General features: G+C 40.4%; 1 long non-coding RNA gene across 1 annotated transcript; it reads right to left on the minus strand.

The window, feature by feature from the left end:
• Positions 1-12,563: 12,563 nt before the first annotated feature.
• On the minus strand, positions 12,564-30,034 carry LOC101687573. The gene is made up of 3 exons (XR_006609164.1): positions 29,938-30,034; positions 20,442-20,576; positions 12,564-12,682 (listed from the first exon to the last, which is right to left on the minus strand). It is a non-coding gene; the product is annotated as an uncharacterized LOC101687573 (long non-coding RNA).
• Positions 30,035-72,089: the final 42,055 nt, after the last annotated feature.

The raw sequence follows: 72,089 nt of genomic DNA on the forward strand, positions 1-72,089 counted from the left end.
GCCTGGTGAGAAAGTGAACTGTCTTAGGAAATAAGAACATGAATTTCACATGGCGGGAGGTGTCCAAGCAGTAGTAACTGGGTAACCACAGGGATGTGGCAGAGGATACCTAGTTAACTTGAAGACACACTGCTGGTTGAAGTTAAACTCATACTAATTGCTGCCTGAAGAACTCAAGCCCACCCACTTCTACATAATTCTGAGTTTTTGCTACTGCTATCTTTTAAAATTGGTACCTAACTGGGGGAAGGAAATAGACAAGTAGCTGCGAAAGCCACTGACACCAATGTTAATTTTTAATTTTATCTCCATTTATTTATCTCCCTTTGACATAAATCATTTACTTAAATGGGTATTTACAAACAGTGATCTTTGTATTGAGGGTCTGTCTAGATGGACAACTCCAGATATTGCTTGAATTTGATTTATTCTGATGTTAGCATCTTAAATGGTAATATGTTGCTCTTGGTTTCACCTCTACCCTCTGTTGCTTTTGAGATAACCAGAAACAGATTGATCCATAAAACATGTGTTTACCTGTGTACACTAGTGAAATCTTATGCTGGGAAAAGTCCCCATTTTAATAAGCTTTAAACAAAAAATTCTACCTTAGGTGCTAATTAGAATCTAAATTCAGGTGTTAAACTCTTTGACTGAAAGTGCATGTTGAGTAATTGCAGGAAAGGGGCCAATTTCAGGCACAGCAGTAATTACTGAATTAGTAGAAAAGTTCAAGTAGGGCTTCGGATTTCAGATCATTACTGAGCTTTCTGAGGAACAGCTAATCCTGGAGTGATTGGGCTTCTCACACCTGTGTGTGTGCTTGTTTGTGTGTGTGTGAGCATGAGTGAGTGTGAAGAGAGATCCACTTAAATTTCAAAGAAATAACCTTACAAATGACCACGGAATTGGATCCTAATATTTCCTATGATTTAATCATATCATTTTAAAGACCTCTGAATTAACCTTTAATGCTTTTACCTTTTACTTCAAAAGTAAGCAGAATCTGTCTTATCTGATGAAATGGTTTTATTCTTAAAATTAAGTCTGTTGCATTATTTACTTACTTAATGTCCTGGGTATTAGCCTTTAATGTGCCAGGGGGTATCCACATCTGACATATGCTCCATATTCGGGGCTTCATTGAATTTGGTTGTTGCCGAAGCTTGACAAATCTCTTACGCCGACCATAGTGATGCTCTCCGATGATGTAGAAGAGGAAAGCATGGGAGACTACAGTCGCCTTGTTATTGGTACACAGTATGCTGTTCGATCACAATGTTATCTTTCACCTTCAAACACTATCTAATGACCCTAAGGAGAAACAAGAGCCATGGGGACAAAATCAACCCAGATCTTCAGGGCACAAAGTTGTTTATGCTGCTCCTTCACAATGGTGACTGTTTCTTCACCTCTGAGTGTAATTTCAAGTATCAGTTCTGATTTATAAAGTGTCGAAATGGTCTATGGCCTTGTAAAGAGCTCCTCGCTTACCCGAGGAACAATGGTGAATTATTAGCATCTATTCACTGACCTCAAAAGTGAAAGTGTGGAAATCTGTAGTACCCAACTGGTTATGGGCATTTCTCAAGGAGTCTTTGCACACATTATTTTCGAGTACTTACAGTGTGTGATGCAGAGAAACATGCCAAAGTCTTCATATCCGGATGAAGAGTTCATAATCAAATCAGCTATAAATAGAGTTAGATCGTAATACCAAATAGATAGAATGAAACTGGAATAAGGCTAGCTACTCATCTAGGTGGAAATAGGTAAATAAATTATGGGACATCCATATAAGGAATGGGATACTGTACACACATGAAAAAGAATTAGGTAGCTCTGCATGTATTGGTATATAAAGAACCTCAAGATACATTTCTGGGATTAAATAAAAGCAGAATAATAGATCTAGAATTAGCTTACCTGTGCATTTTTTTTTTGAAAGAAAAAGATGTCTATAAATAGTGTGTATGCTTAGATAAGCATACTTTTTCTTAATGTTCTATAAGAAATATAATAGTTACTTTTTGGGTGATTGGGGATAATTATGGGAGGTTAGGACTGTGGAATAAGGAAAGAATTACTTTTATTTATACCTTTTGGCATGGTTTGATTTTTTTTTTTTTTTTACTATGTGTAGATATTGATTCTATTTTTAAAATACAAATCATTTCTAAGAGGCATCCAAAGTGAGACTATATTGAAAATAAAATAAGCTGACATATTATTCATTATCAAATGAGTCAGTGGGCATTACAAAGTTTTGAGAGAGACATCAGTAAATGAGCTTCTGAATAATTGTCTTAATTATTCCATTTATGGAACTGTGCTAATATCATATTTGATATGTTTCTATCCATTGCAGTTATTATCTTTATTGATGCTCAAATGATCTCTTCTTTAGCTGGTGAAGTTGAGTTGGCTCCCATATCCTTTTGATATAACCTCAATAATCTTTGATAGTTTCTTTGCTTTCTGGTGTGTAAGACGTTCTGGGATCATTATGGACATTTCCCACCTCACACCTGGAATTGGACGTCTCTTCAAAGAGCACTGGTCCATTTTTTTTTTTTTTTGGGGGAAATGGTGTTTAGAGAGTATGTCTGGGTACTCATGGTGCTTATTGCTACAGGGTTTTTCACTTTTCAGTGAACAGATTTAGGAAATATATGTGTGTGTGTATAAACATTTATTTACATGGTAAATTTTTTTACTGATATTTTCTATCAATAGTTACTTTTAACATGAATGGTCTAAATGCTCTAATCAAAAGACAAAGGTAGCAGAAAGGATAAAAAAACAAGACCTATTTATGTGTTGCCCAGAAGTGACTTACTTCAGACCTAAAGACACAGACAGAATGAAAGGGAAAAGATGGAAAAAGATATTCCATGAGAAGGGAAAAAAAGCATTGATATTTTCTTTCCTTTCCTTCTTTTTTAAAAAAAGATTTATTTATTCTGGTTGATGGACATTGGGGAGAGAATGTGCTATGGCGAGTGCTGTGAATTGTGTAAGACTGATGAATCACAGACCTGTACCCCTGAAACAAATAATACATTATATGTTAATAATAAAAATAATAATAATAAAGATGTCATACTTAAAAAAATTATTTATTTATTTGAGAGAGAGACAGAGAGAGAGAGAGAGCATGCACGCACATGAGCAGGCAGAGGGAGAGGGAAGGAGAGGATCTCTGGCCGATTCCCCACTGAGTGTGGAGCCTGAGGTGGGGCTCCATCCCAGGACCCTGAGGTCACGACCAGAGCGAAACCAACAGTTCACCTCTTAACCGACTGAGCCACCCAGGCGCCCCAAAAAGTGCTGATATTTTCAATTCATATTCAAAGGTTTTTCTGAACTTCATTGAGCTTACGATCTAACTGTATTTATAGAGGTAAGTACCTCTTTTTATTTGCACTGAAAATTTCATTTCTCAAGTATACCAACATAATTATATAACATTCTCAGAATAACAATACCAACACCACTACTACTAATATAATTACTGAAAACAGTTATGATGAGATAATACCGTTACTTTTAGTGTTTCCTACTAAGAACATATGGTCAAATGACTGTTGTAAAAGTCATTTGGAGCAGTTCTTCTCCGTCAGGTTATGCTATCAGTTGGCCACGCAGTGAAATTCGTTTGTTTTGCTTTACTTTTGATTTTTCAGGGATTGCATTTTAAAATTTTATTTTGTTTAGTAATTATGTAAAATATTAACTTGGTTTCAAAGTCAAATCTGTAAGACAAAATATATTAAAAAATGTAGCTATTAGGTCTCTGATTCTATAGGTAACCCTTACATTTTTTTTAATTTTATGATTTGTTTTTCACTTGTTTCATTTTTTGATTTTTAAATTCTTGCTACCCACCACCCACCTGCCCTTCCCCTTGTTTTATTTTTAATATAATCAAATGAGTATTTTAGGGAAGCAGAAGCATTGAACTTAACAACATATCACGGAGATTACACCATCATAGGAGGTAAAGATATCCCTTATTTCTTTTTATAGCATCTTTCATAGCTTTTTGTTTTCTTTGAAGCTTTTCGTTCTCATTATTCCACTTTTTTTTGGTTTGCTTACTTTTTCTAGGTATTTAACAGCAACTGATACTCATGCACTCCCCGTCTCAATTTGTTCTCAATGTATTTAAGCACACCCAGTATTCCATCAAGTCTAACTCTGAGTCTTTCTCCCAGAGTCTGCTGCGTGCTATAATCTGGCCTCCTGCACAGCTGTCATCCCTTCCCTTACCATCTCCTTTCACCGCCATCCTGGGAATTTTGTCCTTTTTCATGAGTAAAGTCACCAGCCTTTTTGTTCCTCCCCTTTCACTGTCCTTGTTTTCCTCCCTTGTTTTGATAAAGCATAGTTAACTCCTTTGGTGTGATACTGTGATGAGGTTCATAACTAGAGTCCTCTCTCCTTCATCTCTCATTACCCCCAAATGGGGATATCACTGGAGCATTGTCCCAGTGAGTTATCATTACCCTAAGTGTCCCATGATGCACTTTCATTTGGCACTTAAATCATAGGATGTATGACTGTTTCACAACCTGATTCCAATTCTCCCCTTACTCAAGAGGCCATGACTTAAGGCTGTATCCATGACAATTAACTAGGGAGTCATTTGCTCTAAGTCAGATAGCTCCTTAGCTTACTGCTGAGCAATTTCTGATATAATTGATGTGAAGCCTAGTAACAGACTGAAAAGACTTGGAAGCTGTTTTATGTACATGATAGAAGTATGTGACACAGCCTAAACAAAGTCCTGAGTTAAGTCCAAAGATCTCGGAGTGTGATTGTTTGCATTTGTGGGGATGGTGAGAGTCTATGACAGGTCTGATATCTTCATGCCCGTAGAGCATGATTCTCTCATAGAGGTACAATAAAATTCCCAGGTTGAGTTTAAAATAATGAGGGGTTTAAGCTACCTGTGTTTAAAGCAAGCAAGCAAGAAAGCAAGCAAGCAAGCAAACAGATGAACAGCACTGACACAATTATTTTAAAATGAGAGGTGCATGCGTGTATGGATGCAGCAGAAAAAAGAGGGAAAACATTCACCAGTTGGCTTTTGGTTATGTATTTCAATAATGTACAGGGTTTGTGGTTTATAACATCATCAGAGTTGTACAATAGCATTATATCCCTGAGAGTTGTGCAGTTATCTCTCCCTTTCTCTTTCTTTTCTTTGTGTATAATGGGGGATCTAAGCCTGGATCCATGCCCTACCCAGGACATTTCCTCTTTGTGGCATGTGAGCCGTTACCAACGCTAAGATTTACTGCTTTGGGGATTGGTTCAGAACAAATGTTCCAAACAGCCGTCTGCCTGGGGCAAGGTAATTTTGGACAAATTCAACAAGACTTCAAAGGAAGCCACCTACTACAATGCCTAAGGAGGATAAAGACCTGATTTAAATGAATGTATTGCAATTAGTGGGTATTTACTTTATATGTTGCCAAGTTCTGATAGCTTTCTCTAACCCTCAGGGAAATAATATATATGTCTACTTCTGGTGAGCTGAAGAAACGGGATATGTGCTTCCCAGAGAGACAGGTGTTGTGAACATACCCAGATCTAAAGGAGAGAAAAGACAAAAAGTCCATGAAAGCTAGAGACAAAGAATAAATGCAATGTTTGTTTTGAACCAAAGAGAAAAAAAAAGGTGAGTGTAAGTTCTGTGCTGCCAGCATCCCCCTCCCCACCCGAGAAAGGGGTAAGCCTTTCTGCAAAATTTTGTCTCCTTTGAAAACAGCTCATATTAACTAAAGAAAGTAAGGAGGAGGCCACATTTAATATCGATACATGTGGAAAAGCCACTTATCAATTAAAGGAGACTTGGACCACCAAGCGGACTTAGGTACATCCCCAAGTGCTGGAGTTTAATCCAATCATTCAGCATGAAGCATTCCAGCAGTAGAGGAAATTAAGGATTAAACTGCGGTGGAAGAATGAGAAAGTAAGACGGCGCATATATAGTCTGAGTGGACTTTAATCAAATCAAGCCAGAAACAGACTGCGATGGAAATCCAATAGCCCAGTGTTCTCAGATTCACGTTCCCAGTTTCATTCCAGATCTTACACTTAAAAGGGAGGTTTAGTGTAGGAATTGTTACAGGAAAAGGCCAGCATGTTCTCTTAGCATTTGTCACAGAAAGAATGTTGAGAGAGTTGGCCCCAGATTTCGTCAAGAGGGGCCATACAGAGATTTCTGTTTGGGGGTGAGGGAGAGCCGAGGCCGACCAGTCCCCCAATCTGACTTCTCTTTGCCCTGAAAAGATCCCAAGAGAGGAAAAGCAAAATCCACTCCCTCTCCTCTGTGCTCTGGTTTATTTTGGACAGTGCACAATTGAGCAAATTATCTCTCACTGAGAAATCTAATCCAAGACACAGATTTAAAAGGAGGTCTAGCTTTAGAAGTCTGTAATCAGTAAGACTGCCTTACTCAGATTTTCAAACCTGATTTATCTAGGTAATTGCCAACCTTCTCTTGCACTGGAGACACAAACGTATATCTCCATCGTGTATATCACTAACCTCTTCCTGAATTTTGGACTCAAACTCCTATTTTGATGTTTAGAACCCATCTGACAGACGAAAATGCTCCGTAAAACTAACCTCAACAAAAAACCTCTCAAATGTCCTTTTGATAGTCTTACTGTCTCCTGCTCTCTGGAACACATCTCCTGATCTTTATCATTCGCTATTCTGTGAACCAGCTGGATGTTTTTTGGTTGGCGCCATATTTCCTCCTGGATGTCCTGCACCATTCCTCGTCTGGGAACTTTGCTGTGGCCCCTGAATTTCTGAGGTCTCTGAGACTGTTGGTATCTGATTACTGGTGTTTTTGCGGGAGCGGAAAACGAGAGAAACCCGTTTAAGAACGGAAAGAGGGACTTCTGATGGCCCAGGACTATTTATTTCGGTCCATCTTCAACCATCTGACCTGGGCTAATGGTCGAAATGTAGATGTCTTTTAGGTGTGTGGCCTGGCGTGGCTCTCCCCTCCTGTTTACCCTAGGAGCTTGTCTGTCTGAAAGTTAAGATACCACAAAGCCTCTTTAGGGTCTCAGAGCATGATGCGGCATGCTGACTTGGAGAAACAGACCCCCCCCACCCCCTGGGGCTAGCTCCCTAAGCCTGCTACAGGTAAACTGCTGAGGTGTTGGGCATGTGAGTGTTCAAGGGAACAATGAGGAGGGGGGCAGGTGAACGCAGCCTGGCTTCACCTGGGTGTCCTGAGACAATTAGGCAACTTCTGTCCTCAAAGGCTCTCCTTTAGAAAGATAAAGGAAAATCTGTTAAGTGACTACTGTCAGGTTCTGAAATGCCACGCGATGTTAATTTTTCACTTCCTGGCCCACCATTCCACCCAAATCAGATTTTGCTCAGCACATTTGTTAACAAAGTCAATCTCGTTGATTGGTGCCTTTTAAGTAAGAAAACTTTCTAATTTTTAAAAACACATTAGCAAATGAATTTATTCTCAGATAAGGCAGAGTGAAGTGGCGGTATAAACATAATGACGTGAAGGAAAGCAATCTTAAACCACACACACACACTCTCTCTCTCTCTCTCTCTCTCACACACACACACACACACACACACACACACAGCAGGTGGGGGGAGAGGAGAATAAGAGATCTGAAATAATTAGTTTTTTTAATCTGGTGGGCAGACTTTGGCAAATATCTTTTTGATTGCATAATTTGTAGAATAATCATTGCTAACAAAATTTAAATTGTTTATCTCCCCTCTGACAGTCTGTTTTTTGTCTTAATGATATAAGTAATATACAAATACAGTCTTACTGTCAAAGATGCAAGATATACTTGTATCCTAACCCTTCCAGCCCTCCCCTCCCAGACACAGTCATGCCCTGTCCTTCCCCCTCCCTTAGAGGTAAGTGACAGAAGTCTGTTCTGTATCTTTTGAATTTCCTCTCACTACTTTTACATACAAATATACATACCTAAATACATACAAATATAACTTCTTTGTAGGTGTGAAAAATAAACATAAAAAGAAATATGTCCACTTTTTTTTTGAAATTTGCTTTTTTCCGATTTTAAATTTGTCTTGGCGAGTTTTCCAAGTCAGTATTCATTTGAGTCTTTGCATTTTTTGATGGCTGCATTGGTGTATAGTTACCATAACTCGATTACTCATTCCTTTGTTGATGTACGTTGAGTCTGTCTTTTTTTCTTTTCTATTATAGTGAAACTTTCAATTCCTCCCACCCTCCCCATAAGTGTGTTAATGTATTCTTAGCTGAAATTTCTACAAGTAGAATTAGTAGGTGAAAGTGTCAACTTTGCTATCCTTTTCCCAAAAACTCATCTTTTAATTGATAAATCAATTACTAGCATACATTGTATATCTACTATGTGCACGGAACTTTAGGCAAGACATAGACATATATGTCTTAACAGGGGATATGAATGACTCCCTTATGAGACCAAGGCTTTTTCAGACAAAACATTTTTAAATAATTTTGCTCTCTTTGGTCAACAAGACTGTCCTCTAATGTAATTAAAGCCTATAGGCCTTTGTTGTACTGCAGATTGAGACTATTTTATCATGCCCTAACGGTTTTCAATTTAGGACCTTGCAGTGTGAATTTGTGATTGACTTTTGACTGCAAGATTTCCAAGGCCTTGTGGCTGTTTCTGCTTGGGGATTGGAAGCCTCTGAATATCTAACTCTTCCTAAAATATCTGGGCAGTGCAATCCCTAAAAATACCTTGTGACCCACAGTAGGGCTCGGGTATTAGACTAGGACAGCCCAACCACAATGTCCAGCAGAAGTGGGCGGGGGCAAGAGCTCTGAGTCTGTTGGAATGACGGGCTGGGTTGGGACACCAAGTCTGGGTGAAGTAGTTTGCCTGCAGCTAGTGAATAGTAGAGCAGAGACTTAAATTAGGGTATTTTGGGGCACCTGAGTGGCTCAGTGGGTTGGGCTGCTGCCTTTGGCTCAGATCATGATCTCAGGGTCCTGGGATCGAGTCCCGCATCCGGCTCTCTGCTCAGCGGGGAGCCTGCTTCTCTCTCTCTCTCTCTCTCTGCCTGTCTCTCTGTCTACTTGTGATCTCTCTTTGTCAAATAAATAAATAAATAAATAATCTTAAAAAAAAAAATTTAGGGTATTTTGACACCAGAGCCTGAACATTTCACTACTAGATTATTCTGCAATTATCAGTACAAAATAGAATTGCTATCAGTCCAAAAAGGGTTTGGAGAAGGCAAAGTTTGCAAGGGCTAGGACTGCCCCGAAGGACTTTCAGGAAGGATCTGGAATTTGAATGGCTTAGATTTAAGTTATGAGGAGGAAGAAGAAGAGGAATATAAAAGGCAATTCAGAAAGGAACAAGTACAAATAAAAATATGGGAGGAAAAAAATCACAAAGCAGAGGAACAATAACAACCATAATAATAGCAATAAATTAACATTAGAGATCCTTTTAATTTGGGACTTTACTAAGTGCTCACTGGCAAGCATTTTATTTAACTCTTAACAGATTCTGATGAGATAATATTATTTTCCTTTCACACGTATGGAAATGGAGTTTAATGATATTAAGCTGCCCAAAGCCATGGAGCCGACACAGACGCGTAGCCCAGTGAAGGGCAAGGCCCGCAGAGAGAGGCGGCATGGCAGGAGGAGTGGAGAGGAGGCCTGGCACAGGTCCTGCAGGGCCTTGAATGGCCATGTCAGGAGGCACTGGCAGAATGCTTGAAAAGTTTTTGAAACGGAAGTGACATGGCGGAAGTGTATACGTGACACGATCCTTTTCTTTTTGCTCATAAGCTCCCCTCTACTCTCCACTGAGAGGTGGAGATCTGCTCTCTCTAGGTCTGTAAATGAGTGCAGTGATGGCATGGAGGGATTGTAAAGATAAGCAGGGGGTAAGAGAACCTCAACAGTGTAGCTATAAGCTTTTCTGCCTACCTAGGAGGCTCCGTGCCTCCGTGACCACCTGAAGTGGTCTAGTGTACCTTGACATAGCTAGGGAGAGTCCTGCTCCAGCCAAAAAAAAGTCTGAATTTGAAACCAGAAAGAACTGGATTCACAGTCTGGCTCTGCCACTTTCTGGCTGTGAGTGAATTCCTGAATGACGAATCACTAGTCCCTGGGATCCGAGTGGGGAGAGGCTGAGACCTGGTCACACTTGAATGCCTGTCTAATGGGCTTTGTAAGAATTTTTTGATTAACAAGTGAATGGAGCTTTCTGAGCCTTTATCTCTTCATCTGTAAAATGAGGATCATCAAACTTATTTCATAAAGTCCTGCCTCCCAGAAGCCAAGGGATTGTGCATACTCTAGGCCCACACTGGAGACAGAGGCCTGTATTTCTGCTGCCACAGTCTCCTGCTTTTCACGAGTTTGGTGATTAGGGAGGAATGATAATTCCTGGCTGGTAGTTTTTTCAAGAAGTGATTTTTCTTTTTTTCTGTGATTATTAGAGCAATACACATTCATTTCATAGAGAACTCAGAGAAGTTAAAAATAGAAGATAGAAAATAAAAATATGTCATGATAAGATAATAGATACTGATGTTCTTGTTTTGACCAATTTTCTTCCAATCTTTTATTTTTTTTCCTCTCTGTATATATTTTGTATAATATTAATGAATGAATAAAAAATATAATGAATATAAAACTTTCTTACTATTTTTTTTCCCCCAATACCATTTCATTATGAGAATTCCCCCGGACCTTTAATAGTAATTGAAAATGGGTTTTTGAATATCTGTATAAAATGTTATTATATGAACTATCTTGACATCAGTAAAATTTTTTCTTATTATTGAACCATTACTTGGTTTTCAGGATTATAAAGAAATAGGAACAAACAGCCTCACTAGTGGCACTCTGAGGTTGATTCCAGGCTAACCACTAATCACCCGGGTAACTTTTATTTATTTATTTATTTGTTTATGGTTAGTTTTTAATAAAATTTAAATTTTGGAGTCATGTCAGATTTGCACAGAAGTTGCAAAGAGAGAGGGCTCTTAGATACTGTTCACCTAGTTTCCTCTAATATTAACATCTTACATCACCACTTACATTTGATATAATGAAGAGATCAGTGTTGTATATTCCTGGTAACGCAGCTCCAGACTGTTTTTTCCCCACTAATGTCCTTTTTCTTTCTCAGGTTTAAATCCAAGAGAGCACATTGCATTTTGTAGTTAGTTTTTTTTTTTCCTCTTAATATTTATTTATTTTAGTGAGAGAGGGAGAGAGAGAGAGAGAACGGGGTGGTGGGGGGAGGAGAGGGGCAAAGAGAGAAGCAGACTCCCCACTGAGCCAGGAGCCAGGAGCCTGTGCAGGGGACTCAATCCCAGGACTCTGGGATTATGACCTGAGCCAAAGGCAGACACTGAGCCACCCAAGTGTCCCATTAGTTAGTTGTTTTTAAAGAGTAAGAATTAACTCAGTGATATTTCTCTTGGTACAAGTCTTGCAAGAAGAGTTTAAACTTCTTAGGGTGGTCAACTGAACCTGTCTAAAAAGTTTAAACTCTGTATTTCTTTTATTACATTAGTGTGCAAATCAAACACACACACACAAACACACACACACATACACATTCCCTTACATATACCCCAAAAGCATATATTCTAACTACAGTTTTTTGTTCATAAAGCTTTAGGATAGAAATCATATGTTTATTGTATTTGTCCGTTGTAGCAACATGGTTGCTTCTCTATAAATTCTTCTTAGTACTGAAAATAAATCTGTTTGGAGCCAGTACAGTTGGGTCTGCTCACAACCCCCTTAGCTCAAGCCTGGGGAGAAAGTTTTTCATGTGTGTCTGTGCACCATGAAGCTAAGAGACAAAATCAGGTGATGCTATCTGGCAGTTTGTGCTTCCTAAGGATTTTTTTTACTTCTATTGTTTTTTAGATTATTTTTTTGAAGATTTATTTATTTGTTTTGGGGGGAACAGAGGGAGAGTGAGAATCCTGACGTAGACTCCCCACTGAGCATGGTGCCCCATGTGGGGCTGGATCCCAGGAAACCTGGGATTATGACCGGAGCAGAAATCACGAGTCTGACGCTTACCTGACTGAGCCACACAGGCACTCCTGGATTATTTTACTTAAAAAAAAAAAAAAATTAGTATATGTTCAGCAAGAGTTAACTGCTCCCATTTTGTGACCTGGGTAACTTTAAAGTTGGAGGTTTCTGCCTTCCACCCTGAGCCACCCGGATCCTGAGCCATAGGCTTACCTGTGGGGAAGAAGGTGACTTTTAAGGGGGTTAAAAAAAAAAGGTTGGTGTCTCTAGGTCCTCCTGTTGGAGGTAAGGGACCACCGATATGGAGCTGGAGCTTCTGCGGACTGGCCTCGTGCACTGTTGGTGCTCCATGCTCCATGCAGTATCTGGCACTCAGTGGGTGCTCACTAAATCATGTTGACCACATCTTTCAGCAGGTTTTTTTTTTTAAGATTTTTTTTTTTATTTGAAAGAGAGACAGAGAGAGTGTGAGAGGAGAGGTCAGAGGGAGAAGCAGACTCCCCACTGAGCAGGACTCAATCCCGGGACTCCAGGATCATGATCCGAGCCGAAGGCAGTTGCTCAACCAACTGAGCCACCCAGGGGCCCCTCTTTCAGCAGGTTTAATCTTGGTTACTATTTGCTTAGTCCAGAGACCTGAAAGAGAAATCAGTGAGTTAAAATTTTAATTAAAAGAAAATCTTTAGGGCACCTGGATGGCTCTAGTCAGTTAAGCGACTGCCTTTGGCTCAGGTCATGATTCCGGGGTCCTGGGATCGAGTCCCACATCGGGCTCCCCCTGCTCTGTGGGGAGCCTGCTTCCCCATCTTCTGCCTGCCACTCCCCATCTTGTGCTGTCTCTCTCTCTCTCTGTGCCAAATAAATAAATAAATAAATAAATAAGAAAATCTTTATAGTGCCTTCTTAAAAAATCAGCACATACTTTTCTTTTATATAATTTTTAAGAGCAATATAGATTCATCATAGAAAAATGATAAAAAGAAGATAAGTAAAAAGAAAAATAAACCTTTCCATAATTCTACTTCTTGGGATATATATATATTTTCCATCCAGTTCTTCTCCTCCTTATATGTGTGTGTAGAATATTACATGAAATATACATATTAGACACATATCTAAACATAGTGTTTTAAAGAATTATTATTATTATTTTTTAAGATTTTATTTATTTATTTGACAGAGAGAGAGATCACAAATAGGCAGAGAGACAGACAGAGAGAGAGATGAGGAGAAGCAGGCTCCCTGCTGAGCAGAGAGCCCTATGCGGGACTCGATCCCAGGCCCCTGGGATCATGACCTGAGCCGAAGGTAGAGGCTTAACCCACTGAGCCACCCAGGCGCCCCTAAAGAATTATTTTTACTTATTTGTCAGGGAGAGCGAGAGAGAGCACAAGCTGGGGTAGTAGTGGGCAGAGGAACAAGCAGGCTCCAGCTGAGCAGGAAGCCTGATGCTGGACTTGATCCCAGAGCCCTGGGATCATGACCTGAGCTGAAGGCAGACGCTAAACCAACTAAGCCACCCAGGCATCCCTAAACATGATGGTGTTTTATAATTTTTTTTTCCTTTTTTTGTGGGCACTATACTCAGTGTTTTAAAATCTTGGTTTGCAGTTTTTCTTTCTAGTTTGTTAATAATTAATTCCTAATCTGTTATATCTGCATTCAACAAGGATCTACTTTCATGGTTGAATTTAAATATTTCCCAAACAATTAGCAAACACATTTAAAAATAGCCAGCAAAATGTTTTATTTGGCATGATATAGACTGAAAGTTTTCATACTGTTCATATTTTTTGTACTTAACTGGTAAAATATCTTTTTGGGACCAGTATAGAATTGACATATGAGTAAAGGCATTTACATAACGTAACTACCATCTAACCCTTTCAGTAACTCAACTACCAAAAAAAAATCAAATACATTTACTTTTATGAAAATTAAGACACATTCTCTGACGAGTGTCACCCTAGAATTGCAAACTTGAGTGGTAAGAGGGCATGTAGCAATTGCAAAGGATGAGATAAGAATATGAAGGAAAAAGTTGAGGTTTGCTTCTTTTGCCCCAGATGGGTGAAAACATCATCATTAACCAGCTCTGTCCTCTCAGTAGCATCAGAGTAAACCCATGTCTTACTTTTCATCCATTTCATTTTTTGGTCACTAATTTTTGGGCTCCTAGAAGGGAAGACTAACAAATTCATCTTTTTAAACTCAGGGCTTAGGATCGTGCCAATAGAATAAATGGAACACTCATGAAAGAAATTGAAGAAGACACAAAAAGATGGAAGATCATTCCATGCTCATAGATTGGAAGAATAAACATTGTTAAAATGTCTATACTGCCCAGAGCAATCTATACTTCATGCCATCCTGATCAAAATTCCACCGGTTTTTTTAAAGAACTGGAACAAAAAATCCAAAAATTTGTATGGAACCAGGAGACCCTGAATTGCTAAGAAAATGTTGAAAAAGAAAAACAAAACTGGAGACATCATGTTGCCTGATTTCAAGTTTTATTACAAAGCTGTGATCACTAAGTCAGCATGGTACTGGCACAAAAACAGACACGTAGACCAATGGAACAGAGAAGAGATATGGACCCTCAACTTTATGGTCAATTAATCTTCAACAAAGCAGGAAAAAATATACTCTGGAAAAAAGACAGTCTCTTCAATAAATGGTTCTGAGAAAATTGGACAGCTATGTGTAGAAGAATGAAACTTGATCATTCTCTTACACCATACACAAAGATAAACTTGAAATGGATAAAAGACCTCAACGTAAGACAGGAATCCATCAGAATCCCACAGGAGAACATAGGCAGTAACCTCTTCAACATCAGCCACACCAACTTCTTTCAAGATTATGTCTCAAAGGCAAAGGAAACAAAAGCAAAAATGAACTTTTGGGACTTCATCAAGATAAAAAGCTTCTGCACAGCAGAGGGAACAGTCAACAAAACAATGAGGCAACCCACAGAATGGGAGAAGATATTTGCAAATGACACTACAGACAAAGTGCAAATATCCAAGATCTATAAAGAACTTCTCAAACTCAACACACACAAAACAGATAATCACGTCAAAAAATGGGCAGGAGACATGAACAGACACTTCTCCAAAGAAGACATACAAATGGCTAACAGACACATGAAAAAATGTTCATCATCATTAGCCATCAGGGAGATTCAAATCAAAACCACATTTAGATACCACCTTACACCAGTTAGAATGGCCAAAATGAACAAGACAGTAGACATGAAGTGTTGGAGAGGATGTAGAAAAAGGGGAACACTCTTATGTTGGTGGGAATGCAAGTTGGTGCAGCCACTTTGGAGAACAGTGTGGAGATTCCTTAAGAAATAAAAAATAGAGCTTCTCTATGACCCTGAAATTGCACTACTGGGTATTTACCCAAAGATACAGATGTAGTGAAAAGAAGGACCATCTGTACCCCAATGTTCATAGCAGCAATGGCCACTGTTGCCAAACTGCAGAAAGAACCAAGATGCCCTTCAATAGAAGAATGAATCAAGAAGATATGGTCCATATGTACAATGGAGAATTATGCCTCCATCAGAAAGGATGAATGCCCAACTTTTGTATCAACAGGGACGGGACTGGAGGAGATTATGCTGAGTGAAATAAGTCAAGCAGAGAGAGTCAATTATCATATAGTTTCACTTATTTGTGGAGCATAAGGAATAACATGGAGGATATTGGGAGATGGAGAGAAGTGAATTGGGGGAAATCAGAGGGGGAGGCAAACCATGGGACACTGGACTCTGAGAAACTGAGGGTTTTGGGGGGGGGAGGGATTGGATGAGCCTGGTGGTGGGTATTATGGAGGGCATGTATTGCATGGAGCCCTGGGTGTGGTGCATAAACAATGAATTTTGAAACACTGAAAAAAATAAAATTAAATTTAAAACAAAGAAAGAATAAATGAAACAGTGGCTGAGGATATCTGCTAAATTGTGGATTCCAATGAGAAAGCATCCCTTATTTCTGGAACTGCTTTCTTTTCACGTAATTACATTTCCAGAGTTGCTCTTTAAATTGGTGTTCATAGTTTGAGCAAAAGACTTAGGAAGAAAAGCTGGGAACAGGCAGTTTTGACACAGTACGAACTTGATTTTCAAGCTCTGACTGAACCAGGGAAAGGTTCAGCAATTAAACCATTAAAAAAAGAGACATCTTCGAGAAAGCACTGAATGCATTGCTGTTGCTCATGTTGGCTCATGCTTTGCCAATCTGGTCTCTGTCACTTACACACTTTAATACCTCATTGCTGTTTTGTTATGTTTCTTCCACCAAAGCGTCCGGCCTTTACCTGCCCAACTTCCTCCTCTTTGAAAGACCAACTCAAATGACCCTTCCTCTACTGAGTCTTTACCTCCCTCCCCTTCCGTGTCTCCAAACTGGCCAGAATGAGTCATTCTCATCCTTGTGCTCCCACAGTACTTTGTTCATATCTTTGTTTTAACACATCATAGTACATTTTTGGTTAAGTGGATATTTTAGTTCATTTAAGCTGCTATAACAAAATACCACAGACTGGGTGGTCTATAAACAGCAAACATTTATTTCTCACAGTCTTGGGAGCTGAAAGTTCAAGATCAGGTTGCCAGCATGGTCCAGCAAGGGTTGCAGACTTTTCATTGTATCCTCATAAGGTAGAAGGTGTTCTCTGCATCATCCTTTTTTCTTTTTTTCTTTCCTTTAAGTTTTTATTTTGATTCCTGCTAGTTAATATCTAGTGTTATATTAGTTTCAGGAGTACAATATAGTGATTCGACACTTCTGGGTATCACCCGGTACTCATCATGACAAGTGGACTCCTTAATTCTGGGGTCTCTTTTATAAGGGCACTAATCCCATTCATAAGGGTTCTGTCCTTATGACCTCACCACCTTCTAAATGCACTACCTTCTAATACCGTCACCATAGAGGTTAGGATTTAATATTTGATTTTTGGAAAACACATACATTTAATCTATAGCAGTGTAGGTGGGTCCATCTTTGCTGCAAGGTGGAATTCCCTGAGGGCTGAGAGGGTTATTATTTATCTTCATGTCCTTGCTCTCTGGTGCAATACAGGGTGTAGAGTAAGAACCCCTGAACTTTGACATTTTCAGGGCCCTTCTATTTAGCATCACCAGCTGTAAATACACTCGCTATTTTTTGTTCTCAGTGGCTGCTGAGCTGAATCTGTGATGATACATAGCAAACTCAGGATGTCCTTTGTGAATGGGCTCTGTTGGCTGGGTGGCTTCCCAGTCATCTTCAGCCCATTGTTATGCCCCATGAGAAGGCGCTGTGGGTGGGGTGGGCTGGGACTCTTAAAGCAGATGCAGTATTCAAAGTCTCTCTCTCCCCACACTGTTACCGATCAGAGACGCTTGCTTCTCACCCCACTGGTCTTCCAAACCCAAATGTGTTTAATCACCTACAAGTACCACTCATTAACTGCCCCTAAAAACAATAATTAGGTACCACTTTTTAATGTGAAGTGATCCATGTTACTATTGTTTCCTCCACATACTGACTCTCCCACTGCTGGTATTGTGACAGCTAAATAAAAAGGCCAGTAATATGTGGGTTTCTGTTTTCTGTTTTTTTGTTTTTTGTTTTTTTACCTTGAGGAAACAAAGACTACCCTGATGTAATGAGATACTAGGAATCTCAAAAGAGCCAACAGAACAATACAGATTCTTTTAAAAATGTTACTATAAAGCCACCAAGAAGGAATTATTCAGCAATAATATATGGGAGACTGGTTATTGTTAGAACTTACAGTCCATGGGGAGAGGCGGGGTCTTGGGGAGAGGCACCAAGCTGTTCAAGACAACCTGCGAGGCGCGCGTGACCACACAGGCACATATGTTGTTAGAGTTGACACTGTCTCCCAAGGACAGACATTAAAAAGCAGCTAAAATGCTCATAAGAATTGGTCAATGCACGTTTTCAGCAAAGCTTTCTAGGACTAAACCGAAATTTTTAAAAGAAACAAACCTCTTATTAAAAAAAGTGTTCTGCCAAGTGCTGCTCTGTACAACATGAGTTTTGGAGTCCTCACTGAAAAGCCACTTACCCTAATTTCTCAGGAATTTCTTGGTCGGAAGGTTTGGAATATGTCAGCACCAAGATTCTAACTCCTTGGCCTGAGGAGTACGCCCCTCCTTGCCCAAGGTTCCTCCTTGGCTCTGGATGGAAACCTTCCTAACTGCCATAGAATGCTCAGGTGACAAAACTGACATTTCACCACCTGATTGGCTGGGTGCCCAGGAGCACCCTGGGAAAGAATTTGAACATTCTTGGCAGTTGAGATCTAGACCTTGACGGTTGTAACTGATGGGTTGGGTTGGGCACTCCTGATGAACCCTACATTCCTGAGAGAAAAATCATCCAAAGTAAGGCATTTTACATGATAGACTAGACTCAGCAGTGGGGTTTTTCACTGGAAAGATGTGGTATTTCCAAGGACAAAGTATTTATTTTTTTTTTAAAGATTTTATTTATTTATTTGAAATAGAGAGAGATCACAAGTAGGCAGAGAGGCAGGCAGAGAGAGGGAGAAGCGGACTCCCTGCTGAGCAGAGAGCCCGATGCGGGCCTCGATCCCAGGACCCTGAGATCATGACCTGAGCCGAAGGCAGAGGCCCAACCCACTGAGCCACCCAGGTGCCCCAAGGACAAAGTATTTAAACCCACCTGGACACCATACCTGAGCCTTGTGAATGAGAGGATTATGAAATAAAACCGGAAAACAAAACAAATCAATATCATTTGTGGTTCCAGGCACTTGAGAGAGTTGAGCATTAGATAGGATGATGTTTCTGTGTGGGATGGAGAGAGGTGTTAGGACTGGAGATTAGAAGGTGGGAATAAGGAAATACAGGCAAGGGTAAGGATAGATAAGCAGGGTCATTGGAGGTTAAGAATGGATCAGTACTCTCAGACCAAGTACCAAGCCTCACATGATCAGCCACTGCTCTGAGGGCCTGTGGGGATTTTTTTTTTTGGAATTGAGAGAAATTTCTTAATTTTAAAGGTAGAATGATCTATGTAGGGGCTCCTGGGTAGCTCAGTGGGTTAAGCCGCTGCCTTCGGCTCAGGTCATGATCCCAGGGTCCTGGGATCGAGCCCCCGCATCGGGGTCTCTGCTCAGCCGGGAGCCTGCTTCCTTCTCTCTCTCTCTGCCTGCCTCTCTGCCTGCTTGTGATCTCTCTCTCTGTCAAATAAATAAATAAAATCTTAAAAAAAAAAAAAGAATGATCTATGTAAAATGATGGGACACTAATGACCAATACTACAGGGCAGTGACATTTTAAAATAGTACGAACAGAGCACTAGTGATCCAAAGGAAGAAGGGGTTTCTGGGAAGGTCATTAGAGAGGGGTTAGAGAAGCCTCAATAGAAAACCAGAGACAGCATTGAGGTAGTTGGAGGGAGAAACATTGGAAGGTGAGATATACCTTGATTTGGTTAGAGCTTTTTGGCACCTTCAATATCCTGCCCATTATAACCATTGTGCTTATTTTGGGTTCTTTAGTGTCTTCTCCATCTTTTCAGGTGTCATTATGAGGGGCCCTGACTTACTGAGGAGACTCATAGAGAAACCCCCGTCCCCATCACAACTACCTCATTACTGTGATCTTCCAAGGTGATCACTCCTGAGGATTATCAGAGAGGAAAGAAAACCAAACGCCCATCAACAACAAATTGAAAATTGAAGTTGAAAGGCAAGTCTAAAGATTTGGAGTAAGAGCTGTATCTAGGATGAAGTTTTATCCTTAAAGGGAATGAACTATATCGGTGGAAGTAAGACATGTATTAATTAATGAATTTTTTTTCAATGTGGCTATTTGAATAATTTATGTGAGTGCACATTTTACTACCTGAGATGAATACCTGTATGCTAGTTTACTTTTGGCTCTATCTTAGTATACAAGGCTGCTATAAAATGGTAGATGCAAAATAATAACAAGTTTAAGAGACTTTTCCAGTAGGTGCTTATCCCTGCACTGGCCCTTTCGGAAAATGAGGATCAACATAACATGCATTAGAGAATTAACATAGGAGGAAGTCTAATTCTAAATTTTCTAAACCCTGGAGAAAAGAGAATAAAAGGGAAATAATCATCATTTTCTCGTAATGCCATCATTTGCACTTTGGCCAAGTATAACAAGTACCAAGTGAAGGGGTGAGAAGTAAGGGGTCTGGTATACAGCTTGACAGGGTGTTCCCAACCAGCCTGCAGAGGTGGCCACACTGTCCTGCACTGGAAGTTTTTCTCCCTGAATTATCCAGGCCCGCTCTCAGTGCAATACGAACTCACTGATTCTTTGCCAAACTTTCAGTTCCCTTGAAGTGGCAGGTGCATAAAAGCCTACCTCTTGTTGCAAACCTCTGAATTCCAACAGCATCCTCCTCTTGGCTATGCTTCTCCATCTGGAGTTTTAACCAAATATTAGTGGCTGGCAGGTGGGTAGTTCTGAGTTTTGACTTCATGTTTGGACCAAGATGTCCTATTTGAAAGGAAAGGTAATTCTTTGGTATTATTTTTTAAAAAATGACAATAGTGCTACCACCATTCTAACTCTATCATTCCTGACTAAAGCTTAGCCCCAAACGGTTTCTGGGATTTCCACCCACAAGTTTATCAAAGATACTGACAATATCAAACTTTAAATTACATTAATTTATTTCATATTCTCCTTTAAAAGAGTTTAATCCTTCCTCCCTCCCTCATCATCTCCTTCTCTTCTTTCCCTTCTCTCTCTCTCTCTCTCTTTTTTATAATCCACAGAAACCTCCTGACTACGACCTCCTGTGATCACCCAGCTTGAGGGGTCCTCCTGAGGTCAAAGCTTTCAGGGGTACATATGGCCTGTCACCTGGACCACTAGGTGAGTGTTGTTAAATAGGGCCCTGACTCATTTCAGGTGGCCACTGCATGGACAGAAGGTACTGGGAGGAGGATCTTTGTTTTTCTTTTTTTTTTAATATTTTATTTATTTGACAGACAGAGATCACAAGTAGGCAGAGAGGCAGGTAGAGAGAGAGGAAGGGAAGCAGGCTCCATGCCAAGCAGAGAGCCCAGTGTGGGGCTCGATCCCAGGACCCTGGGATCATGATCCGAGCTGAAGGCAGAGGCTTTAACCCACTGAGCCACTCAGGTGCCCTGATCTTTGTTTTTCTGTTCCAGCTGCTCCATGGGCATAACTTCCCATCCCCACTTTACACCCATTCAGTCTTTTATGTCCATTGCCTGAAGTTCTGATGCAGAAACCCAGGGGTGAGAGAGGAATTAAGCCCCTTTTCCCTTTTATGCCTCCCTCCTTCCCCGAGGGTGTTCCTTAAGGGCCAAAGGAGAACTGTGTCTTGGGAATAACCTTGGGCTCTGAAAATCATGGGGTTCAAGTAGTTTATGAGAGGTGACTGCTGATTTCTCTGGAATTCTTTTCCCTCAAAGCTTTCAGGAGACTGGCGGAGTAAAATGTGTATCTGCCGGTATGTGGAGCCACAAGCTTCAAGCTTGGGCACCGGCCAGGGGGATCGATTGTTGTTAAAATGTTAAGTAAAGCAGGCAGTTTGACATGCAATGATGAGTTCACTTACCTAAAGAGGAATATGTATAGATAAAAGATCTGAAGTAAATGGAGGTATTTACAGCTGCATGTGAGGTTATAATTGATAGCTTCCTCCTTTGGTTTTTTGCACTTTCCAACCCACAAAGAACATGTGTTATTTTTATCAATGGAGGGTTAAAAAAAAATGTTTTTAAGAAGAAATAATGTAGGAGGTAGGAATCGTACTTCTTTCATTTCATTGTTGTGGTTAATGACTTCTGCAGGGGACACCTGGCCTAACACCTGGGTGGTGGTTTACTAAGGAGGCAATCTGGGATCTGTTCTCATTCTCTGTGGGCAGCAGAAACAGTGGTGTCCTGGAGACCTGGAAATGTCCCAGGATAAGTCCCCGAAATGAATTCCTTACCTATGGAGTCCTGTGGGCTTGTCATGATAACGAAGTTATGCTGCCAGCTTGCTAATTTCAATAATAGAATCACCAAGTGTTAGACCTTGAGGGATCTTAAAGAATAATCTACTATGTTTTCTCATCTTTGTGGCAGAACCAGGATGAGAGTCTGATAGTAATATTACCTTTTAGTAAGCAGCCACTATGTGACAGGAATGGTACTAGGGACTTTATGTAGGTCAATCTTTAATCATACTATTAACATAGGTATGCATCATTCTTATCTTAATGTTATAGAGGCAATTGGATGATTAAGTGCTCTCTGCACCTCTACTTTCTCATCTATAAAGTAGCTTCTAACTGGAGTCAAAAGTGGGCTCCCTGTTTGGTTCCAAAATGGGCTCCTCATACACAATTCTGCCTCTTTATTTTTTAGCATAGACTACATGATTCCCAGTCTTAGAGATTTATCTTTTGTTGCCACATTTAAAACCTAGGTCTGTTTTAACCTGTGTTAGCTGTGTGGATCCACCCTCAAATTACAGTCCTCTTGTTGGATTAGTCAGGCGTTGCCATGAAGAAGCCCACTTCCAAGTTCGAAGGCTCACGTTTGCTCCTCAAAGCAGTATGGCTACAGGCCTTCAATTACTTACCCACTTCCTTTTTGTTGTGAATGTTCCTATTTCTAGGCTGCGGGAATATCTGGCTAGAGTGAAGGTATGGTGGCCAGGAGATTGGCATCAGAGCCCCGGCTGTAGGATGGGAGCCGGGAGGGGAGCTTCAAGGCCGGAGCACCCTGAGCCTCTGCCGGTGGTGGCTCAGCGTGCCGCCTTCTGAGCCTTCTGCCCTCCCACTGTGGGAAGTTGGGGCTGACCTGGTCTTTGGGGGAAGAGAGAACTGAAGGCCTTCTGAGCTAAAGGTGGAAGATAGTTAGGGCAGAGAGGTATCTTCTCTTAGAGAGGAAAGTTAAAACTTCTATCATGAAGGGAATCAACTTGGAGTACGTTCTCCATGTTTCAGTCTTGGCCAGAGGCATTCTGGTTAATCAACTATTCTGAACAAGGGTGATGGTGTGTGTTATATGTGGCTGAATACTTTTCCAGGGATTATAACACAATAAAGTATGGGTAAAACCCAAACTACAGTAAATATAATTAAATCTTTCTTTGATGATTCATAAGTCCTTTAGGATCCTGTAGTGCCTCAGGGTCACCATTATGTAGATCATCATCCTTGATGAGGCAGGCAGCTAAATAAAAATACCAGATTGTAAGTTATAGACCTCACTTCTACTTTGCCTGCCTGGGTGGTCTTGGGCGGGTGTCTTGACCTCTTGAGCATCCAAAGTAGGGGTGGCCACATTACATCACAGGGCTGTCATTGAAGAAAACTATGTGCATCAAGACTGTTGTAATTATTACTATTAAGCTAACAGTATATCAAAGTGCTGGTTGTTAGACAATTCTAGTACGTGTTTTTTTTTCTAACATGATTCAAAGTAATTCACTCTAGTCTCCTTTTAAGGAAAACATGGCTTCCCCAGGAGCAGGTATTGCTGAGAGGTGATATTAGTCACGGGCCAGCAAAAGCGTTTAAAGTTTTTAAACAACTAAGGTGATATATGGATTTTGTGAAAAAAATAGAATGTTACAGGAGAGCATATGAAAAAAGAAAATCCTCTTCTGCCCTCGTCGTCTCAGTCTCCCCAGAGGGAAGCTTTATGTAGTTCAGTGTCTATGCGTACCTATGTGCGTAACAGATACATGTTACGCTGTTTATTAATGTCCTATGACTTTGCTTCCCCCCACTCCCCTTAATAACATATCTTAAGGATATTTTCATTCTTTTTTTACAGCTGCATCTTCCTGGTCTTTTATAATGTGGATGAGTTTTTTCTTGTTTGACCATTGTTCTGTTGATAAACATTAGGTTATTTCTAGCTTTTCTAGAGCAAACAGTGCTGCAGTGAGCACAGAAAGTACCAACTGTAGCCACTCGGTCACTTATTACCACCTCGGGTCATTTCAACCCCTAGGTCATAAAACACATTCTTGGTGTATCTGCCTTCTGAAAGAGAGAGCATCAAATAGGAACAAAGATTGGGACTTTAATGGTGCGGGGCTTTCTGAGACACGGATCCACTGGTACCATTATCACTGCATCCCAGTTGTAGGGAGTTTCCAGTAACTTCCAAAATCCCCTTTTGTACCCCTTTGACTTTTGACCACACCTACCTCATCTCGAGGCAACTATTGATAATGATTTTTGTCTCAACTTTTGCCTTAAATTTCATAAAATGAAACAACAATATGTAGTCTTTGGTGTCTGCTTATCCTTACCAACATGTTTTTTGAGGTTCAGCCATGTTGTTGGAGGCATCAGTTACTGCTGAGTAGTATTCAGTACCTAGATAAACATTTTACTTATTCTCTGGGGTTGTTTCCAGTGTGGGGCTATTTTCAGTTTTTGCCTATGACACAGAAGGATACTATGAACGTTTGTGTACAAATTTCTGTGTGGACATATACTTTTATTTCTCATGGGTAAATATGTAGGAGTAGAAATCCTGGGTCTTATGATTAAGTGTGCGTTTAAACTTTTTCCTAAAAAAAAGCCAAATTATTTTCTAAAGCGGTCATTTTATATTCCTACCAGCAATGTGTAAAGTTCCCAGTTTCTTCACTTCATCAATAACACTTTGTATTGTCAGTCATCTTGATTGTAGTTCTTCTACTGGTCTGGTAGGGCTATCTCATTGTCATCTTGATGTGTATTTTCCCATTAATAACGATATTGGGCACATATTCATGTGTTTATTAGCCATTCACGTATATTCTATGGTAAAGTGCTTCATCAAATCTTGTGTTTATTTTGTACCAGGCTGTTTGCCTTTTATTATTGGAAGAGTTCTTTATATATTCTGAATACAAAACACTCATATATATTTATGCATATGATTCATATATAGATAAATGATTTGTGAGTGTTTTTTCTTAATCTATGGCTTGTCTTCATTTCCTCAGTGGTGATTTTTGGAGAAGTATTTAATTTTGATGAGTCTAAATTTGTTAATTTTTTCTATTATGGATGACGCTTTGGGTGTCATAGCTGATAAATCTTTGTTCACCTCAAGGTTGCTAAGATTTTCTCTTAAGTTTTCTTTTGGAAGTTTTATACAAACAAGGTGATTTTATAAGTTTTAAAGACTGGATGAAACTAATGTTTTCTGTAGGCCCTTCATTGACTAAAATCAATGGATCTATGGAGTTAAATCTATAGAACAGTTCTTTTCTACTTTTTCACAGTGGTTTTTACAGTTTGACTAGATTGTGTACCTACAGAATCACTACAGTGGTCTTTGTTACTGACCCCTTAAAATTTTTTCCCAAGATAGAATGTAAGATCATATCTATTTAGAAGAATCAGGAAAAATTTTCTTTGAAGAAATCATACTTATTTCCTACACCATAAATAGATTATTCTCTGTGTTATATCATTTAGCAAATGTACGGCACTCTCTCTCAATACCAATGCAGTAAAGTAATTTCCTATTACCAGCTGTTTTGACATGGCGTATTTCTACTTCTCCTTATTCCTAGTGACTCATTTTATTTCTCTGGATAATGAGGCTATGATTTATCAGCTCTTAATAAGGTTCTCTGTGTGTGTGTGTTTTAAGAGCTATGTTGCTTTTAATTATTAGAGCTTCAATCTCATTTCTTTCAAAGCTTCATTGATCAGAGCATATATAGGTCCTTATTCCTTGTTTGAAACTCTTAGGGTCAGATACATTTTTACATGCATAGTTAAAAGAAAAGTTTTGCATTTTTTTTTTTTTTTAAAGAAAGGTAGTATACTGCATATTCTGAATGAATAAAATATCTCTCGGGAATCAGGATAACGACTACTTCATAATATGGATATGCTAATATTTTTCAATATATTCAATATTTACAGTATGTGAAATAAATATGAAGACTGTAAATAGCTTCTATCAGTTCGGAATTCAGGTCTGGTTCATTTTAGGGGCAAATGAATTAGAAAAAAATTTTCCGCTTTAGAGCTTTTCTAGATTTCAAAATGAGAGTAAAACTTAGTGGATTTATACTGTCCGTGAGCACACTACAGTAGTGGCTTCTGGTGCTGTGTTGGGTTCCTTAGTAGTTGACCACTGCTGGTTGTGCATTTGGAGCCATGGTAAGCAGGTGTCACATTCCAGGAGACCCAGACAGATGTTGGCAGGCCTTGGCCAGGCTTTTAGCCTGAGTTTTCTGAATGAACATTGTAAAGAGAGAGAATTTCCACTGTGTACAATGGTACGATTTAGATGATTTTTGAGGGGGAGGTATTGTCATTCAAAATCAATATATACTTGAAAAAAATGCTTTCTCATCTCCCACTAATTCCGGTGCATTAATTCCATCTGCCTCATGGCACAGCCTCTCAGAGGCAGATGCCCAATAAAGATCTGTTATCTAGGGGGCCTGGATTCCTGGCTTGGGGTGAAATTATATCCTATAAAATGGAATTGAGTCAAGCTGTGATATATTTGAATCCCATTGAGAGCTAGATTATATGGTCAATGGCAGCTCAGAAGCATGTTTTAATCACCAGGCCCTGTGATGCTGACCTGATGGCACTTGTAGAAATCGCTGGCCCCTGTCCCTAGGGAAAACGGAAGTATCCTTGGTACCCACAACGTCTTTCCCTGTATATGAGGTGTCTTAGAGACTCCTCTTATGGCACTTTATTGAATAATTACAGAAGCAGTAACTAGTTGTCATGAAAGATTTATACGAGTAAATGATATACAAAAGCTTACATAAATATATGGAGGTAAAGGGTAAAGGAAAAGCCCATGCCATTGTTCCACTCCATTCCTGCTACCCTCCTCCAGGAGGATGTGTGACACCACTGGTAGTAATTTGGTGTGTGTCATGCTAGGCATGTGCACATACAAACACACACAGTCGTACTTATAACCAAATGGGTCATCCTGTTCAGATTGTCCCGTCACTTGCTTTTCTTAACAATCTATCAGAGACATCTTTCTTGGTCACTGCTAGCCTTTTGATGTCTGCAGAGCATTGCTAAGAATGTATTTAATCACTCTCCTAGTGAAAAACCTGTAGGTGATTTTGGGGTATCACAAACTCAGCTTCAATGACCTTCCTTATTCATTTATTTTGGAGCATATGGGTATTTTTAGAGAATAGACAGCAAAATTGTCATAGTTTTTGGTTTATCTCTAAGGCCTTACTCCTAGCACCTGTTTTTAGGAAGTCTAAATGCCCACATTCTCCACCTTCTTCCTTCTGTTTATCTAGAAAGCCATCTGGGGCAATGGTTGCCTTTGCTGGACATGTGTGTCTCTTGCCATGAGGAAGGGGGACGTGAGGGGCAAAGAGGAGAGATGTTTGTGTTTATAACTTTGATGCTTTTGATTTTGTCTGCTAGCTACTAACTTAATATTGTGTTCTCTTATCTCCATGTATAGGACGGGTCAGATAAAATAAGAGCTTGCTTTCAGTAATGTAGATTGTTACAAACTTTTTGGAGACCTCCTCACAATAGCTCCTACAAATTAAAATATTCATACTGTTGTGATCCTGCAGTTTTGCTGCTACAAAGTACTACGGAAATCACGTTATTTTGAGACCTGAAAAATTTTGTTCAGGTATGAATTTCAGAAGCTTTTAGGAATCTTTTCTTTTAAATAGTTCCTGCAATGAAATGAATGTTTGTGTCCCCCCTAAATTCATATGTTGAAATCCTAACACCCAGTGGGATGGTACTAGAAGGTGGGGCCTTTGGGAGGTGATTAGATCACAAGGGACAAACACCCATGAATGGGATTAGTGCCCTTTTCAAAGCCACCCCAGAGAGCCGTGTCTCTCTTCTTCTGCCATGTGGGAAGACAATGAGAAGTCAGCTGTCTGCAACCTAGAAGAGGGTCCACACTGGAACTCACCATACTGGCACCTTGATCTTGGGCTTCTAGCCTCCCGAACTATGAGGGAAAAAAAAACTTGCTTATAAGTCACCCCATTTCTGTCACAGCAGCCTAAGCCAGATGCTGCAAGACGTTCATAGAAATCAGTTCTTTAACCTACAGAGTTATTCATTTTCAGAGCACTAGAGTCTAAAGCTGTGAGGACCTTTGGATACTGTAAGATAAGAAAATTGGTAAGATTATGGCAAATGTCTATAACTCTTACCCACCTGTGATCCTCTGGTCCAGGCAAAGGCTAGGTGATAAAAGCAGGATGGCAGCAATGGGTGTAGTACTAATGGGGGAACCATTACGTTTAGGACAGGACCCTTTATCACTTTCATTCCTATAGCAGACTTTCTCTCACTCTTCTCTTTACTACTCATTTGTCTTTGTGGGTGTCAGTATTCTCATTAGCTTCAAAAATCCTGTGTTGGGGACTTATTTTCATGATTTTTACTAATAAAAGTCAATTAGTAGATATGTAACCAAAGTAAGAAACAGGTTATCCTTTTGAATATGAAAAATGGCTGTTTGTTAACTTTTAGATGTAAATTGATAATATTTTCCCATGCAACTGATGCTCCTGGATATTATTTCAGACATTCAGCACTTGAACACAGGTGTTAGAGTGGGAACTGCAGATCTGGAGAGAAATAAGATGGAGTGCTTGCCCTCGAGAAGATTATATTTGAGTAGATCACACTTTGGCTATTTTTTAAAAAGTCTGGTAATTCTGGGAACAGAAATGGGGTCAAAGTGTGAAACTCTATGAAAGAAACTTTGAGCACAATTTTTATCTCACCCAAATGGACCCAAACTCTGTCTACCTTTGAGTATAAATGAAGAGTTATGAAGATTATGGATCAAATTGTGGTAACCTCTTATGTCCCCTTTGATGACCGCAGGACTCCAGCACTCCTCAACATCTCTTCCAGGTTGCAGAGTGGGAACAAGTTCATGCACGTTTTCCTAGTCGGGCAACCTGTCATGTCACTTGTCCCTGGCCCAACTACAGGTCCCTGTGACAACATAATTCATTGAGAAAAGGTTCCTCTAATGGAATTTTAGGGTTCCACAGAGGCGGAGAGTCTGGTCAATGTTTGGGGAAGAACCATGCTCTCCCAGCTCCCTGAGCACTTTATTCCCTGGGCCCCACAGGTGCACTGCTTATATCTTGAGTGTTCCAGTGAGTGACTCTCATGAGAAATGTTCTTCAAATTCTCACTCCAAAATTTCCCTCATTATGGTGGATCTAAACCAGGGCCCATGTATTGAGGGGATGGGGTAGGGTGGGGTAACGGACTAAAATCAAGTGACTTTTCCTGTCCTTGCCAGTCTTCCCCCATTTTTCCTCTCCAGTCCTTGGCAGTTACTAGTATTCTCTCTTTTAGAGAAAAAGACATTGTGTATACACATCTCCTTAAGCAAATAGGTACCCAGGGATGTAACCAGTCTACCAGTTCCCCCAAACAACCTGACTCGGACAGGGACCATGACTTGTTTGACATTGTATCTCTAGTGCCAACCCAGTGCTTGCCACAAAAGTGGCAATCCTTGTGGAATTAAATATTAAAGGGGAGGATTAAAATATAGTCTATGGATATCAAACAGAGGGCCCTCAACTTCATCATCATGCCCATGAGAGAGGCTAGTGCATGCTTGTTAACTAAGTGAACAATTGATATCTTTTATGTTCCAGATCTAATGATCTCATGATTTTTGCTGCCCTGTTTCTATATTCTTATACTGTTAACTTCATGACCAAAGAGGTCTATTTATAAGACATTTGACGAGGATTAAAGGTATATATTTTCTGGATCTATAAAATGATTTAAGAAGATTAATAAGCATGTATCAAGAAAAACATGTGCAATTCAAATGCAAAACAACTCTTCTAGGCACTAGGAACTTACCGTATTATGGAAAGCAGCAGACACATGGGTGAAAGGAATCAGGGAGCCTGGGGGACGGGGATAGGAAAAGAGGGAAGAAATAGAGAGGGTGGAAGGCAGAGCCAATGGTGACCAAGGACTCATATTGGAACTCCTGGTTATCTAGGTTCCAAGTTCTAACACTGCCATCAAGATGAGCATGTTTACTTTATTTTTTGTTTTTAAAATGATTTTTGTTGAGGAATAAGTAATAGATTCACATGGTTTGACAGAAGATCTCAAAGCTAAGAAAATCCACCCATTTCCTTTAGTCACCTGGCTCTTAGAGGGACATATTCTATTTCTCAATGCAAATTTACCTCAGATCGAAGTCAAAGAGAAGATACAGGGAAACTTAAAAAAATTTTTAGTCCCTTAGGCAAAGCCAGAGCTGACTGACTTGTTTAGGAAAAGTCTGTGATCTTGGTCTCATTAGTTTTATGTTCAAACATACTGAGCTTATTAGCTTGGACAGGAGCTCCTGATTGTTCACAAAGCAGTCAAACCTCAGAGGTCTTGCCCTCTGTTTTAAAATGTTTTAGCAACATTTGAATCTGGTGTTGGGTTGGGAGGGGGTTGGGACTGTGATCTGGACTTTCCCAGAGTGGTTCTTTCCTGCTGCAGAGCCAAAGGCCAGGAGGGAGAGGGGAGACTCAGACACTAGAAGACCAAGCATAAGTCATCTGTGCAGAGGGCCCCGGTCAGGAAAGTGGACAAATGTGCATGTCCAGAACCAGCTTAAAGAGTCAGAGGTCAATGAGGAAAATATATGTCCCACATCCAACTCAGCCAGGGAGAGAGCTAGGAGACCTTAAATCGCTGCTAAGCAACAGAGCACCTGGGTGTAGGTAGGAAGACTTCTGAGAGGGGTGGTGTCTGACCAGTACTTCGCCAGGTAAGGAAGAGTGTGTCAGTGTCCAAAGAATGGGAATATTAGGTCTTCCACTCCTTTGGCACTGGCTGGAGGAGCGAAGATCCGTGATGAATGGGGAGAGGCAGCGGGTGCCGTGGGCAGCACTGTGGCATGAAGGGACCTGTGTGTCAGAAGTGTGGAGTTGGAGCTCACAGAGGGATGGTTGGGAGCCCTGAAAGCACAGTGACCACAAGAAGGTCAGCCTGAGGAGAGGGGGAGACTACAGGGACATTGCTTAGAGACAGCCATATCTGACTCCCTTTCTAACTTCTAAGTCTCTCCCTGCCACCTCCTTGCCTCTCACCAGCCCTTCTCAGCTGTCCCCACAATCTCCTTTTTCCCCCCATTCACTCCTTCATCTGCTGCAGAGGGCTCACCGTCCTCCTGTTCCAAACCCTGCGGTTCCTCTCTCCTCACACCACTCCCCCCTCTGCTGTCCCCACAGTCACCAGTGTCCCCTTTATCCAGCTGTAGTCTTCAGTCTTTGTGGGACTTTTGACTACTATCGTCCCCTTGAAGTATCTTTTGAATTGGTAATTGATTTATGCTTCAAACCCAGAAATAAAAGGCAGTGTCTTTCCCATCCTTGTCTTTCATTTCTCCACAGGCAGCCGCTGCTCTTTATGTATCCTTCCAGACATTCTTTATGCCTATATTAGCAAACACAAATTTATATTTAGTGACAAATAAGGATATAGTTTCTTTTTTTCCCGCCTTTCCTAACACAAACAGTAGAATATTATGCATACTGTTCAGCTCTGTGTTTTCTTCATTTACCAAATGAAAAAAAAAAAAAAAAACTCGTGCATAGGTGCCGGGTTTCTCCCGGTAAGCTGGAGCTTACCACGCTCCAACTACTCATTACGTCCCACACTTGCTTCTCTCTTACATCCTTTGACCCTGTTGGTAGGGAGGGTTTGTGGCCATTCATCTAGTTACTGCAGCCAGAAACTTGAGAGTCAGCTCTGACCACTCCCCCAACATCACCCAGAATATCCGCAGGCTCATCATTTCCTTTTCTTCATTCCTACCACCACTGCCTGAATTGGAGAATTTGTTCTTTAGGAGTTCTTCACCCAAAGACTCCTTCTGATTCACCCAGTTGTTCTTCATTCCCATAGCATCCTATAGACGCCCATACCGCGGAACTTGCCATTATGACTGGTCTGTTCTCTCACTAGACTGTGGTCCCTTGAGGGCAGAGATGTATTAATCCATGCTTTACCCATAGGAACATAACAGATGTTAAAAGAACACAGGAGAGAACAAGAGGTGCGCAGAGAAGAGTTCATTTGGTGAACTGTTTAGTGACTGGTATGTATTGACAGTGAAAGAAACTGTAAAGGAGACTGTATCTTCAAGGATCCTGGATCTTTGGATTAGAGGCAATGAACAGAGACCCAGGTTCTAGGCAAAAGAGCAGGTTTTCATTTTTTAGATCTGGCAATTTGTGAGATACACATTCAATATTCTGTGTACGCTTTGGTGGGCCACATACTTGGATATAGATCAGTCAGAGCTCAGAATAGTATGGAGAAGTGAGTTCAGAGAGTTATAAACACACAGAGCGGCTGAAGTCAGGCTGTGAAGACATCACCAAAAGGTAATCTGTAAGTGAGAAGATGGGTAAAGAGAGAATGTTGGATGACACGACCATCATTTGGAGCGCAAGAGAGGGAAAAGGAGCAAGTGAAGGATAAAAGATCAAGAAGTAGTGGGTCTCCCAAGGAGAAAAAAGTTTCAAGCAGATGGGGCAGGAGCCGGCCATATTAATTGAGGCCAAAATGTTCAGTGAGATGAAGACAGAGAAGTAACGAGGGGATTGAACACCTTTGAGTTCTTTGGTGATGAGAGCAATACCAATGTTAGTACAGTGGCATGTCAAGAGGGGACTCTCGGGGGAGCAAAGCAAGGCCTGGAATTTGGAGGATGCTTGCTTGTAAGGAGAGGAGGCCCATAGCCACGGAGCAATGTGGAGTCAACGCAAGCATTTATTTTGGAAAATTTCAAATTATAGGCAGACTCCATATTCATTACTGAATAGTATGACAGTACACGAGGGTATGAAAAAGCCAGAAAGATCATGTGTAATCTTACCACTCTAAACACTGCTGCTATTTTTAACCATTCCCTTCCAGTCTTTTCCATGCATGTCAACCAAGTTAGAAAGAGACCATGTTAGAGATTTCACATCCTGCCTTTTGCACTTATAGAGGACTGGCTTTAGCATCTGTCCCTGCATTAATTACCGGGGTGGAGTTGTCAGAACTAATTGGCTAGGCTCTTTTCTTCCCTCACTGCTCCCTGGGTATTTCTCCATACGGAGTTATTTAATTAGACAGAAATAAAACCTCTCACTCATTCATTCAACAAATATTTGTTAGCTGTCCACCTCGTGTACTGCATTAGTTGCTGAGGGCTGGGGCAGTGAAGCAGACAGACACTTAGCTCATGATGCTCCAATAGGGTCACTTGCAGGGGGACCTCCACTTCATCCTCTGGTATACACCCATTGCACTCCCTGGCTCGATCCTACCGACAAGCTATCAATTTCATTTGTACAACTTTGCCACTTGATATTTCCCCCCAACATTAGAAACTCTTCAGAAATCTCTTACTGTTAAGTATTTAGTTTCTCTTTCCACATTTCTCCTTGTAATGACGCTGACAGAAATACCTTTGACATTAAACTTGGTCCATATTTTGTAGAACTGATTTCTAGAAGAGGACTTAATCTGGTCATAAGAACTGAACTTTTTAAGGCACTCAGATACCTATTGTCAGATTGCTTTCCAAAGAGGTTCTACTAATTTATACTCTTTAACAGTGGTGGATGAAGGTACCTTTTTCACCTAAGAGAGAGTTCAATTGTTTATGTATTAAGTTGACTCAACCAGTGTAAAGAGAAAGGTAGAAGGTAAAAAGATGGACCAAGGTCCCCGAGAAGTAGTACTGATGAGATCTGGAGTAGGTGCTAGGAGGTAGTTTTGTAAAAGAAAGCTCTCCTGCTGAGATAGGAGTTAAGGAAGGTGCTATTACAGACAGTGTTCATATCTGTGTTGAGAAATGGGGAGCTGAGGGAGTTTCTAGCTGATGGCCTCCATTTTCTACGTATGCTAGGAAGCGAGAGCATCTGTGCAGGAAGGAGTAGGATAAGTGAATTAGGTTGATAACTGGAGAGAATGAAGATGGTTTGGAAGGGCTGCATAGAAAATGGGACACTATCGAAAAGGTGCAGTTGCCCAGATAGTGGCACATTTTGTTTATAATTGTAAATGAAAACTTGATCATTATGCTAGGACTCTGTTTACAGGGTATAGTGAAACTGAGAATTGGTGATTATTTGATTAATTTGATGAATGTTCCAAATTAGGAATACCAGGTCAGGGTATGTTTCCGACCTAAATTATACAACGCAGTTGTCTGCAGTGATCAAATTAACCAGCTGATTGCCAAATCTCTATTTCTTTCTGTCCCCTGTGGACATAGACTAAAGGACTAATAAGTGAACTGGACTCTGCCCCAATCTATTTTGGGATAATTGATGTCTTTGTACTTGTATCCCAGCAGCTTGGTATTAAACACTGAAGCTTTGTGGAGAATATGTCAGTAGGCGATTTACTACCTCAAAAAGCAGTCTTTCTCTTAAAAAACTTATCAATCAGAACTTTGGAGGGAATTTTCCAAACTCCCTAAGGAAAATGATATTTATTGCTATGGAAAAATATTTGATTCCATGCATTTTGCTTCATAAAATAAATTTGTTTCAGATTCTGAATGCTTATTTATGATTTTTATTTCTGTTTTCATGAACCACTTCAAAGCAATTTCAGTTTTAAGTTTAAGTGGTTTTTATCCTTAAAAATATTTATATTCACTGAAAGTTAGATTTGTTTTTTTCCCTAAATGAAAAGTATTAATGATTTTAACCTCTTAAAGAATAAGGGGGGGAAAAAAAAAGAATAAGGAAAATCAATTATGGTGAAGAAACAGTTCATTCCTTAATGTTTAAATATTTCTTTCCTAAAGTGGTAGTTGATGTAACACAGGCTATGAAATGTATGCAGCCAGTTACTAAGGTAACTTGGCCTCTGAAACCCATTTTGTGAAATAGCAATGTAATTTGAATATTTTTGGAATTGACCTCAATATTTAGGTTTCCTTTGTATTTTTTTTTTTTTTTAAGATTTTATTTACTAGGGCGCCTGGGTGCTCAGTGGGTTAAAGCCTCTGCCTTCTGCTTGGGTCATGATCTCGGGGCCCTGGGATTGAGCCCCGTGTCGGGCTCTCTGCTCAGCAGTGAGCCTGCTTCCTCCTCACTCTGGCTGCCTCTCTGCCTACTTGTGATCTCTGTCTGTCAAATAAATAAATAAATAAAATCTTAAAAAAAAAAGTTAGTTGTTATTAAAAAAAAAAAAGATTTTATTTACTGATTTGAGAGAGAGAAGAGAGCAGGAGCAGAAGGAGAGGGACAGAGGGGAGAGGGACAAGCAGACTCACCACTGAGCTGGGGGGGTGGGGGAACTGACTCAGGGCCATCATGGGGCTTGAAACCGGGACCCTGAAATGACGACCTGAGACAAAGTCACTTAGCTAACTGAGTCACCCAGTATTCCCCACCCTTTGTATGTTCCTAAACAATGCTGTGACATGTCATTTATGTATGCATGAAAACCAAGGTAACAAGTAGTTACTCCAACTTAGATTCTTCCCTTCAGAGACTCAGCCCACCTCCCCTTCTCCCAGGTATTCGTCACCTTATAGGGCTGTGACAGCATGGGTGGATGATGACAGACAGCCTAGCGAAGATTTTTCTGCTCTCAAAGAACTTAACAACCTGTTGAGGTTTGCTAGCAGACCAAACTCTAACAAACAATAATTTTGCTTCAGTTTGAATATTGTGCTGATTAAAATATGGCCATTTATGCTGAGAATAGCTTTTGGCATTAGAGATTTGTCATGTGCTTTTACCAATTGTGAAATGGATAAATAAGCAAAAACTCAAAATGGCAGAATTATATCCTTTTGCGTCTGGATTGTACTCTGTTCCTTGTCCAGGTCTCAGGATTGACAAGAATGACAAGTTGGGCTTGGCCTATTTATGTCTACAGCAGCCTGAAAGGAATGTGTCCAATTGAGGATACCTGAGGACACCTAGTCTCCCTCAGCTTCGGACTCCCACCCAGAGGGGGGAGTCTCCAGGTCAGAGGAGCCCACAACCCAGGTTTTTGTTTGCTTGTTTTTGTTTTTTGAGAAACTCAAAATCTAGACTTTTTATAGGAAATCTGTGATTTCTAAATATTGGTGCCTCGTACATATGTGTTGGTCTGTGGCACTGGGCCCAGTTCAGCCTGAAGACATTGATCTGTGACCTTTGGCCAAATGGTTTCCAAGCTCTAATTTTCTACATAAAAAGTCAGACCTCACCGCTCTCTTTAGAGGTCAAACAATGCTTGTGTCACACAAGGTAGAACATGCTCCTTTTCATTATTACATCTGCTCAGCCTTCTTTTTCAGTTTTGAATAAATTAGAGGAGAACTGTTCTTGATTAACCAAAAAAAAAAAAAAAAAAAAAAAAAAAAAAGCATGACTAAAGTTCAATGAATTACACTGTTTTATTTCCATTTTTTTCTGGTAAGATTATTCTGTCAGAAAACATTTACTACATAGTCCATGGCATTTTTTTCTCAATGAACATATACTGTGGTTTTTTATTTGCCAATTTTCTTGTTGTTTTAGTTAAAAAGAAAGGAAATAACTTATTTTGGGTAGTATCTATCTAAGGAGTAGTTAACTAAATAACGGTGAAATTTTACAAAAGGAGATCTTCATTTATCCGGGGCCGTGTAACACTTGCTGTAGGAGGGAAAGTCTCTTTGATTAGGTGTTGAGTAAAATGATTTTAACAGTAGGATCGAATCATGGTGGAATGGACTCCAATCTCCTATATAAGTGTCCTCTCTGAACCAATTCAGTTCCTTAACTGATCTTGTCAAGGACATAGCAAGAGTTGTATTTGTTTCAGGTAGTAAATACCTTAGAATATTTGTTTCTCTCTTCATGCTTGTGAAGTAGTATAAAGCAGTAGTATAAAGCAGTTGTGGGACACGTAATAAACTTCCATTTATATTAGAATGATGTAAAATTAGGTGTGCTAGTGAATGAAATCTGCTTTACTGACTTTATTTAAAAATAAACATTTACTGAAAATTTATTATTATATTGAGATGAAAAGATAAATCAACAAAATAACTAATAGTTGTGCAATTTATAGCACATGTGTGATAATTAAAATTATATTTTCTCTCCTCTTCCCTCTTGCTGATAGCAAAGTATTTCTTTCAGTTGGCATTATTTGGGAGTAAGAGAGATAGGAAAAGTACTTTGTGGGAAGCTCTTCTTTCCTTTCTAAGCCTCCTGAAGTCTGTAGTCTTCCATTGACAGTTGGAGACTCATTTATAGGCTTATAAGGGTATCCTGAGAAAGTCTTCATGAAAAGTTTGAGGACTGTTATTTCAGGTGTCAAATTATTTCATTCGGGGTACAGAAATTTATATTACATTAAAGCAGTGAAAAGAAAACCAGTGACTAAATTCTTATAATAAAATTTAAAAATCTTACTGCTCTGTTGATTGAATTTAGAATATTTGCCTAGACTATTGTGTGATTTTTAATTCTCCAGTCAGCATTTCAGTGGTGAATAAATAAGAAAAATTAGTGCAGATCAAGTAACATGGAGAGAAAAAAAAGAGACAGCACTAGATACCGAAGCAGACAACAGGAGGTAAAAGCTCAGACTTTGGCAAAAACTGCATTACCCAATGGTAAGTCTTGCCCATAATACTCTATAATAGTGAACTCTTTTATGGCACTTATTAGGTGCCAGGCTGTTCTAAAACTTTATATATATCATGGATGGATGCATAAAAAATAGATATACAGATAGACAAGAGAATTTAATAATGTCCACTTTAGCATTAAAATTTCCATTCAGATGTCATTGAAAAGAGAAATATCAGTTCTCAGGAACTAGTAGACATTTGGTTACCAAGCCAGTGCCTAGATGGAGTTAACCAGTAAGCATCCTCAGGCAAGAACTGCCAAATTTCACCTGGTTCAAATCCATTGGCCATTTAAACTGTTCAGAAATGATTAATTTTTGCTATAGCATAAAACATATGGTCTTGCAATGTCAAGGGTTGCCAATATGAATAATTATCATCACAGTGCTGCACCACACACAGTAGTCATTTAAATTTTTTAGACTTTTGATACTAGGAAAGTGGTTTTTCACCTTCCCTTATTGGTTATCTAAGATGTGTGTCCATGTATGAGTGTCTCTGTATATGTATGTGTACATGTTAACATGTATTCTCATGCATATGCCCATGTGTACATGTTTACATGTAATTGATGACTTTGTCCAAGAGATAAAGAGGAGAAAATTGCTGTATGGTCTTAAAAATCAATCAAAACTTTCTGTTGGCTTGTAGACAGAGTGCTGATAAGAAAGCTGGAATTTTTCATGGCTAACATACCCACAACAGGAGGAGGGAGGTAAGCCTACATATGGGGATCAAAAGGTTCTAGGTGTGGTGGAAGGAGAAATGCAGAGACCAAATGCCAGGAAAGGTGTGACATTTCAGGTGTAAGAGTGAATGACAGCGGTGAGTAGCAGAGGTGGGCAAAAGTTCTGAAAGGTGGAAGAGAAACAATAGGCAAAGAAGGAAATAGAAGCGATTGACTGGCAGGACCTTCCCATGCATCAGATTTGCGTTGTGTTCCTGGATCTTTCCTCATTCTATTCTTGATCCTGTCAGGGCTTGACTAGATAGATATTGGACCAAGTGATCCCGAGAACCCTCAGATGCAGATTTTGAAGCCAAACACTATGAGGTGGATAGCTTTATGAAGTAGACATTCACTATACATTGAATTGGATACTTGGACCATATTTTAATGTGTAGTCCTCCTTTCTCTGTTTTCCTCCTTGTGTTTACACAAAATTACAGAGAGGTAGGGATTGTATTTTTTTAATAAAATTTTTTATATAAATTTAAATAAATTCTTCCAGATTTTGAAGCCTAGGTGCTTCAAATAAAAACTACAAGTATACCAGGAGAATTTATACATTAAGTCACTAGTTCAATAAATATTTTCTTAGAGTTTGTGCTAAACACAAAGGACATGGCTATGGAGAGGTTAAGGGGCCTGTCCTCATATGGTTTACAATCTGGTGGAGAAGGGTTATCTTTCTATTTCTCTTCTTCCACAGGTCCATCATGCACACTATTTGAATAAAACTTGCATATTTCTGACTCACTCATCCAGTAGGAAAAATTCAGAAATTCATTTGGGAGTAGCAATATTAAAATATGAATTTGTCTCTGGATCCAGTCAATCATAAAATTCCCAAATGTAGTGTCTCTTTTGACAATGGGATAGGTTTTCAGGACGAGATGTCCATGTTGATAAGCCCATAGGCAGTGACTCAAGACAGTGTCCTTCATATTTATGGGGGAACATAAATGTTAACTTTATTTCCCCATCTTTAACACCCTCCACTTAATGAAGGGATACTTTGATAGCTAAAACATAAAATTATTTCCATATATACATCACCTGTCATAAAAAGTTTGAGTCATTTTTTGTCAAACAACTGTCTTTCTTACTCCTTCCTTCCTTTCTCCTTCCTTCCTTCCTTCCTTCCTCTTTCTTTCTTCCATTCTCTTTCTTTCTTTACCTTCCTTCCTCACTCCCTCCCTCCTCCTCCTTCCTCCCTCACTTCTTCCCTCCCTCCCCCCCTCATTCCCTCCCTCCCCCCCCTTTCTCTTTCTTTCTTTCTTTTATATTTATTTGAGAGAGTGCGTACAAGTGGCGGTGGGGGCGGCGGGGAGAGGCAAAGGGAGAGGATCCTCAAGCAGACTCCTTGCTGAGCATGGAACCAACTGACACAGGGCTTGATCCTAGGACCCAAGATCATGGCCTGATCTGAATTCAAGGGTCAGAGGCTTAACTGACTGAGCGACCCAGGTGCCCCTCAAAAAACTACATTTCTCAATAACAAAAGTAAATTATAGAAAATTATTTTTGAGTCAGGATAACAAAGAAATATAAGGCAGTTTTGAAATCAAAGGAGATTTTCTTGTTTCTGTCTCTTGACCATGGTGTTCAATCCAAGCCCTTACTTTAAAAAATTTGAGATAACACATGACCAGTTTTTTTAAAAATAATTTTTTTAATTTTTTATTAACATATAATGTATTATTAGCCCCAGGGGTACAGGTCTGTGAATCGCCAGGTTTACACACTTCACAACACTCACCACAGCACATACCTTCCCCAATGTCCACAACTCAACCACCTTCTCCCTACACCCCTCCCCACCAGCAACCCTCAGTTTGTCTTGTCAGATTAAGAGTCTCATATGGTTTGTCTCCCTCCCGATCCCATCTTGTCTTATTTATTCCTTCCCTACCCACCAAACCACCCACGTTGCCTCTCAACGTCCTCATATCAGGGAGATCATATGATAATTGACTTTCTCTGATTGACTTATTTTGCTAAGCATAATACCCTCTAGTTCCATCCCTGTCTTTGCAAATGGGAAGATTTCATTTCTTTTTGATGGCTGCATAGTATTCCATTGTGTATATATACCACATCTTCTTTATCCATTCATCTGTTGATGGACATCTAGGTTCTTTCCATAGTTTGGCTATTGTGGACATTGGTGCTATAAACATTCAGGTGCACGTGCCCCTTTGGATCACTACATTTGTATCTTTAGGGTAAAATCCCTGTAGTATAATTGCTGGGTCGTAGGGTAGCTCTATTTTCAACTTTTTGAGGAACTTCCATACTGTTTTCCAGAGTGGTTGCACCAGCTTGCATTCCCACCATCAGTGTAGGAGGGTTCCCCTTTCTCCCCATCCTCGCCAACGTCTGTCGTTTTCTGACTTGTTAATTTTAGCCATTCTGACTGGTGTGACATGGTACCTCATTGTGGTTTTCATTTGTATTGCCCTGATGCCAAGTGATGTGGAGCACTTTTTCATGTTTCTATTGGCCAACTGGATGTCTTCTTTGCAGAAATGTCTGTTCATGTCCTCTGCCCATTTCTTGATTGGATTATTTGTTCTTTGGGTGTTGAGTTTGATCAGTTCTTTATAGATTTTGGTTACTAGCCCTTTATCTGATATGTCATTTGCAAATATCTTCTGCCATTCATGACATGACCAGTTTTACATGAATTACTAAAAGACCATTTCCATGTCCACTCAGTTAAAAATCTACATATAATTATTAATAATGATTTATAATTCTAAGGTACATTTTTCTGGTAATACCCAAGGTGCTTTTAAGAGCCAAGTAACATTCTAAAATCTGAGCAGCCCCTTATTAGAAAGGATTATAGTTTAAGAGACCAACCTGCCTTACCCTAGCTGCTCTCTGTTTTCTCTTTATTAGCATGCCTGATTTTTAAGGCATGATATATCTTCAAGGCCTCTCTAAACATAGCATACATTATGATGATTCTTTCATCATCATTTGGTCCATATGACTCTTCTGAATTCATTGAACTAATAGTTAATTAATCTTTTCATTCAAGAATTTCATTTAAAGTGGCTCTGCAGATAGAAGGAGATTTTTGTCACATTTCCTCTATTTCTGTTAGAAGTGCTCTTTCAAGGAATGACACCAGAAGTGTGGGGAAATGTAAAATGATCACTGGTGGATGGAACGCTTCATGACAGGTTGACAGAGGCAGGCCCTAACTCTGTGTCCTGCTTCGGCCATAACCTGGTCAAGCAGACTTGGGCATACTTAGCACTATTTTTTCCTAGCAACTCTTTTGGTTTATCTTGTCACTGTAGGTTTCTGAACTGAGGACCAGCTATAGCTGTTAGTGTATTTCAAGAATTTATTTCTGGGGGATGGGTAAATCCCCCCCAATCTCCACAAATAACATGCATGATTTTGTTTAAGGACATAATCCCCCCCACCCCTGGTTCATAACTTTATTCAGAGACTCCAAAGGATCTGAGATCTTTAAAAGAACATTTTAAATGTTTTCAGTGGTAACATTCTATGGCCATTGACTGTCTGTCTATATGTGCATGAACATTTTCTTCTAGACCATAAAACTGTGTTTAGCATACTTGAAGGAAAGATTCTGATTAGCATATTCAAGAACATGGCTTAGAAATTCAGTTAAGAGACAAAAAGCTGGGGGTGCGTGGGTGGTTTAGTGGGTTAAGCCTCTGCCTTTGGCTCAGGTCATGATCTCAGGGTCCTGGGATCGAGCCCCACATCGGGCTCTCTGCTCAGCGGGGAGCCTATTTCCACCTCTCTCTCTCTCTGCTTGCCTCTCTGCCTATTTGTGATCTCTGTCTATCAAATAAATAAATAAAATCTTAAAAAAAAAAAGAAGGCAGAAAGCTCTAATGCTAAGGAATCTTGGCCGACATTCCATAATACATAGTACATACAGGTATACACACACCTATGTATGCATTTATGTATACATATGTAAAAGTACCACATATATTTCATTAAAGGCAGCTCTAATCAAGTTTTTAAAAGTGGTTGCTTAGAATGTCAATGTCTGACTTGGCAAAACTGTAGTAACTTCAGCCTCAACATTAAGCAAATGTGTATTTAAAAATCCTTCCCAGTATCCCAATTTGTCTTAGATGTGTCTCTTATAAGTAGCATATAGCTGGATTTTTCCCCCCAAATCAACGGTGTCTGTTTTAACTGATGAATTTCATTTAATTACACTAATTACACTTATTTAAATTTATTTTTATTACTTGTATATCCTATTTACTATGTCTTGTATGCTTTTTTCTATTTTCTCATTTCTTGCCTTTTTTAGGGTAAATTACATTTTAAAATTTTCCTCTTAACTGTGTTAAAAGTTTTAGAATCTCTTTCTAGAGTTTTAGTTGTTACTCTTAAAATCTTAACACCAATTTATACACTTAGAGTTTAGTTTTGGTATTCTACTTCTTCTGTCTGTACTTCTTTTTATTTTAGAAGTTCTTTCAGATTCTTTTAACATTTCTTTAAGTGATGATTTCTGCGTATTATGATCTCTCTTATCCTTACTTGTCTTTATTTTTGAATCGCAGTTTGGTTGGTTATAGGATTCTAGGTTGACAGTATTTTCTTTCAACACTTTGAAGATACTATTCAATGATTTTCTGGTCTCCCTTGCTACTGATGAGAAGTCCATATTGTCTTTAGTAGTCAAGATGTCTATTTTCCTTGATTGCTTTTGATATTTGATCTCTTTCTTTGATAATCTACAGCTTTACTCTGGACTATTCTGGGTGTGAATTTGATTATGTATTTATATTTTCAGTAAAGTGCTATGCTGTATTAACTGGTTTGACATCTCCCCCCATCAATAAATGTTGATACAGGATATCTTTCCTTATCCATAAATATTCATCTACTTTCTCAACTTAAATTTTTGCATTTCTGTATAGCTGAAGATTAAGGTATTTCATTTCATTTTTTATTTGAATAAAATCATATATACATACACCCAAGAAAAAGTGGCCAAAACCTGGGATATCACTGATGTCTTGAGTAGCTTACTGGTGCACTGAAGCCACTCATACCATGTCAGGGATTGTGGACTGTTTGCCTCTCTTCCCAACTCTACATTCAATGATGTCACTTTAGTCAGAATAGGAATGTTTATATTACGAAAATTGTCTGATGCTGTAAATCAGGGCTTTAAAATACTGTAAATCAGGGCTTTTATTTTTTCCTGGCAAGTTGATCCTTTTTTAAAAATTTAAGTTCAGTTAACATATGATGTATTATTGGTTTCTGAGGTAGAGGTCATTGATTCATCAGTCTTATATAATACTCAGTGCTCATTATATCACATGCCCTCCTTAATGTCCATCACCCAGTTACCCCATCTCTCCACCCTCCTCCCCTCCAGCAAACCTCAGATTGTTTTTTATGATTAATAATCTCTTACGGTTTGCTCCTTCTCTGATTTCATCTTGTTTTATTTTTTCTTCTCTTCCTCTATGATTCTCTGTTTTGTTTCTTAAATTCCACATGTAAGTGAGATCATATGATAGTTGTCTTTCTCTGATTGGCTTATTTTACTTACATAATACCCTCTAGTTCCATCCACGTTTTTGCAAATGGCAAGATTTCATTTTTTTAATGGCTGAGTAATACTCCATTGTATAAATATACCACATCTTCTCTATCCATTCATCTGTCAATGGACATTTGGGCTCTTTCTATAGTTTGGCTATTGTGAACACTGCTGATATAAACTTTGAGGTACAGGTGCCCCTTTGATGACTATATTTATATCTTTGGGATAAATACCCAGTAGTGCAACTGCTGGGTCATAGGGTAGCTATATATTTTCAACTTTTTGAGGTCCCTCTATAATGTTTTCCAGAGTGGCTGCATCAGTTTGCATTTCCACCAACAGTGTAAGAGAGTTCCCCTTCCTTGCCAACAACTGTTGTTTTGTGAGTTGTTCATTTTAGCCATTCTGACTGATGTGTGGTGGTATCTCACTGTGGTTTTTTATTTTTATTTCCCTGATGGCAAGTTAGTTCTTAAACGTTCACCAACACACCACTACTTATCTTCCTTCTAGTAGACCCTTTTCTCTTGCTAGCATCTATGATACCCACCTTCTGTAAGCTCAGCTTTGCCGAATGAAGAAACACTTCTGACTTTAGCAAGAAGTCTGTTCACAGTCTCAGGTCTATTAAGTAGTTAGCCATGGAATCAGTCATTATTTCATCTATTAGTACACTTATTTAGTAAATATTTTTGAAAGCTTATTATGGGCCAAGCAGCATGTTGGGCAGGGAAAATACACAGATGACCAAGAACAGAATATCTACCAAGCCAAAGGTCAGTTTTAATCCCCAGTGTACCTCCTTGCTACCACTTAGTGTGATCATTTGTTGGGCTGTATTCCTGACCACTGTAACTCCACTTAATCTTTCTGCATTATGACATCCATGTCAACTAAATGGAAAGAAGATGTGGCCAGAGGCATGACATGGATTGGTTGTTTTTGTTTATAGGCGTAAACTTATCTTAGCAAATAATGCTTTAGTCTCGCCGAGTAAAGAGCACAGAACCCATTGTTTATCCATAAGCTCTTATAACCTCATCAAATGTCTTCAAGTAAGCAATTTTAATTAAGTTTTCATCTATGGAATTACACATTTTGACATAAATTTTACATGTTTGAGAGTTGATTCCTACTTACTATAATTCCAAGAAGAGTACTTAAAAATTTAAATTCTGGAGTCATCAAGTAGTTCTTTCAATGTTACAATTTGATGAGTTCAGGATAAATTAATAGAAAGCAGATGAATGAAGTTATTCTAGAGCTCACATGGGTTTAAAAATTAAGCTAGATATATTGACAAAATATGCTTTGGCTTTGCCAAGTTTCCAGATTTTTTTAAGGATTTTGAAACATTTTGTTGAGCTGAAAATGTGACCAAAACTATGAATGTACTATTTAACTAGCATAGTGTCTATTAAAACAATATAAAATTTTTAACTGAATTGATTATTCTACCTTTATGTAAATATGATCAAGTTCGTATCTTAGTTTACTAATTTAAAAATAACTCTGGGGCACCTAGATGGCTCAATTTGTCAAGTGTCCAACTCTTGGTTTCAGCTCAGCTTGTGATCTCAGGGTCCTAGGATGGAGCCCCTTATGGTACTCTATAGTGAGTCTGCTTGAGGATTCACCCTCTGCCCCTTTCTCTGTGTTCTCTTTCTTTAAAATAAATAAATAAATCTTAAAAAAAAACCCACAAAGAATTATGTATTTCATAGATTAATTATAGGTGTCTCATAATTAAAAGAATGTGTTAAACATTCTTTTAACATGAAAACATTAAAACTAAGATCCAAGTTTAGTTCTTGGTGAGACCTTGTAAGCTCTTTAAAATATTAAGTTGTTATGTAAATTATTGCATAAATTAAGAAAACGTGTAAATCCCAAGATTTGTGTTACAATATTTCTTAACCATCCATAAACTTGTGAAACAAATATCTTTCTTTTTTTCCTTCTTTTTCCTTCTTTCTTTCTTTTTTTTTAAGATTTTATTTATTTATTTGACTGAGAGAGATCACAAGTAGGCAGAAAGGCAGGCAGAGAGAGAGGGAGAAGTAGGCTCCCTGCTTAGCAGAGACCGTGATGCGGGGCTAGATCCCAGGACCCCAGGATCATGACCTGAGCCGAAGGCAGAGGCTTAACCCACTGAGCCACCTAGGCCCGCAAATGTATCATTCATATTCAAAATTGTTTGATACAAAATCACAAAGAAGTCTTATTCAAAAAATCTTAAAGAACTCATTCAAAGTATTGAGGGAAGTATCAAAAGAGAGAAATGTGATTGCCCAGGGAGTTCTTCAATGAGCTCAGATTGTAAAATTGGAATTTTAAAAAAATCATAAAAAAATATGGAAGAATGGCCATGTAAGCTGGGATTAGTGCAAAAGTGGCACAATCTTGTTTAGAGGGTGTAAGAAGGGTTAATTTTAACATGCACGGGGGCACATGGGTGGCTCAGTTAATTGTCTGACTCTTGATTTCGGCTAGGTCACGTTCTCAAACTCATGAGCTCGGCCCTGTGTTGGGCTCTGCATTGCGCATGAAGCTTGCTTAGGATTCTCTCTTTCCCTCTCCCTCTACCTATCTCCACCCATTCACACACTCTCTCTCTCTCAAAATGAAATGAAATAAAATGAAATAAATAAAATAAAATAAAATAAAATAAAATAAAATAAAATAGCGGCTCCTGGGTGGCTCAGCGAGATAAGCCTCTGGCTTTGGCTCCAGTCATGATCCCAGGGTCCTGGGATTGAGTCCTGCATTGGGCTCCCCACTCAGCAGGAAGCCTGCTTCTCCCTTTTATTCTGTCACTCTCCCTGCTTCTGTTCTCCCTCTCTCTTGTGTTAAAAAAATAAAATCTTAAAAAAATTCTTTAAGCCTCATGAAACACCAAAGACCACAAAAAGGACATTCAGAGCAAGAAGAAAAATATGTACAACTTTGGAATGACAGAATATGGTTGACCTTTGAATAACATGGGTCTGAACTGTGCAGGTCCACTTATACACAGATTTTTGTATAGTACAGTACTAAATAAAAATATTTTATCTTCCTTACGGTTTTCTTCATAGCACTTTTTCTCTAGCTTAATTATTGTAAGAATACAGTATATAATACATATACAAAATATTTGTTAATGACTTTTTATGTTATTGGTGAGGTTTGTGGTCAACAGTAGCTTACTAGTAGTTAAGGGAGTCAAATATTATATGTGGACTTTTGACTATGTGGGAGTTGGTGGATGGTATTGGTACTCCTAACCCCCGTGTTTTTAAAAGTTCAACTGTAGTATTAATAGAAGGGGGGAAGAGGACAGATAAAATCAATGCCTCTCTTCCTTATTGAAGAACATAATGTTCAGACTCTAAAATCTAGGGTAAATATGCTAGACAGGACCCATTTGACTAGGACAGAATAAAAAGTTAAATAAGCTCATGCCTTTAAATAGATTCATACTTCAATTTTTGAGTGACATATGCAGGATGATTACTAAGTCTACAGATGTGACCACCAATCCACTGCTGACAAAACTTAAGGAGAGTTTGCCAACAATGTGAGTGGGGCCAGGAGACAGGAAATGAGCACATTCTATTGCTGTTAACGAAAGGAGAAACTGTCGGATGATGAAATTATAATGCTGATCCTGGGCAATAATTGAAAACAAATTACAAATCTAATGATTTCTAAGTACCTGAAAGAAAAGCAGAGTTATTAATTGTCAGAACCAAATGCAGAAGAACCAAATGCATTGACAAGCCGTTATCTTATTCTCAGCAAGATGATACAGTCTCTCATTAAAAACCTGGATGGCAGAAGAGTTGGTTGGATTAACAGCATGCCTCTGTGACTATGGAGAGAGATTCTTTAGAAGAGAAAAGGGTCTTAACCTTGATCTTGTTCTGTTCAGTGTCTATTAATGACTTAAATGAAGGCATATATAATATTCATCACATTTGCAGAGAAGTCCAGATTGTGAGGGAAAGTTCATAGACAGATGACAAGTGTAAAAAGATAACCAATTCCTGGAATAATGGGTTTAAACTAACATGATGAAAATTAACAGAGATTACTATAAAGTTCTGGATTTAGGTAAAAAAGAAAAAATCAAAGCCTATGGAAGGGGTTGGGAGTCCAGCATGCCAACAGTTTGTGTGCAAGTTTGATGGACCATCCCATCTCAGTTGCTGTTTCCTATCTCACGAGACGTAAAGTCATCCCACTTTACAATGGCCAGAAGGTACATTTTGATTAGACTGTTCACTTTTGGGAGGAAAGTAGTGAGGATGGTGGTGATTGTTGCAGTTAACTAAAATTGGTGCTTATTCAAATGGTTGGACCTACACCCAATAAGCCAGCTTACCTGTGAAGTGTGGAACAGGTGAGCAATTGAACAAGCAACGTTCAGGAGCAAATCCTGGCTACACTGTTGGGAGTCTGTGTGTTTTTGGAGAGGTCTCATAACTTCTTTTAGCCTCAGTTCCCTTGGCTTAAAAATGAAGATAAAAATACCTACTTTGCAGAGTTGCCATGAGGATTACAAACGTGTAAGAGACATCTCCCAGTGTCTGCCTGCTATGTGTCTGGTAAATGGTAACTATTAGTATAATAATTATCTTTTTACCAGCTCTTGGAAAGAAAAGCATGTATAGACTTCATAGATTAGGATTCCTTCATGGCTTACTGGTCCCCAGAAATAGGGTACTTCTTTCTAAACAGTATTTAGAAGAGTATTAGGAGACCGTCTTTATGAAGGCTGCACGCAGGATCAGATTTTAAAATTTTGATGAAGGTGGTCTATACTGGAAACAAGTATTATTTTCTACATACATTTCAAGGTAAGAAGACACCCAAGCTCTGGGGCTTAAGGTTGCAAATGTTGGAGCCTGATTTGAGGACAGGTGCTAATGGTAATAGAGATTTAACTGCTAAGGAATTTTTTAAAGAACTGTTAATGTTTTTATTAGTGCTCTCTTACAAAGCTCTACAGTTCCTGAGGGGTCTGCCTAACCTTATTTTCCCTGTAAAGTCTGTTATTTTTCATGTACAATTTTGCAGAAAGCAAGGTTTTGTTTGTTTGTTTTCAGGTACACATATATTATATTAGAGCAGAAATGCTGTATATGGAACATAGGAATGTGAATGAAACCTCACATTTACTTAATACCTTACTCTTAAAATAATTCCACAAACAACTCATAGCTAGTAATAAACACAGAAAGTACAGTGAAAAAGAGCCTTGGTTTAGACCTTCGAGTTGCTGGGCTCTAATCTGAGAGCTTCACTCATTGGCTGTTTGACATAGGCTGAACTGTATAGCCTGAAATCTCCAGTACCTCCAAATGTATCTGAATTTGGACACAGTGCCTTTAAAGAGATCTTTAAGGTTAAATTACATCATTAGGTTGAGCCCTCATCCAATATGACTGGTGTCTCTAGAAGAGATTAGCACACCCTGGGCACAGAGGGAGGACCCTGTGAAGACACAGGGAGAAGAAGACCATCTAGAAGCCAGGGAGAGAGGCCTCAGAAGAAACCAGTCCTGCAAATACCTTGATCTCAGACCTCTAGCCTCCAGAACTGTGGAAAAATAAATTTCTGTTGTTTAAGCAATGCAGCATTTGGTACTGCATTAGAATACTAACATACTTAGCCTTAGCATACTAATATACCGTGTAACCCTGGATATTTAATCTCTTGGAATTTTCATTTCCTTAACTTTAAAGGAAATATTTATATCTATTTAAAGGAAATCTTTATCTATAAGGAAATCTTTCATTTCCTTATCTTTAAAGTGGATATTATGCCATAAAAATAGGTGGTATTTTATTTTTTTGAGGATTTATTTGAGAGAGAGAGAGAGAGCATGTGTGTGAGCACATGGGGGAAAGGTAGAGGGAGAGAGAGAAGTAACTCCTTGTTGAGTGCAGAGCCTGATGTAAGGCTTGATTCCACGACCCTAAGATCCTGACCTGAGCTGAAAATAAGAGTTAGATGCTTAATACACTGAGCCACCCAAATGTCCCTTAGGTGTTATTTTAAAGTACACAAGTAAAATAACATTTCATTTTTGGGAAAAAGATGCCAAAAAAAAATTAAAAATCTCGAATCATGGTGGCTTTTAAATTTTATTTCTCTACAAGTCTGAGAAAGAAAGAAAATATATATCCTGCCTTGAAAAGACTGAAAATGCTATATTAAAACTAACTAAATAATTGAATGGTAATCATTTACAAGAAAAATTTCCAGTAACATTATGCCATCAATTAAAGAGTGCTCCAATGGAATTTCAATTATAATTTGATCCCCTCTCCCCAAAAATGTCAATTTGCATAAATCAACTCTTTAGAGACATACTTATTGCATAAATTAGGACACACCCGCACTTGTTCAATCCTTAAGGTTTGATTTAATCAAAGATTTCAGAATGCTGAGAGCAGCCTAGACCTGCCGTTATGGTAATGCATGCATAGGCTGCAGTTCATAATCAGAGCTGTGTTGGGCATTCCACTTTGCACCTCCTAGGGCACCAATTTTCAGAGACTGTTAGAACCCAATAGAAAAATCTCACCTAAGATTCATCTGTGAGCTAAATTACAGGGGAAGCCATTATCATTCATTTTACATGCACTATTGTTCTGGGTTGTCAGATGAGCACCTCTGGATCTGAGCGAAGAATTTTGCTAGCTTCAAGAATCTTGAGAAAGGAAATGGTCAATCGAGGTATTTCATTGTTCTTCTGATCAAAAAATGTTCTGACCTGAACCAAAAGGATATACGGAGTCCCCACTAGATGCTTAGCCCTGAATGCCTGAGTTCTGGAGCGGGGATGGGGAGTAGATATTTAAAATCTGGTTGGAAGAGACCAAACAAACACTAAACAACTAGAAATCAGTGAAATATTAAGTTGTATGGAATTAAGGGAAAAGAGATTTCAGAGAAGGGCAAGAATAGTGTAAATTTGAAGAAGAGGAAGGAAGGATTTAGATATGGAAATAGAAAGTAGAGGATACTGTGGAGGTTATTTTGGGTGGGTGCAATTTGAGGGGAAGGGTGTGTGTGTGTGTTGCGCATATGTGATCAGGCACCACTTTCCCGGGGTGGGGGGCGGGGGGAATGTTGAGAGAGAGCCAGAGGAAAGGCATGTAAGTGAAATAACTTAGATTCTGTGCATAACGAACAAAGAAAAATCTGGCTGTGAGAAAAAGATGTGCAGTTCCATCGCATTTACTGTCAGGATTAGGAATGTGTTATTTCTAAATCCTGAGAATAACCTGCAATATTAAGTATTACCAGCTTCATTTTGCAGATAAAGTCACTGAGTCTTAGAGAAGTTAAGTGACTCGCCTTTGGTCACATGTATTAAACACACAAGCCTCCAAAGTCTTCCGGAGGTTGCCTAGGCGTGGTGGAGCGTGCTTGGGTCCGCGTGGGAATCATAGATCAATGGATATGCTGCTGGCGCCCACAGTAGCAACCACTTTGCCAGCTGCATCCCTCAGCTGCATTCATTACCCCAGAGGATACGCCCCTCCAGACCTTGGCTAATGACCACTTTGCACGGGGTACAAAAGGCCAGCCCTCTTGCTCAAGCTGGAACGCACTTTGGGATGTACTTTGTGCTTCAGAGCTTCTCCGTGGGATCCGGCTGAAGCTCATCTGAAGCTGAGATCACATTCTTGCTTCGCTTCTCCTCTCTCGCCTCCATACACTCTAGCCTTCACCCTCTACCTCCTTTCTGCTGACAGCACTCCCTGGATAAATCACATCTGCCTAAGACACAATTATGCACCAGATATACCTCAAAAGTACGTTGAACATGTGCAGGCTATCACTGCTGTGAGTGCGGCCACACTATCACCTGTCAGGCGGCACGGCACTGAGCCAGCAGTGGGAGCGCTGGTGATGACCTCCACCCCTAGCCAGCAGAACTATGGGAGGCACCTGGCCTGTGTCTTCTCGCCTACAGTTCATGACTTGCTCTGGAGCTTAGGTTCTGTGATTATGCCTGTCTTCGTAGATGAGGAAAGCCTGGTCCGGAGGGGATACAGTATCTGCTCATGGTCACACAGTTTGTAAGCTGCATCCTCAGGGTTCCAACACACTTGTGTTTAACTTCAAAGTTATCCCCCAAAACCAATTTGCGCATACTGGAACATGTACCTTCCTACATGTGTAACTTACTGAAATGTTTAAGAACCATGGCTCAGCACCCTCAGGGAAGTAAACAGCTCTACTCAATGTTACAGGGAGACCAAATTATAATGGTACATCCAATCTGATCCCTTAAGTGGGTCACTATCAACACAAAATGATTGGAAAGCGAAAGGGCATAAAAGAAGATGGTAAGGTGGGCAGAGAAGTACGAAACAGGTTAAAAGATACAATGACTACATAATTAATTATTCAAATTGGAACACTATTGAGGGTGGTAGGAGATACCATTAGTAATTACATGAGGATAACAGGTGTAAATCAGGACACTCTAGCAATCAAGGAGGTATGATCACCACAGTAATAGGAGGAGCTCTAGTGGGTTCTTGAGCAAGGACATGAAATAATTCTTCTATCATTGGTATTCAATATGATTTAGAAGAAACCTTGGAAGCTGAGAAAACAGCAGATAGCAGATTGTTCTAGAGTTACAGCATGTGATCCAGCTTGATTTCTGTCCTGGCTTCTCATTTTTTCTCTAGCTCACTATGGTGGAAATGGTCACCCTTTCTGGACCTCAGCAAGCTTGTCAGAGGCTCTCAGTCAATCCTCTTGTCCCAGGGGGATCAGAACTCTGTCAGGTACTCGTGACCACTTGTTAGATCCTTTGTTTAATTCAGGTGGACTCTGTCTTAGAACCCAAACATCCTCATTCTGCCGGCTCTGTTCTCTGGAACTTCTACATTTCCTTGGGCTGTCCCTTGCCCTGCAGGACCCTGTGATTATCCCCGTGGACACTTTTGCCTAAACGAAAAGGTGGGAATGTGTATCTGCCATGAGACACTCAGGCTTTCTACCTAGATTGGTTTGTCCTAAAGGTCATTTCCTCTGGGCTAACGCAAGAAAGTACATGAAAAACATTTGTATGAAAGATGCAGGGTTTTGGCTTTATGTTCGGAGGTTGCAGTAACCCTGGGTTAAATGATGAGACTTCTTACCCTCATGGACGGCCTCACTATAGCTCCCCATTGCCTCCTATTACTCACTGTATCTTTTACCTGCTTCAAATTCCTCTGCCCACCTTAGCGTCTTCTTTTGTGCTCTGTTGCTTTCCAATCATTTTGTGTTGACAGGGACCCACTTAAGGGATCAGATTGGATGCACCATTATAACTTGGTCTCCCTGTAACACTTGAGTAGAGCTGTTTACTTCCCTGAGGGTGCTGAGCAAACTATTTTTTGGAGTCAACTCGTGTCTTGTCTCTTTGAATTTTACACACATTGCCTTATCTTTACAGAGTTAGGATTAGGGTCAATAGTCCTGATCAAATGGGTTTCAGAGGGACAGGGAAATAGAGGACCTATTATTATTGATGGAGAACTTCTTTGTAAGAAGGTAGACTATGGACTTGCAGCATTAAAGAAAGAGGGAGAGAATGGGGTCTCCAGCAATTCTCTAGGGTCTAAAGAGATCTGAGAAAAAAAAAAATTAAACATGTAGCCAGTGTCGTTTGGTACTGAAGTGCAGGTTCTTTCACGACGAAATATTCGGTGGGTCCTTGGAAAAATATCGTCTCTTGGTCTGCTGTGGGGGAGAGTAAAGAAGACAAGGAAACTGAGGAATAGGTGAGGCAAACGTAAGGAAGAGCCTTTCCAGTGTGAATGCGGGCGTTAGTTTCTGAGTGCAAGTCGATCATCCAGGCGTAGAGAACTTGAGCTTGTGAGATGGCCATACGGTGTATTTTTGTGATTTACAAACCTTGGAATCCTACAGACTAAGGCTCAAATCCTAAAGCTATAATTTAATGATCATGGAACTGTGGACAAGCTCCCTAACCTCCGAGATCCATCATCCGCAGCAACAAAATGTCTGGGGAAAGCAGTGCCTCATGAAGTCGTCATGCAGTGTCAATGAAGTACTGTTTGTCGAGTCTCAAGTGTGGAGCCTGCCGCTCAGTGAAGGGCAGCTCTTGCTCAAACGAGGCACTCGTGGGCTGATTTGTGCTGCCTCTGTGCTCCTGTAGTACTCTGCACAGCTCACCCTTGAGGCACGTGTGACACCACTGCACGCTCAGCTGTCTGCATCTCCCCATTGTATCACTTGCTTCGCCTTGTACTCCATAGCCTGGCATACAGGTGCTCAGAACATACATAGATCTAATATATATATATATAAAATATATATTATATATAATATATGTATATTAAAAATACATACACACACATATATATATGTATGTGTGTGTATATTTTTTTAAGATTTTATTTCTTTATTTGACAGACAGAGATCACAAGTAAGCAGAGAAGCAGGCAGAGAGAGTGGAGGAAGCAGTCTCCCTGCTGAGCAGAGAGCCCAATGTGGGGCTCAATCCCAGGACCCTGGGATCATGTCCCAAGCTGAAGGCAGAGGCTTTAACCCACTGAGCCACCCAGTCACCCCCATATATATATATATATATATATATATAGTATATATATATAATATAGCCATATATATGGGGAGCTATATATATATTATATATATATAATAATAGCTTCAAGACAATATTCTCTTTAAAATCTTGAATCAACAAAATTTTGTTCCTTTTTTTTTAAGAAGAGGCTATCTAAAACTATAATTACGTTTATAAGTTTTTTTTTTTAAGACATACACTTCCAGCTCCACTTCCTCATAAAACCAGGAGATACCCACAGAACTCCCTTTTCATGGGATCTCCTCTGAGGAGTAAATGACTCAGGCTGTGTGGAGGGCTTGGCACAGGCCTTGTCCTGAGCAGCTGTTTGGTCACCACTTGCGATGATTTATGTCTAACTTGCTGTGTGTTTGTTATGACAGACACATAGCATTTGAGGTCATTTGATTGTAATTTTTTTTTGAAGATATGTTTATGTTGAAAAACTTAAGTTACATGCTCACCACTGATTATTTAGAAAATTCTATAGAAAATACCCACTCCTTAGCTTAATGATTGGCTTCTTTTTGAGGTTTTTGTGGATGGATTTGATAAGTGACATTCCTCTTAGAAGACAGGAGAGTCTCGGAGCCCAGGACCGGGATCCCTAAAGAAACTTGAAGATGTAAAAATCCTCTGGCCCAGGGTCTTTTTCTGGGCTTGGAGCACCTTTTTTGCTGGGGTCCTGAGTAGCTTTGGAGAATGTTATCAGTGATGGTTCTGGCTACATGATAGCTTTCATTCCAGTCTGTGTTTCTGAAGTTTTCTTAATGGATCAAGAGTGTTGTTCTGGCATCGGCCTGATTGTTCTGCCATCGCTAGTGTCCACATCTGGACTCAGACTGCTTTGGCTGCAGTCCAGCCTCCTGCTGCCTGACCCCTGGTTTGGGTGGAGGTTTGTCAAATGTTGATTTATAAAAGCCTGTAGGGTCAATGAGGCTATGCCCACATTTGTGACCACACTGTTGTCTCATCAGCTGCTTTCAATACATTCTGTCATTTGAAAACTCTCAACCAAATGGAGACCCTGCCCTCCTTCCCACTCATCAAAGTGACCCCTTAGTAGTGGATCCAGTGACTGCATATGGAAATGGCCCATATTAGTTGTGTGGCTGCGACAAATGCTCACTGTCTTCCCATTCTTTCCACAAATGAGGAGCATCACCAAGGATACGCCAACAATTACATCTCGATTCAGCCTCAGAAAGAGCTTCCAGATTGTCTCTTCCCATCCATCCTCATTGTCTAGCCTTCTTGAAGTCCTAAAACTGTGTTCATGCCATCCTACAAAGTACTGTCAATCTTGTCCCAACTCACATTTCCAGTCTCACTTCCTGGAAGAAGATGTGGCCAATATCCAGCTGCTTCAGTCATGCTGCTGCCCAGGAGTTTATCCCAGTTGTCCGTAAAGTTCATGCCTTTCTCACGCTCTTCTCTTTGCAAAGAACACTCTTCCATTTTGGGAAAATCCTGCTCATCCTTTTTGCCTAATTTGAATGTCATAGCCATGACATTCTTTGTTGACTCTGGAAAAACAGACAGTTATCCCCTCCTTTTCATTGCTCGCAGAGCTCTCTGTTTTGTCTCCGTTATGGCCCTTATGGTGTGCTGTAATTATCTCTTTACACATGTGTCTCTTCTCACTGCGCAGTAGGATTGAGGATGGCAGAGAAAGCTCATATTCAGTGGCGCATCTCTAGAGCCCAACACGTAGTAGGTACAGTGTTGGAGGAATGACTAGTGACTGGATAAAGGTTTCTTCTGCCCATGTAAAATGGGGGTAGGCTGCTGTGCTTTTGTGATTGGATGTAAAATGATAAAGTTTAAAGGGGAAATAACTTCCCTGACCTGTTGCAACGTACAGCGAGAGATTTTATTGCTTATTTCTGCTCTCATCTGCCATATGGCTTTCCATTCACAAACTGCTCTAGTGAGAATTACTTTTGCAGGTAATTTTCTAATGATTGTCTTGGGATAAACAAATTTATCAGACTTGTTTGGCTAATGTATTCAAGGAGGTTCACAGGGGAAAAGATTAATCATCTAAGAAGCAAGCCGGTGTCTGTCATTAGGCGGAAGGGTCCAGAGATGATCAGAGCTGAGCAGGCGGTTGCTATGACTGCAGATACTTTTCTCTCCCTTTGTGAGGTCAACGGCAGCTCCCAAGCTGATTGGCTAAAATTAGATTATCCTGCTGACCAACCATGGGGAGTTAATTTCATCAGAAAGAGAAAAATGGTGGGAAATCCTGCCGTGATGCTACAAAGGAATTTTCTTTAGAAACCCACAGAGTCCAAGTTTGCTTCCATTATAATTAATATGTTCTTTCTAATAAAATAATTTAAGGAAAGCAGACAACAGTATTCATCTATTATTTTGTATGTCTATCGAAGCTTTAATCTGGTTTGTCCTCAAACCCAACTCTCAAAGTTAAAGAAACCTTTATTTTCCTATTTTAACTCCACAACCAAAGACTGTCATAGTGCGTGTGTACGTGTGTGTGTGTGTGTGTGTATGTGTGTGTTTATATGATTGGAGATAAGCTAATTGTGGAAAACAAAAAAGGAGCTGGCACAGTTTAAAGGTATTTGCTTGCAGGGCTCCTGCCCTAGGGAAATAATGGGCACAAAAGACTTTAAACAGAAATACTTACCTTTGGATGGGGAGCATCCTTCAAATTGTTGAAGGGAATTCTGCTTTCCAAGGGGTTCTTCCCAGGAAGTCATTGATGGCCTTTCCTCTGGCTTTCCAATGGGTACATCCTTTTTTCTAGGCATTAAATACCACTGGCCTCAATTATTATATTTGTGTTTGGGAAAGGTACAAATTTAATTAATCTCAGAGACAAGATAAACTTTAGGTTCTGCTGAGTTTTAAAACCAAGTGGATGTGAAAAACAAATCAAGGAAAACTGTCCTAGGATTTATTTGTTTTTTTAGCACCTATGTCACCCTGGAGAAATAAAATATGATTGAGGAAGAAATGGAGAAAGACCTGATGTTGAAATTGTGGGCAATCTGCACACTTCCATCTGTATGATCGCCAAATCAACATATTTTAAAAATCAAAATAACTTGTTGTGGCTTATTTGGACTTGTGCCAGAAGGTCCATGAGGAGGGCCCCAAAATGCCCTGTTCCTGAAAGTCATGTCTGGGGGAGTCAGAGATCATTATGTCCATATAAAATGTAATGATGAATTCCAGGCTACATAAAAATACTGCCAAGCAATAGTTTCAAGCAGGAAGCACCATAGGGATTTCTAGGAAGAAGAGGACAAAAGCACCATGGCTGTAGTAATCCAGATCCAGACGTTTCTCCCAGAGGAGAGAGGAGAAAGATAAAGAGATCACAGTCCTGATGTGTGTACTATTAGCACATCACTGAGGATTTAGGAAACAAAGACAGAGCAGCCCAGTTCCATCACCCTTATAGTCATCATTATAGTAAGCGTATCTGTTCACTGCTTATCCCGTCAGCCACAGCACTCCGAAGATAGCACTTACTTTGTTATTGTTATCTTTATCATTGCATTATAATTAATGTGAGGAAATTGGGCCACAGAGATTAACCCACCGAAACTTACACCATTTATAAATGGGGAAGCCAGAATTCAACTCCAGTTCCCCTTGTTAGCACTTTTCTGCATGTGTCTAAGAATATTTGACAGAGGTATTCACAGTGTGTGTGTGCTGTTACTTTTTACACCTGTTACTATATAAACCTAATAATCACTTTTTTAGAAAAATTTTATTTAAGAAAGAGAGAGAGAGCGAGAGAGAACATAAGGGAGGCAAGAAGGTCAGGGGGAGAAGCAGACTCCCCATGGAACTGGGAGCCCCATGTGGAACTCGATCGATCCCAGGACTCCAGGATCATGACCTGAGCTGAAGGCAGTTGCCCAACCAACCGTGCCACCCAGGCGCCCTTAATAATCACTTTTGATAAGTATATACTACTTCATTGAGTGGCTGTGCCACCATGGCCGCACATTTCATTATTGCTGGACTCCATGTATTTTATACTTTGGTAGCCATTGTCTACAGAAAACTGTTTTCTCTGTCCAATATTTAAATTAATTTCGTAAGGTAAATTAATCACTCAGAATGAAAAGTATGAAGACTTTTTGAAAAACTCTGTTGTCAAGTTCTCTCATCAAGAATATAAGGATGCTCCATTGACCACACTGCTGCTGGCACTGGGAAGAATCATGAACACACAAAAACAAAAAAAAAATGTAGGTGGATGGATAACAATAACTTCCTATTTTAATGTGCTTTTTTTGGCCTCTAATGAATTCCTTTATTTGTTAAAAACATATTTCTTGCCTATTGGTCTTGGGATATATCAATGGGCAAAATAGTTAAGGGATGATAAGTCTTTCTCTGGTCAGATATTTTTATTGGAAATAACACTATGGCAGCATGTGGAAGGCAGACCAATGAGAGCGGGAAAAGATTTGAGGAGGGGAGGACAGGTTCAGATACTATCTTAATAGAATGAACAAGATAAATATTCAGCAACCGAGTCATTTAAATAAGTGCACAATGAGGAGCACAGAATATATATTATCATAAGCTCCATGAGTTATTTAGATCTCTAGTTCTAGCGGAATTTATTAGGAGGAAGACATTATCAACGTTCCCAACCCAGGCAGTTACACTTGATAAGAACTTGGTAGGTAGAAGAGAGAGATTTTCAAAGTTCATCTTCACACTCTTTTCTCTCCCAGACTCTTAAGACGGCGGCCATTGGGTTGTCACGTTGTATTGCTGCATTTCAAGCTGGAGTGATGTGGTTCTGGCGAGAGATGTTGAAATTTGAGTTTGGGTACCACCAGAATAAAACCGAGACAGCTCTGTCTCATGGCTCTCCCGGGGTGGAAGGGGAGGGTCATCCATCCTTCCATTTCTGGCTACAGTGCAAATATCATACAGCCAGAAGGTTTGTTCTAGAGTGTGGCTCTCCCACAATTAAGGGCTACTTGAAAGCAGTCGTATGGTAACACAATCGATTATTGTCATCGTAGTAAGTAGATAGTGTGGAAACCAATCATAGTCTGTTTCCACAGGCCATTCATGTTTTGAGACAAAAATAGCTTGCTAAACAGAAGATGTTTTTATTCCAAGATCACAATTGCTGGATTAAATTTCTTTATTAAATTTCTTTATTTATTTAGCTCAATCCCTGACGTAAAGTAAATGCTCAATAAATATTCACTACTTTTGTGATACACATTATGACTGTTTTATTATTCAATTTGCTGAAGTAAGATTCCCCCTTCATAGTCTAAAGACACCTAGAAATGAAAGGAAATAAGGAAGAGCACCAAAGGTGAAAAAGCAGGCAGGATGAAGGGGGGGGCAGCTATTTTTAGGATGGGGCTGCGGCTGGAAAGCTCAGAGGAAGGAGCAAGAATAAAGAGGCTGATGAGGAGGGCAGAGGGGAGATCAACAGTTAACTGTGTAGAGTTTGGGGAGCAACGAAAGGTCCTGGACGGGAAGAGCAGTTCTGTGGAAAAAATGAAAGATATATTAGCAAGTCGGGGCTCTGAAATCCCTAAGGACTCCTGCCACCTCAGGCTAAGCTCCAGTCTGTTTCTGAAGCCAGGCTCACTGCTGCCTGCCTGGCTGCATGCAAATTTGCAAATGGCCACAGATCGCTCTATCCTATCCAGACATTAGAGGCTGGAGCTTGAGGATGATAGGTTGATAGGCTGTTATTTGGTTTCATTGAAGGCAGGATCAGTAACTTATTGTTGAGATTTCTGTTTGTTAACTGAACAGAGGATCCCATTCTGTTCCTTGCAAAAACCAACGTAGAAGTCCCATGGTTTGGGTGCTGGTCTCACGAAGTGGCCGGGACCAAGGGAGCTCAGGTACTGATGAGCAGGAGAGGATGACTCCTGTCTTCCTTGGATGGGTTTGCTCACTTGCCACTGCTGAGGAGAAGTGGAGGTGGCATCTAACTGGCTGGTGGGCACAGAGGTTACTCAATGTCTCCAAAGAGGACTGGCAGGTGGAATCTCCACAGACCAGATTGTGTCTTGGCCGGTCCCAAGCGCCCCCAAAGTCACTGGTTTTGAGGTAGTGTCGGCGTCTGTCTGCCAGACGGGACACCATGGAGGATTCACTCAGGACACTGCTAACCACCCACATGACTTGAAGCAAGCCCCTTCATCTTGCTGTACTTCCATTTCCACATCTGTAAAGTGAGGGGACTCGGGAAGGATCCCCCTGGGCATTCAGTCATGAAAAGTGCCTGCAGGACGTGGGCTGAGAATGGTCGAGAAATGCTCAACAGAAAAAGTGACTGAAATGGGAGGAATACGATCTTTTCCAGTTGTATTTTCTGTTGCTCAGGACCAGATATTTTTTCAAGTCCTCTCTTACCTTCGTGTTATAGCCTATTAGATACTTTAAATGAGCTCTTTTCTATTGTCCATGTGTTTACCGGTTTGGTCTGTGAGCTATTCAAGGACAGGGACAGTTGTTAATAGGTAATACATTTACATCATTCTAAAGGAACAAAAGAGAATATAGTGAAACCTGCTTTCCCCAGCCACCCCCTTCCCCTTCCCACTGGCAACCAAATGCCATTGTTTTCTCGTGTCTCCTTCCAGAGTTGTTTTATCCATGCACTACCAAATACAGGTCTTTTCTCTCCTCCTCCTCCCCTTATCTTTTATGGAAAAATGGTAGTGCAGTATATGCATTGTTCTGCGTTTTCCACTCAATACTATAATTCAAAGCTCTTTTTACATGGTATATAATGAGTTTCCTTTGTCTTTTTTATAGCTTCATGGTATTCCATTTTATATATATGCCATAATTTGTTTAAACAGTCCCAAATTAATAAATATTTAGGTTTTCAATCTTGTGATATTATAAATAATACTGTAATGAATAACCTGATGTATATGTGATACTGTCTGTGTGTGTGCGTGAAATTTTGTGCTAATGAAAGAAATGGTAGATATTGTTTAGTGTGATTTGGGAAATGCCAGTGGGGTTTCTCCCCCAAGACACTTATCCCACCGATTTCATTTGATTTTTCCAAATTCTACATTTGGAGTCATTCTTTGGCTGAAGATTTTGTCTCTTATCGAAACACTAACCTATTAAGCCTCAACAGTCGTTTGGACTCTATTATGAATTATGAGTCCCGTGAGCAGTTTTGCTGTGGTGATCCCACGCTCAGGCTGCATATATTTCCATGGCTTTCATCACCTTCAGTGGGACACATGTGGCACAGTGTGGGGCTTTCACAGTTTGGCCCCGCTCCTGTTTGGGGGCTTCCTCTCTCAACCTCAGACTGCAGCCATGCTCAACTGCTGTAGCCTCTCACGTGGGGGCAGCTTTCTCATCTCTGGGCCTCTGCTCATGAGGCACCTCTACTCGGATGACTTCCCCCCCACTACCTCTAGACCTGCTAGTGCCTTCACTCGGTCATCACTTCCCCTGCATCTCTTTTGCCGTCTAGCCTGGTTTCAGTTCTTAAGGGTCATCCTGTGGACTCTTAACTTCCATCCAAGCAGAAGCTCCCTAGCATTGCAATAGCCCTTAAAAGTTTTTTTCTTTTTCAATCCCTGTATCTTAACAGACTATAAGCTCCTTATAAGTAGGAATTTTTTGTTTGTTTGTTAGTCTTTTTATTTCTGGTGCCTATAGCATAATAAGGACTCAGAACATGATAAATGAATAGATTCTCCTTCAGCCCAAGGGTTGAATTAATGGTCCATTGATCAAAAGGGAATATTGGTAGAGGAACTAAAAATTGAATTAGATCACCATCTGGTTTATTAGACCCTGAGTATTCAAAATCTAACTGTATAGTTAGTAACAGACACTGGCTGGAATCCCTTATAGAATTAGTGCAAGAGAGTTGTATTTTACCTGTTCCTGCATAGAACCACTCAGTCAGGGGGCAGACTGGCTTTCAAACTCCTTCAGCCACAGCTGCTGTCCAAGATAGAGGGCACAGTGTAGAAACCATCTTTTTGAGCTGCATTGATACCATACGGATAAAGACATGGACTGTTTTTTGTTTATTTGTTTGCTTTTTCCCTTTGTGGTCATCTAGGGAATGAGAAGGTATGGAGGGCAGACATGAGCTGGCCTCATCTGGCATGGCAGAAACGTAGCTGAATGACTTACTCTGGGGGTCCTCCTGTTCATCCCAGAATATTTGGCTTTGAGATATAGTTTGGATTGGGGGAGGGTTTTTGTTTGTTTGTTTTTTAAATAGACCTAGGCCTTGAAGATATAAGGTACAAATAGGTGTCCCTAAGTCACTTATTTGTAGTAAGGTTTGTCGTATGCATGTGCTGAGGGTTGGGATGCGTTTCTGCCTTGGATAGGAGAGTTGTAGCAATTTCAGTAAGAGAGCATCACTTCCAGGTAGGCCCTTGGGATCAGCCCAGGTCACAAGTCTTAAGCCATGTTCTTCTAGGTATTATTTCCTTGATTCTTTGAAAGTTGATGGAGACATACATACCACTTACTTGGCTTTCGGCAAAAACTAAGCAAGCTAAGTCCTCAAACATGTTTAACTTGCAATATCATGGCTTAATATAAGCCCCACAAGATCTCATATCATGTTGGTATTAGGATAAAGTATTCCTTAATCTCATAAAATATTAGTGAAATTTCCCTGCATTGCAGTGTGTGTGTGTGTGTGTGTGTGTGTATGTGTGCGCACATGCATGCATACATGTGATATATATAACCTGAGTGGTGCCCAGAATGCCTGTTGGGTTGAATTGGGTGGATTTATAGTCCGGAATGCCTGGCTTCACACTGGCCTTAAGACCCTTGGCAAATTAGTGAACATTTCTGTCACTTGTGTTGTCATCTATGTAGAATGGGTTGTTGATAATAATACCTTCCCAAGATGTTTTGAAGATGAAATGAAGTATTATATACAAGGTGCTTTGATCAGTGCTTGGCACGCAGTAAATGTTCAACACATGATAGTGATTATTATCATCGAGCGGTTCTATGGGAAATGCTTAGTGGAGGAGAAACAGTGCTGTGTATAAATACAGGGTGGGGATTTGGTGTTGAGAATATGTACCAGTTCTTGCCTCTCCCTTATCTCCTCACCTCTTCAGGGGAGCCTGGAGATGGAATAGCTAGATCAGGGTGACTTGGATGTCCGTTGGACATAAGCAGGCCCTGGGGAAAGAAACCAGGATGTGGAAGGAAGCTTGGCCAGGCAGCAAGTAGGTTTCAGGAGAGTCCAGGTATATAGATGGGTCAGCATGGGTCCACATGGGGCCATTCAGGATGCTCACGCCATACTGCCATGGTGGGGCTGGGTTTCTCAGTGGAAACCGACAAGAGGAGGTGGACTGGTGGGCCTGGAGAAATTGTACAACTCAAGTTTCAGACAAAGGGCTAGTTTCTGTACCTTCTAAAGAACTCTGCAAGTCAATTTAAAAAAGCCCAAAATCCCATAAAAAGTGGGAAAGGATATGGACAGTTTGCAGAAAATGAAAGAAAAATGGCTCTTAAGGACCTGAAAAGCTATTCAGCTCAACCCAGGAGAAGAAAAATGCAAATTACGATGACAGTGAGATTTCATTTTTCACCTGTCAGATTGGCAAACTTAAAAGAGTTTGATAATACTAAGAAATGGCTCTCTGCCAATTGGTACAACCTTCATAGAGAGAAATTTGTTAATATCTGTCAAAATGTAAATGCAAATGCCTTTGACCTAGCAGTCCTACTTGTGGCAATGCATCCCACATACATATTCTCAAATGTGTGAAGTGATCCATGTAAAAGATTATTAATTGAGGCATTGTTTGTAGTGGCAAAGTTTTCAGGACATTCTGAAAGTCCACAAATAGCACTGGTTAAGTAAATAACGATGTGTCAATTTAATGAAGTACTAAAAGCTGTCAACAAGAATGAGGGAATACTTTGTTTACAGATATGAACTTCAAGATTTCTTGTTTAATGAAAAAGAGCAATGTGCAGAAAATCATGTCTAGTGGGCTGCTATTTGCTTAAAGAAGAAAAAAAGACTATATATGTACTTACCCTATCATATGCATATATGCATATGCATAAAATAGGTAATAGTTTGCCTATTGAGAAGGGAATTGGGAATTGGGAATTGGGGCTTGGAGATAAGTGAGAGAGAAACTTTCCAGTTTGTACTATTTGTAGTGTTTGAATTTGAATCGTATTAATTCATTACCTATTCAATCTTTTTAAAAAATAGGAATATTGCATCCTGCTCTCTAATACAGCCATTGAATTTATTATTTTTATTATTATTATTATTTTTTAAGATTTTATTTATTTATTTGACAGACATCACAAGTAGGCAGAGAGGCAGGCAGAGAGAGAGAGAGAGAGGAGGAAGCAGGCTCCCCACTGAGCAGAGAGCCCGATGCGGGGCTCGATTCCAGGACCCTGAGATCATGACCCGAGCAGAAGGCAGCGGCTTAACCCACTGAGCCACCGAGGTGCCCCACAGCCATTGAATTTAATGTGAAAAAGTATGCTATAAAATACTGATTAATGCAATTACTTAATCCCACACCACCCTATTCCTCCTGTTCTATTTGATACTCACCGTTATTTAAATACATTTGAAGTCCCAGGAAGATGCTAAGTTTTATTCTGTAGATCCTGTAGCTCCCTACATCCCTGGTGTCCACACTCAAGTACTGCTAGACACGCACCACCCCAGGGTGAAGTTGTAGTGGCGTGAGCAAGGCTTTAGGAAAGACAGAGCTGAGTTTGAATCTTACCTGTATTACTCATTGACTATGTCTTGTGAGTTGCCTCACCTTTCTAAACCTCAGCTTTTGATCTGTAAAAAGCAAAACAAAACAAAACCCGTTAACTGTTGCATCATGAAGTTGATCTTGGCTATAGGATTTCAAGTATTTAAGAATTAAATTCATTAAAAACAACAGCTTCATTGTGATCCACTGCATCCATGTCCCAACTGGCCTCTGTCAGAGTCAACGGTGGAGCTGACTCAGCTCTGCGCTTTCACTGAGGCACTCAGAAATGACCCAGGGTCACAACTCTCTGGTCCCTGCTATCCTGCTGGAGTTGGTCTCTGTCCTTCCCAGCTTAGCCACTTCTCCCTCTCGGGTACCCTTGACTTGGCCTTAAGAATGTTCCTCTTTTGTGTCCAAAGTCTCTGACAGCTTTTGGACAGACTCGTTTATTTTCCCATGTTTGAGAGAAAGGTAGTTCCTTTAGCATGGGGGTAAGGGGGCCAGTGTGTGGTGTCCGGAGCACCAGGGAGCTGGTGACGATCACACTTCTCTTGTGCAAATTTGTGCTCAGTGCACAAGGATAGGCATTTCTTTCTCCTCTCTCTCTTCTTCCAACTCCTACTTAGCAGGGGTGAATTTCAGACCCCGCTGTTAACTCTTCAGCACGGCATGATTTAACTTAGTGTGACTTACAATCAAATGTACATAAAATGTATCTATGTCTTGTCAACTGTTTAACTGAATAAGCAACTATGGGGGAGGTGTTCCCAAGTGACATCAACAGTTCTGGGGTGGCTGTTGTACAGTCAGCCTGAGCAAGGGTAGAAGATTCGGTTTATATGTGTTCATATACTTGAATGGGAGAAAAATTCATATACGGTCAATAGCTTAGTTACTATGGTGAGATAGAAAGCTTTTTGAAAAAGTTTCTCTTTAAAGTCGAAGCTTAATCACTTTTAAGGCGGAGGAAAAACAGAAGGAGGAAAAAAAAAAAAACAAAAACCCAGACTGTGGTAGGCTAGATTTCCCCCAGATATTATTGCTGCTTCTGTCTCCGTAGCCGAACATAACAGCTGGTGAGTAGAGAGAAACTGGAGAAAGAGCTTTTTTGCCTTTAATCCAGTATGCTGTTTTCCTGTGCCCGTTTTACTGTAATTCTCAGCGGCCGCGGGACAAAAGCTGTTGACTGATACATGCAATTACCTCCTCTAATATTGCTCTCAACTGTCGGCCCTGACTGACGAAAGTGGATGAGGTTTAGTTAAGGTCTGGGAAAACACTCTTTTAATAAAAGCCATTCCCATCTCTGTGATCACCTCCCTCCCTCAGACCTTTTCATCTCTTTTCTGGAAAGATAAGGCCTGGTGATGGAAAGTTAAAAAGTGGTGCTGAACTTGGACGTTTATGACGCCACCATTTACCCCATAAAAACTCTCACAGCGTGTGTGTGCCTGTGTGTGCGTGCGTGTGTGTGCAATTTGCATTTGAAATCCAGAGAATCAGTCTGGGTCGCTGGGCAGGCCTTTCCCAGGAAGAATAAGAGTGATTTGAGGAAGTTAAACCAGACACTCTTTAGGTGTGGATCTCATTTGGTTTTCCTCTCAGGGTCCTCCTGCTGCTGGCAGGACAAGGATGCTCTAGCTCCTAATGGAGGACATGCCCCACCAAAGAGGGTTTATTGAACTGTATGAAGATGGAAACCTTCTCCTTCTCCCTGACAGTGTTGTATGTAGCCTCCTCACAGAGCACTACTATCAGAAGAGGGTGTTAAGGTCCTCCTGGGGAGCCCCTGGGCAGCCCTGAGTGGAAAGAGGGGCAGATCTAGTGAGAGGCTCCCCACGGCACCCCCCCCCCCCACCCCCACCCCCCCGCCAGTCTCCTACCGCTTCTTTGTTTAGAAGAATTCCTGATTCACACAAGAGGAGGCTAAGACGTGGAAAGTGAGGACCACGCCCTATTGACAAGTGTGGTTTGGAAGCCTGAGGTGGAAAGTATGGAAAGATGTCCTTATAAAAACTGAGAACTGTGTGGATTGGCTTGGGTCCCTGTCTTTTTGAAAGGCCGGCTGTTTGTTCTGAATGCAAACTGCTGGCCTCGGTGCAGCAGCTCCTCGCCAGTTCTTCAGGAGGCTTGGCGGCACTTGGCAGAAGGGCCTCACCGATCCCTTTGATTGGTACCCGAGGGCGGAGAGGGTGGGGGCTGAGGAGCCTGCAGTTTGTTCGCAGGCGCAGAAGGGAGTCGGAAGAAGTCTGCTCCCTTATCAGAGAATGAGGTAGATCTGTCCTATCAGTTTTCCCTGGTGTTGGCACTCAATTTTCATAATACAATTTGTAATGTGATAAGGTCTACACATTATTAATAGTAGCAGTAGCGTGGCAAGGTTATTCCTAAGCAGTTTTAATAAAGAACAAAGGACCCTGCTGCCGATGAAGTAAAATTATCTCGGATTTTAGAACCAGGACACACCTTGTTCCTCTTTTTCAAGTGTTTGCAGACTGTTTATTAAAAAAAAAAAAAATGCTTCTCTTAGAGGTAAACCTACCTCTACCTCCACCGCACCTCCATTGATATGGAGACTCAACATCTGGTTCACATCTTGTTTGCCTTCTGTAGGAGTCTGAGAGAATGTCAGGGAGGGTCAGAGGAGAACCGCAATCTGACTCAACAGACATTTATTGCACTCCTGCTGTGTGCCAAGAAACGCAGTTAAATCTGGACGTGTGTAACACGGGAGAAGAAAAGGCTCATCGCCCGGGAGCCCTTGCCTTGGGAGAGAGATGGAATTTCAGCCTCAGGTGGTGTTGACAGGCTACCAGGAGGTGAGTCTACAGAGGAAGAGGAGTCAATGGTTAAATGTGGCTAGGTCAAGGATGGCTTCCTGCAAGAAAGAGATGCTCTGGCTTTGCAACTAACTAAGTGACTCCTTCTTTGGCATGCTTTACAGTTTCTCAAAGGCCCCTACTGCTCTCTGTGAAAGGGAGGACACAAATCCCATGGGAAGTGATGTCTCCCACAGGCACTAACACCCCAGTCATGCAGACAGGCATGTGCACAGATAACGGCATCATGGCGTGATTGCACAGGGACAACAGTGTGGTTCTGCCAGGACACAGAGGAAGTAGGGGGTGACCTCTTTCAGCTTTCATGATAAGGAGGGCCCCCCCTGCTTTCCTTGTGCTGATAGCCAGGGATGCACTGTGCATTGGACATGGCTCTAAGTACTCTGGGCATAGCAACACACATCAACCATAACTGAGGACATGAAGGCAGAGAGAAATGTCTGGAAGGCACAGTTAGGGCCGGGACTGGAATCTGGGCTGCCTGGCTTCTGAGTCCATACTTATTGCCCCTCACTACTCACCCTCCAGTGGGGAATAAGCTTCATTCTGGCCTTTACTTAGGCAGTGGACACTGAGCCCACTGTCTGATCTGGCTTCTGGGGAGAAGGCTGAGAAAACTCTATGCACAGAATATTGAAGAGGAGGAGAATTATTATTATTATTTTTTTAGTTGTAGAATCTTGCTCCCAACTGCTACCCTCCCACATACAATCACATGTGTATTCACACCTGTACAATATGAATATACCCTTTTCCTCCCCCATGGGCCCCAACTCTGCCTTTGCATCAAAATCACCCAAAGCTTTAAATAAAATACAGCTGCTGAGACCCCTTCCCAGATATTCTAAAAAATCATATCTGGGATCAGACTTTGAACATCTGTTTTTTTCCCATGTTTTAAGAAAATTAAATGACATGCATACCCAAAGTAAAAATTCACAGTATAGGAAAGAAAGACTGTACCCCTTTCATCCAGCCCTTAGTCCTTCTTCCTTCCAAAGGCAAACACTTCCAACAGTGGCTTGTGATCTCTTTTCTTCCAGAACAGAAAGCAATGATTACACATACCCAACTGTTATTTTTCCTTTTTGTTTTTGGCTGGGTACTGTGTCCTATATTGATGGTACATGACAAAGCAGGTCTCCCCAAGCCCCTCCCCTTCTTCAGAGGGTCTAGAATGAAAACTGTGTAGAGGTCAGGAGATTCTCAGTATGTTAGACGGGAGTTGGGGCAAGGACTCTCTAGGAGCATTAGACCTCTCTCTTCTTGCTCTTGATGAGGCTGGTGGTCCAGGGGTCTGTCTCTCACTCTTTGGAGGCCATGTGGACCACAAAATCTACCACTCATTTGCTGTATCCAAATTGATTGTCGTGCTAGGAAATGAGCTTGGCAAAGTGGTCATTGAGGGCAACACAGCCCCAGCACTGAAGGTGGAAGAGTGGGTGTCACTGTTGAAGTCACAGGAGACAAGCTGGTCCTCAGCATCACCCAGGATGCCCTGGAGGGGGATGCTTGCTTCACCACCACCTTGATGTCATCATATTTGGTAGTTTTCTCCAGATTGCAGGTCAGATTCATGACTCACATGTTGGTTGGGGATGGGGGCATGGAAGGCCATACCAATGAGCTTCCCATTCAATACAAGGATGACCTTGTCTACAGCCTTGGCAGCACCAGTAGAAGCAGAGATGATGTTCTGACTAGTCTCTTGGCCACCACACCACAGCTTCCCAGAGGGGTCATTGACAGTCTTCAGGGTGGTAGTGATGACAGAGACTGTGGTCGTGAGGCCCTCTACTCTGCCAAAGTTATCATGGATGACTCCTGCCAGAGGGCCCAAACATTTGGTTGTAGAGGGGGCATTGCTGACAGTCTTGAGAGAGTTGTCATATTTCTCATGGTTCCAACTCATCACAAATATGGAAGTATCAGCAGGATGGGCAGAAATGATGACTCTCTTAACTTTACCCTTCAAATGAGCCCCAGGCTTCTCCATGGTGCTGAAGGACCTCAGTGGACTCCACAAAGTACTCAGCATCAGCATCATTCCATGACGTTGGCAGGAACTTTCTCTTAGAAGATGGAGATGGGCTTTCTTTTCTTTTCTTTCCTTTTAAAGATTTTATTTATTTATTTGAGAGAGAGAGCCCAAGCAGGGGAAGCAGAAGAAGGAGAAGCAGGTTTCCTGATGCAGGACTCCTGACCCCTGGACACTGGGATCATGACCTGAGCTGAAGGCAGATACTTAATTGACTGAGCCATGCAGGTGCCCAGGAAATGGGCTTTCTCTTGATGACAAGTTTCCCATTCTCAGCCTTGAATGTGCCATTGACTTTGTCGTGGGTGGAATCAGAAGAACATGTAGATCATGTATTTGAGGTCAATGAGAAGGGGTCATTTGTGGTGATAATATCCACCTGGCCAGAGTTAAAAGCAGCCCTGGTGACTAGATACCCAATATGACCAAATCCATTTACTCTGACCTTCACCATCATGTCTTGGGGATGCAGCTGGCACTGCATAAGAAGATACTGCCATCTTTTGAATGAAGATGAACAGAGAGCCGCAAACTATTATTTTCCAACTTTTGTAGGTGATTGTGATGAATAGTCTGGTGAGAATCTCTGACCTGGGCCCTGCTCCATCCACCTCAGAGATGTTCCTTCTGTGGGAAAGGAGGGCAGGAAGAGGGAGGCTTAGGAAGTGGGGGAGCTTTCTGAGTAGACGATGGAGACCCAAAGGGCAGAAAGAGCCTCCTCAGGGCAGCACACTCCTGCAGAGTGAAAGAGGTGAAAATTCCTCTAACACACATAGTACTAATTACTAAGAAAGGCACAGTGGTGAGACATAGTCAGAAGTGAGTAGAGATCAATAAGGAAATGCCTTCTGAAGGAGACCTGAGTGCCTCCTTCAGTGTCAAAATGAAAGGAAAGGGTATTTGGGGTGGAAAGAATGGCATGGGATGTGAATGCTCGTTCGCCCATGTATTCCAGGTATATTTTTTTCTTCAGTTCTTTGGGATATAGTGGGTGTAATTCCAAGACTATGACCCACTTTTGTGTCAGGCTGCCTTGGATCACAGGGGTTGAATATGCAGTAGGTGTGGTGACTGTCATATAGGAGGCACTGGGGAGAGAAACATGAAGGAGACATGCCCTTATTATGTTCAGTCTCTGGGGAAGACAGACGTCCAGAAACTGCAGTGTGACAAATGTTTTCCTCATGGTGGGTAAGTGCAAGGTGTGTGGAAAGGTGGAATAGGACTGAAAACTCCTGGGATTTCTTTTAAGCACTGAAACAGGACCTTGTTGGCCTGAGTCTTGAAACAGGTCATATGTTTTTGATCACCAGATTCTGGAAGGGGTCAAAACTGATCTGCCACAGACAAATTTGGGGACATCTAAGGTTTGGTTGACTTTGGGAAGCACTTGGTTATAGTTCTGTGATCTGTTTGCTTTCCAGAGCCTCAAGGAGTCACACGAAGACACGAGTGGTGTGCCTGCATAGCTGTTTGTTAGCCCTTCTTCTTCGAAATGCTGGCGAAGTCTGAGTTAGAAATCAAACGCTTAACAAGAGTTTTATTGTTTTCAGGGCTTTTACATTGCTTTTCTATCTTCCTAATGATACATTTCCATATTCTGAAGACAATGTGTATCTGGAAAGGATCATTATGTTCTCAAATCATATTTTTTTAAATGGATGAAAAGGAAATTTTCATGTTGTACCCCAGACTAGCCCAGATTGTGTTCCAGATCTTTTTCTGAATAAGAAAAAAGACTGTAATAGGAAGCGTTGTGAATCTTTTTAAGCTGGAAGGACTTTCGACAGTCACCATTTTTCTCTTTCTTTTCCTTTTTAAATTCCTATCATGTGCCAAGCCTGGCTGTCTGTGCC

This window comes from Mustela putorius, unplaced genomic scaffold (assembly GCF_011764305.1).
Source record: "Mustela putorius furo isolate JIRA1106 unplaced genomic scaffold, ASM1176430v1.1 tig00003834_pilon_pilon_pilon, whole genome shotgun sequence".
Classification (NCBI taxonomy): Eukaryota; Metazoa; Chordata; class Mammalia; order Carnivora; family Mustelidae; genus Mustela; species Mustela putorius.